The 72,089-nt window shown below is 37.7% G+C and overlaps 2 protein-coding genes across 4 annotated transcripts; one reads left to right on the top strand and one right to left on the bottom strand.

Moving 5' to 3' along the window:
• Positions 1-14,525: 14,525 nt before the first annotated feature.
• Positions 14,526-19,315, top strand: LOC149829807 (uncharacterized). 3 transcript variants are annotated; one of them, XM_090015636.1, is made up of 3 exons: positions 14,526-14,540; positions 14,714-17,215; positions 17,322-18,963. In XM_090015636.1, exons 2-3 carry the CDS (start codon positions 17,174-17,176, stop codon positions 17,901-17,903), a joined length of 624 nt encoding a protein of 207 aa, XP_089871762.1. In that variant the 5' UTR covers positions 14,526-14,540; positions 14,714-17,173; the 3' UTR covers positions 17,904-18,963. The 3 variants fall into 3 exon arrangements, 2 of the variants coding, with proteins under 2 accessions (XP_089871762.1, XP_089871761.1); XR_016433597.1 differs by lacking the exon at positions 14,526-14,540 and adding an exon at positions 19,143-19,315 and having other exon boundaries at positions 14,552-16,782; positions 17,322-19,047; XM_090015635.1 differs by lacking the exon at positions 14,526-14,540 and having other exon boundaries at positions 14,552-17,215.
• A 31,528-nt stretch (positions 19,316-50,843) lies between these two features.
• LOC149829806 (uncharacterized) lies at positions 50,844-51,386 on the bottom strand. The gene has a single exon (XM_090015300.1). The coding sequence runs from the start codon at positions 51,384-51,386 to the stop codon at positions 50,844-50,846; it is 543 nt and encodes a 180-aa protein (XP_089871426.1).
• Between the last annotated feature and the right edge of the window lie 20,703 nt (positions 51,387-72,089).

Raw genomic sequence — 72,089 nt, 5'->3', positions numbered from 1 at the left:
CATTGGGAGTGAAGTACTCCCTCAGAGGATGGGTCAACTGTTGATCCTCAAACATGGGGCCGGATTGATGGGCTCTCATAATAATAGACTTGAGGTCCTCAACAAGTTCAACAAGCTCGAGGTCAAGTGAGCATCGCCCTTGTATACACCTGAGGGTAGACCGGTGTAGCAACCATTTTAAAGCAGAGCTTTCTATCTACCTAATGCGCAAACATGATCAAACCATAACAAACCACGAAGCGAGCAAAATAAAATAAAACAGAAAAATAGTAACCACGCACCACACATTTGCACCCAAACAAATATTGTGCAAAAAATAAACTATGAGCATGATACTAATCATGCGCAGTCACCTACTAGAAGTAGCCTAATAAGTGGGCCGTGTAGGAAAAGTAAACTGGTCTCTAGGGCTCACAAGTAACATGGTTCTAAAAATCCTAAATGCAAAAGCAAACTAACAATCCTAGTTAAATAACAGGAAAAATAAACTAGCAATCCTAATTAATATGCAGAAAAGAAACAAACAGTCCTAAATAATGCAATCGAGGCAACAAAATGGGTACTCAATTCTTAAATCATCGTTCCCTGATAATGACGGTAAAAATTTGATGCTACTTTTTCAATAAAGCATTGAAAAATATATTTTCAATAAAAACATTTGTGCAAACCATACATCAACTAATAAAAAACGGTTTACATTAGTGGTGAAGTCCGAGTCAAACTCAAGGAACGGGATAAGTGTTTTTGTACCCCACACAAAACTACTCTTATTGCCTTGAAAATAAAAAATAATTAATTAACTAAGTAAATAAAAGAGTGTTGCCCTCTGTGGAGGGCTTACAAAAAAAATAATTAATGGTTTTATTACAGACCCAATTAATAAAATAAATCATAATCTAAAAAGAAAAGAAAATGTCTTCCGTGCTCAAGCTTCTAGTCTCTCTTGTTTTGTTGCTATAACCTTTCCTTTCTTTTGAGGGCTTCCTGAGGGGCTCTCTGAAAGGCCTGAAGGGGCTCTCTGAAGGGCCTTTTAAGGGGACCTTTTCGGGACCTCAAAGCGCTTTTTAGGGGTACTTTCAAGGGCTCAGTGTATGTCTGAACGCTTCTCTGCAAGAATAAAAAGATAAAACACAAAACAAAGCACAAAAACTCACATAAATTTAATGTTAGTTTCAGCCAAAAATCACAAAAACATGAAATAAACTATCATGAAATAACTCATAACATGTAACTACCCACTACACTAAAAGACAAAATAGTACAACTAACTACTAACAAGAAACTAAGTAACTAAAAATCAAGAAAGTAATTAAACTAATATGAATAATTAATCAATAATCTAACATGAATAAATAACATGAATAACTATAACTAACTAATGAATAAAGTAAGCACTAACAATAACAAACAAAACAATGCTAACTGAATTATAATGCTTAATTAAAGCTAAAGATTAATCTAACAATTAAACTAATGACAAATAACAAAAATGTGTTGTACGGATTTCAACATCTAAAAACAATGACAATAATAAACGTCAACCTATGCTAACTATTCTAATTAACTAATTATTAAATAAAACTACGAATCGGCTAATAAGTATTTAATTAAAACTAAACTATTGCAACTACTGAATTGAAATCAACGATTTACAAACTAACATGCATTAAACTATAACTACCTAACAAATTGAATGAAATAAACTGCAGAACAACACAATTATTTTAAAAAGAATGCAACTATTGCTTTATCAAATGCATGAAAATCGACAAAACCTAAATCGGCTACCATTACTTAATCTAAACTAAATTTTAACTAAACTAGTTTATAAAAGTAAATTAATTAATTCTACTACAACAAAGACTAACATGAATTAAAATTAAGAACTACTAAAAAAATGACTATCTACTTTGGCATGCAAATCGAAAAAAATGACTACACTTGTAACGACCCCAATCCATACCCTTTGAAAATGCGAAATATTTTTTTTTCAATGCGGAAACCTTCCCAGAGATCCGGGGTCCTCACAGTTCCAATTTCCATTGGATAGCCCAACCACCACAAACGAACTTGCAACCGTCATCCATAAGAACCAACTAAAACTCTTTTATTAATGAACCAATAAGAGTCTCATACACAACTCAAAAGTGAAGTAACAACTGCAGAAAGTAAAAAGAACTAAAAGAAGCAAAAATAGAGCCACTCTGTCCCCTGCTGAAACTGATAAGCGCAAGTATGGCTCTCATCCATCCCCAGTAGCCAGTCCAACCTCACTATTCATCATGTCCTGTGAAAAACCAACAAAGTAGGGTGTCAGAACCGAAATTCTGAGCACAACTACTTCTAAAGAAACCAGGTGAGACAAAGAACATGGATGAGATTTCATGTAATGATTTGAGTGAGTGCAGATATAAAATTTGCAGCATTCAAATATCCATACCTACCAACAATTACATATGCTCACCAGTCAAGAACAGTAAAGCAGTACCATATATCAAGAACTAAATAACCAAACCTTGCAACATGATTTCAATAAGTAAATCTTATGCTACCACCAAATCATGCCATGATATAGAGAATGATTCAAACATGCATGATCTAATGCTTAACAAAAAAATGCATGATTATGTGCAATGCATGATTTCTTCTGTTATCTTTCATTAAGTTTCATCTTTCCATATGCATGACCTATTAAATGCACACAACATTAAGTTTCTCTTTTTAATTACCGTTGTCCGCGGATACACCAAACAGGTACAATCCCCGAGGTCAAGTAGGTTCTCAGGGTAGCTTAACACATAATTTGTATTTTATTACTGGGTTCCAACTTAGCCCTCGACCGAATCACCTTCGGAACATTAGACCTCCACATCTAATGTCGGGGACACAAGGGACACCCCACGCCCACATGTGCCACTTCTTTGGTACCATAACAACAGCTGTGTCAAACACACCACTCCCGGGTAAAGTGGCAGACTCTCACTAAAACCGTGGCCAGGAGAAAGAACCTCAATATCGGGTTCAGGGGACAGAATTACAACACACAGAGTTTTTGTATCCTCACAGTCTCCCCAAGACCGGATATCTAAGATTCTCATACTCCAGATGAGATATCCCAGAATGCATATTACACTGTTCTTATTCATTATATTTTTATTTAAGTTAATTTCTTTAAGTTTGCAACACCATTTGCAAAAGTAAAGTAAAAACCCGCATCCTCCCTTGCGGGGACCCATTCGGGACTCCAACCTGTATAAACGACTAAAACAATGTAGTAATGTGCCAAACCATCTTATGTGGTTTAAGTGATGCAGTTAAAAACATATGTGAAAGAAAACCAAACCCACGGCTCTCCAGGCCGATGATGGTCCATTTAGGCCATCAATGCACCACATAATAAAACCAAAATAGTGTTTTATTCCTAACACTGGGCTCAATTGCCAAATACACGTGTTCAACATTCATGTGCAAGTGCTTTCATGTATTTACTTAACGCACTTGCATTCATCCAAAATTTCATACGTACATGAGAATATTTATGCATGATCCTACATGCCAATACACCGCGATCCCATATATGCACATGCACTTGAAACCAAATCATACATGCATGATAATTCAACATGTCCCATAATTGTAGCTACATGAAATCTTCCATTCATAACATGTGTTATCATCCACACACATGAACATAAACCGGATCTATAAATTGACATTTCGGGGTTGCACACATTCATATCATGTATGCACCTGTGCCAAAACCCAAAGTTTCTCAACATAAAACAAATTTTGGCTGTCTCAGCCACACAAACCATGCTGCCACATAGTTCTGATTAAGTACATATATTATCGTTCATACATCGGTTGACGATTTAAAAAAAAAACAATTTGACATATTCTCAAAAAGCTACAAATCATGATTTTCATCAGGGAATAAACAATAACAGTTTAGTCATTGAGTAAGGCAAGATTTTTATAAGCTAAAAGAAAAATTGCAAATCATTTGACACTATCCACCTAATATTGTCACCTAATGATGTAGCCATAATAACACTTTCAACACACACACACACACACACACACACACACACACACACACATATATATATATATATATTAAAGGATGATACATGACTAGCCATATGTCCTGATACAATCGAACCATCATCTTTCTGCTATTTATAATACAATAGCTAATAAAAGAAAAATAGAAGACACTCACTAGCATACAAGTAATTATTTACTTAAACAATCATAGCTCAGTCACAGAATGAGTTCGGTCTTGTACTCAACCGAAAGAAACTCCTTGTATTCTTGAGTACTCAACAGAAACTGATTACATTCAATGTTTTTAACACCAAAATTTCTCAGTTTATAATTGAGCTTAATCTATATTTACTACTGCTAATAACTATACTGTAGTACTGCAGATTTTAACATGTATGCCAAATGCTAAACAAGTCTCAAGTATATTTATATTGATTTCCACCAACTTATCTAGACATATCAAAAGTGATCATACGACACAACTCAGGGTTGCGTTCAAGGACTAATGCATTCAGCCAGATTGTGACTTGATAATATATATAATTGGCGGGATATGTTCTGGATCTAGACATATACCACCAATCTGTCTTTATCACAACAACAAAACATTTCATAAAGAAATTCAAAACAAGCATGCGAGTTCCATTCATGCATATTAGTCTCTGGATCGGACTCTAAACCATAAATTTGCAGTTCATCTTATACCATCACGATTTCAGCTAACATGATTCTAAAACAGACAGATATACTCACAGATTTTTCTCGGTAAAGGGTATATAATAACAAAGAATCCATTATGTTAAATTGTAAAACTTTAGATTTACACAGGCCAGAGAGTTCTCAAAACAATTAGTTTTTTCTTTTTTGAAGCAGAGTAGCACAGTGACAAATTTGCAGTAAGGTCTTACTGTGATTCTGGGTTTGGGATTTCACCCCAAACAAGATCCCCAAACAGAGATTAACATGCATCATACCTCCCCTTCTATCAGGAAAACTGAGAATCCCCAAATCTAAAACCCTTAACCGACAAAAATTTAGACCCCCAACAAAAACAAAGGAAAACACCCCTCATCTGGAAAGACCCGAAACCCCCAAATCATAGATTTGGGGTTTTAGGTTTAGGGTTGACATAAACCCCAAATCCTACCCTCAAACCCCCACATGGAATTGAACCCATGTTTGATCCCTCACCTCGATTCCAAGAAGACCCATACCTTTTTTTTTGAAGCTTTTCCGGTGATCAGAGGCTGTCGTGGCGGGAGTACCGAGCTGTTGTTAGCCTCGGCCTTCGGTGGTGGCTGGTGGCTAAAGCTCCACTCACAGCTGTGACAGACGAAGCCCTTCACTGCTGCCGTGACAGGAAGACTCGGCTGCTGTTAGCCGCAGGTTTTTCCGGCGACCTCCACCTCTCTGATGCACACCCAACTCGACAGAGAGAGACGAGAGGAAAGAAAGAGAGAGAGACTGAGTGGAGAGGGCAAAACCCTCTCTCCGCTCTCCTTTATCGCCCCCAAAACCCCTCCTCTACCGAGAGGTGCGGGGTCGGTTACGCCATGCGTAACCCCCCCCCCCCTCTTTTTGTTTTCGACTCCAGTTTTATCGGGCAACCCTTATCGGGTTGCCCCCTTTCTTTTAAAAGGGCTGCTACAGGGCGCGGCTCGGGTTCGGACCCGAGACCCGTAACCCGACCCCAATCGATATGGATCCACAAGTTGGAGCCAAATGGATCCAACTGTGGATCCTCAGATTAATAAAAATAAATAAATTTTATCTATTTATTATTATTAATGTTATTAAATCATGTTTGATATTATGTATTCCTAATTACCCCTTTATGGGTCCTAGATCCGAAATGTGGATCTAGGCCCAATTTTCATATTTTAAAATATTTTGTAACAAAAATTTTCGGGTTTTACAACACTAAACTATGTGCTACTTTTTTTCCTTTTTTTTATATTTTCAGATGCAAGAAATAAACTAAACTAAATTAAATGCAAGAAATATGCAATGAATAAATAACTACATGCAATGATATGATAAATGGCATGCAAAAACTACAACTAAAACTACGAAGATGGGGGATAAGAAACATACCTTTCGGTCCATCTCTGATGGAGGGGTTGAGAAAAAGAAAATGATTTTTACCTTAGAGATGTATGTGTCTCCGTTGACCAAGGCAAGAAGAACCGACGATAGAAAAATGTTAGAAGCAAGATGAATCAAAAGGAGAAAGAAAGAGATCGAGGGAGAACCAGTTGGGAACGAAGAAGAGGAGGAAGAGAAGATATGAGGGATAAGAGGCTTGTATTTTCTCAAAAGGGAAAAACATGGGCTGTAGGCTGAAAAAAATATTTATATTAAATATTAGGTCAAAACATGATTTTCTATGGAAGTCTAAAAAATTTTCAGAAATTCCAAAACAGGTCTTCCTCAAAAATGTGTTTTTCAAAAGATGCTTTTCTAAACTAATTAAAATTAGTAATTACACTCCTATTCTAATTAGGTTATGAACTTGAAAAATTCTAAACTAACTAAAATAATGAAAAATAAAGGGTAAGTTCTGAAATATGTGATTTTTCGATATTTTCAATTTCAATGTGGTTTCTAAAAAATAAAGATAAGAATGGATTTTTAATGCGGTTTTTCTATGGATTATGCATAAAATAGTATGAATAAAATGTAAAATATATGTATGATAAAAAAACGTTAGAAAAGAGTTAGATTCGAACTCTTGGAAAGAGAGTGCAAAACACCACTTTGAGAAATCGTTAATTGCAAAAAAACTTTAAATCGTGCAATAGCTAAATCAGACCTACAACTTGATTAAAATTTTGATTTGAGGATTTGGTACAGATCCTAAGACATGATTCCAGGTCTGTATCAGCCCCCTTTATGGCTGAAAAACATGTGCTTAGGATTAGCATTTATTACCCGAGTTTTCACAAAATTCATTTTTTATTAACTTGAGATTTCGATAAATTTATCTTGTTTGTTTGACTCCAACAGAATCAGATTGTTTGAGTGCTCTATTGAACGTGTTTCAGAGGTGAACCCAGTCCCCTAGCACGTCAAATCAAATCTGATCTAATTAAAATCAGACGTGAATCTGAACTAGCTTGCTAAGTCTATGCAAATTGCCATTTGAGTTTGTGTACACTCCAAAAACATGTTTGTATGTTCTGGTTTGAATACTGCCACTTAATATATGTTTTGAATGTTGTTGTTGTTGGCATGTTCTAGGCCCAAAAACACTCTTGTTTGGATCTGATCATTTTTTATCCCCTAACAAATACAAATCATTGAAAGTGTTAATGCTTGAAGTTTGTCCAAAATAGTGCTGGCCAATTTGCCTTAAAGTGCATAAACTGAATAGTTAAATTATATATTGCAAATTTTCAGTTTAGGAACTATTTTAGGACTAATTTTGTGACTGATATTAGTGGTTTAATGTATGCTTGAATCTTGTCTAAAATTGCTATCGAATCTAATCCATAATGTGTTAAAATTTGCATCTTTTAAGAGGTTAGAAATTAAATTTTTTCTGAAATTTTTATTGCAAGTTTGATGGATGTTTCTAACCAGAGTTGGGATCTTGGTGGAAGAGACTGAACATTGTAGAAAACACGTTTGAAATGTGTGTTCTTGGGAACAATACAGATTTAAGTAAGATAAAATTTGGCATATAATAATTATTGTGTTTTTTTTTTTACGATTTGTCCAAAAGCGCATCCAAATCCATCTAACCCGAATCTGTCCCAACCTATTAAAACAACACCTATGTCTGTCCTAAACCCCAATAACAGCGTATAAATACCTCACTTAGGGTCCTAGTTGTATCATTTTCCATTGTGTTAGGTGGTCATTCCAGAGGACTCATTTCATAGGCAGACCTAGTAGATATACTCGCTACTGGGCTATTATCCACTCATGCTTGCCCTCAAGCGGGTCTTTAGTGTATTGTTAAACCTGAGCCTTGCCTCAAAATTTGTTCTTTTGTATCAATCCACATTAGAGAGCGAGATTTCTTCTTATTAAAAATAGGTATATGGTGCAACCATTAACTTGTTAAGTTGAGTTCATATATGGCATGATAAGTTGGGTATAGGGCACATCTTGTTCATATGAGTTGTTATGGGTGTATAACTAGATTCAGCTACGACCTTAAAATTGTATCTTAATTATACCTTGATAGAATTGCAAGTTTTCTTAAATGATATAACAATCTGAATTCAAATATGAATCAAATCTTAATTAAAAAGCCGAACCCAATCAAACAACAAAGTTAGGGCACTTAGTGCTAGGAGGCTAGGTTGAGTAGTGATCTTAGTAGGATATTGGTGCTCCTATGATCTAGACTTTATATGTAACACCTAAGATTTTTCCATAATGAAGATGAAATTCATGTTTCAAATTTGGTTTGAATTTCAATTTAGGTTTGGATAATCATTGTGTAGCATGAAAAGACTGAAAAGTTTCTTGAATCTAAATGATGATAGTTTTGCAACTACACCAAAAGTTCTTCTGTATCATTTATAGCACCCTTTTGACTCTTCTATTCCCTCTAAATTTTTAGCCTTCTATGGAATTCCAATAATCTGCTGCTTTGTAACTCTGCCTACCACAGAGCTCTACAAAGCGAGTGCAAAACTTCCATATCTCCAACAGCCATGGACCCTACCAAAAACAATTGATGTGGCATTTCCTAGTTTTCACATTGGTTATATCCTTGAAGATTTTGAGGTATCTAATCCACCCCTTCCAAATTCTTAAGTTGCTCCTCCAACTTGTCCTTTCCTTCCATCATGGCCTGCACTTTAATCTAGAATAGTGCCTAATCAACAATGTCCAACATTAGGAAGCTTTAACGACATTGTTAGGGAATGACTCCTCGACTTACCGATGGATCGAAGAAACAAATACAAAAAAAGAAGAAGGAGAAAACAACCACACATGAAAAACAAGGATTTTATGTAATTCGATGAAAACTACCTATGTCTATGACCACACTAAGTCTTCTTCTTTTATTGATTGGGATACACAATACATAGGAGGATTCCTCTTTAAATAGGAGGAATCTATGAATTTTATATAGAATCTACTAGTGTTCTTAAAAATAACAAGGAGTCTAAAGTACAATTATATAACTATCCTCCAAAAAATCTGCCTCGAGGGCTAACACAAAAATTGTGAATTTATATCTAAATAAAAAATAGCCTCCACACTTCTCTAACAATCTCCCACTTGGAGATTGATTTCCTTTCAACAACCACATCTTGTGACTTCTCAACTCATGCAATACAGACTATCAATGTGACACCTCCAAGTACTATCCATGAAGGCCAACTGAGGTTGTTCACAGCCTTAACTTCTTTGTAGTCACTATCTTGGTCAACATGTATGTCGGGTTTTCTTACCCACAAATTATCTTGAGAGTCTGTGATCCATCAGCCAAAAAATCATGAATAAAGTAATACTTCATCTGAATGCGCTTCATTCTAGCATGAAATGTTAAATTCTTTGCTAGATGAATTACACTTTGACTGTCACAGAAAAGAACATTACTGCTCTAATTTCTACCAAACTCTTTCAAAAAATTCTTTAACTAGACCGTCTCCTTGCTGGCTTCATTAACAACATATTCAGCTTCAATGGTGGAGAGAGCCACAATCTTCTGAAACTAAGAAAGCTAACTTATAGCAATTTTAACCAAGGTGTAGATATAACTTGTGGTGCTTTACTATTGTCAACATCACTACCTAAATTTGTATCAACAAAGTCTTACAAAATCATGTCATTTTTATCAAAGCAAAGTGTCAAGTCTGTGATACCTCTCAAGTATCAAAGGATCTGTTTCACAACTTTCCAATGTTGCTTCCCTGGATATGTCATGTACCTACTCACGACCCCCACTGCTTGAGTTATGTTTGTCCTGGTACAAACCATAACATACATCAAGCGGCCAACTAGTAAAGTATATGGAACTTTTGACATATACTCATACTCCTCATCTTACTTTGGTGACAACTCTTTCGATAATTTGAAATAACTTGCCAAAGGAGTACTGACGGGTTTTGTATCCTGCAAACTTCTCAATCTCGAGAAATTCTCATCCCGAGTATTTTCTTTATAGCTCCTAGGTCCTTCATTGCAAATTCCTTTGATAATTGTTGCTTCAACTTGTTGATCCCTTAAATGTTAGATCTTGCAATGAATATCTTATATACATACAAGAGCAAAAGAATATAGCAATCATCAAATATCTTAAGGTAACAACAATGGTCCATCTGACATCTCATGAATCTGTGGTTACACATGAATCTATCAAACTTCTTATACCATTGTCTGAGGGATTACTTTAAACCATACAAGCTTTTACTCAACTTACATACAAGTTCTTCCTTTCCCTGCACAATAAACCCTTCTGGTTGCATACTGTAAATGTCTTGTTTCAGATCACTATGAAGAAAAATAGTTTTCATATCTAACTGCTATAGATATAAATTTTTAACTGCAAAAATACTTAATACAAGCCTGATTATAGTTAATTTAACAACAATAGAGAAAATCTCAGTGTAGCCAATATCTTCCTTTTATTGAAAACCTTTCACAATCAACCTGATTTTGTATCTCATGTTTCCATTATGTTCTTCCTTAATTCGCTAGACCCATTTGTTATGAAGCGCCTTTTTGTCCCTTGGCAGTTGAGTTAGCATCCATATTTGATTTGCTTGCAATGGGTCTATCTCTTCTTTCATGACTGACTCCCATTGGAGATGATTATTAATCTGCATTGCTTCACTAAAACATCATGTTCACCATCATCCGTCAACAAAAAGTAATACAACAACAACAACAACTACTACGCCTTCATCCCAAAACAATTGGGGTCGGCGATATGAACCAAAAAAGAAAATCATTCTGGGTCTACCACATGAATCCTTCTCCTCCAATCATTTATAGTCAACAATAAGTAATGCAAAGAAAAAAAATATCATTGAGTAAGTCTAGACACTTCTCAGCTCCATCACAAGTGTACTAGGTTTTGGTTATGGCATAACATTTTTAGGACTCTTTTGAACTCTCCTTTCTATATCATGCTCAGAGATCTCCTCCAATTCAACCTTCTCGCCCTTTTCTGCATTGGCAGATTCTGCAACATATATATCTTTATACAAGACACTTTCATTGAATATAACATATGTTCTTATGATTTTTTTTGTTCTGATCATCCTAGAACCAATATCCAAATTCATCATTACCATATCTAATAAAAAACACTTCTTAGAATTTGGATCCAACTTATCTCTATCATTAGAATCTACATATACAAGTGAAACACAACCAGAAACTCTCAAGTATAATAGATTTACCTCTTTTCCTGTCCATGCCTCATCTGGTAGTTCAAAGTCCAAAGTAATAGAAGTCCCTCGGTTGATCAAGTAAGTTGTTGTACTTACTGCTTCAACTCAAAACATTTTGGGCAATCCAGCATGTATCCTCATGCTTCTGGCTCATTCATTCAAAGTTATGTCCATGTGTTCAACAACTCCATTCTGTTGTAGTGTTCTTAGAGCCATCTTTTCGATATGAATCTCATTTATTGTACAAAACTCCTTGAATTCTTTACTGTTATACTCACCCCCATTATTAGACCTCATACACTTTATTTTTACCCTACCTTGTTTTTAACTTGACTTTTTCACTTCTTAAAAGTAGAAAATACATCAAATTTATTTTTAACTAAATAAATCTATACCTTTCGAGTAGAGTCTTCAATAAAGGTAACGTAGTAGCGTGAGCCTCCAAGAAATGGTACATGATAAGTTATCATTAGCAATTTTAATTCTAATATCACCCTTTCCCACATTATCTAAAGGTTCATCATCAGCAAGATAACCTTTCTAAAATTTTCAACAACATAATTTTTCATGCCTTCACTACATGAGGTCAAGTGGAAGGATATTCTATAATCCATGATCCAAGATTTAATGGGGTTGTCAACACTCAGGATTAGGGCATCGAGAACTGCCGCTATTGTTGTTGCATTCATAGATTCTTTATTCTACTTTTGATTTTGTTTCTTAGGCACCCTAGAGTCCCTCTTTAAGTGCCCTTTCTTCTCACAGTTTCAACAAAGGGGTCTCTCATGCTTATTTTGGGGTCTAGACTGATTCATTCTCATAGATTTAGACTTGCTACGATCTTGACCTCATTGATTTGTTTTTTCTCAGCCTTCAAAGTTTAAGGTTGAACCAATGGATTCACTTGATTCTCTTTTGTGAATATTTTCAATTAGAACCAGATCTTGAACTTTCTCTAGCTTTAACTTGTTTCAACTGAAAGAACTATTCACGACAATCACAATCGCACCCCCAACAATCTGGCAGAGAGGATAACATAATCAATTCTCAAACCTCATCTTTAAAGTTGATCTCAACTGAACTCAACTCGCTCATAATGACGTTGAATTCGTTGATGTGATCCGCAACATAGGCACTTTTGACCATATTTAGATTAAATAAATGACGCATATTATATTCAATGTTGATGGTTTCTCATACATGTTTGAGAGTGCCTTCAAGAGACCAATTGTGGTCTTCTTATTTTTTATATTGAACACGACATTTCGAGCCAACATCAATCGAACAACTCCTAGCGCCCGTCTGTCCAATAGATCCTAATCTTTATGCTTCATATCCACTGACTTGATTTCAAGAAGGGGTTGCTGTAACTTCTAATATAGATAGTCTTTGATCTGCAACTTTCAACAACTAATCGAAGTCCTTGCCATCAAATATGTTGATCTTTAGCTTTCCTTCGTTTGCGGCCATTGCTTTCACTCTTTCCTTTGAACTGAAGCTCTGATACCAGTTGTTAGGGAACAACCCTTCAACCTACCAATGAATAAAAAAAAAAAACACAAAAAAATCAAAAGGAAAAAACCACACACAAAAAATAAGGATTTTATATGATTCGATGAAAACTGCCTATATCCATTATTGCACTAACCCTTCTTCTTTTATTGATTGGGATACACAATACATAAGAGGATGCCTCCTTAAATAGGAGGAGTCTATGAATTTTACATGGAGTTTACTAGTGTCATTGAAAATGACAACAAGTCTAAGGTAAAATTACATAACTATCCTCCAAAAAATTTGCCTCGGAGGCTAACGCCTCTTAACCCCCACATTATGAGCAGGAGAGCCACCCCTTGCGGTCAACTTACCGTGAATTTGGATCGGCAAAAATTATGGATTTATATCCAGGCAGGAAACAAACTCCACCCTCCAACAAACATATCATGCATTCAACAATAATGTATATGTGTTTAAAGATTAAACACACAATCATTGTTTGTATCATCAATGTAGGTCACCAGCTATGTAATTCCAGGGGCCAACTTTGTTGATACAAGAAGGATGTGTATAACTCTGTTAGGAAACTTCAATGACATATCTTGGAAGTTTGACGATCATGCAATGTCTTGGAAGAGTTGACATACAATCATTATGCTATCAATGTCAGTCACCAACTTTGTAATTTCTAAGGGTCGACTTTCTTTATCCAAGAAGGATGACCCACGACTTCATCAAGTCATCCATTGGAAGCTTTGGTGACATATCTTGGGAGGTTCGACGATCGTGCAATGTATCTTGGAAAATTGGCACACTCATTATAATATCAACGTTGAGCAGCAACTGTGTAATTTCAAAGGGTTGACTTCCTTAATCCAAGAAGAATGAGCGTAGCTTCATTACATTTTCCATTAGGAAGCTTGGAAGTTTCAACGATCAATCTTCGAAGCTTTCAAGAGAAAATTGATCATTATCTCTATACGACTTCTTCTGCTCCTGTCATTATAATATCAATTTTGAGCAGCAACTGTGTAATTTCAAAGGGTTGACTTCCTTAATCCAAGAAGAATGAGCGTAGCTTCATTACATTTTCCATTAGGAAGCTTGGAAGTTTCAACGATCAATCTTTGAAGCTTCAAGAGAAAATTGATCATTATCTCTATACGACTTCTTCTGCTCCTGTCATTATAATATCAATTTTGAGCAGCAACCGTGTAATTTCAAAGGGTTGACTTCCTTAATCCAAGAAGAATGAGCGTAGCTTCATTACATTTTCCATTAGGAAGCTTGGAAGTTTCAACGATCAATCTTCGAAGCTTCAAGAGAAAATTGATCATTATCTCTATACGACTTCTTCTGCTCCTGTCATTATAATATCAATTTTGAGCAGCAACCGTGTAATTTCAAAGGGTTGACTTCCTTAATCCAAGAAGAATGAGCGTAGCTTCATTACATTTTCCATTAGGAAGCTTGGAAGTTTCAACGATCAATCTTCGAAGCTTCAAGAGAAAATTGATCATTATCTCTATACGACTTCTTCTGCTCCTGTCATTATAATCTCATTGCGTAATGTGAAATCATAGCAGTTTTGAAGCTGTTGGCAGCTTGTCAGCAACAAATTCATCTCAAGACATGGTACTAATTTTCTTATTGTTATTCATGTTGCTGTAGGTCAATCATTTTGAGACGAATTATAGTTTCCCATGATCTGGTTATGCTTAATTTGATTAATTCTGCTTATCATTTGTTTGCTACTGTTTCATTTACTGACCCCACGCTTTGTTGTTTAAATTAATAATCATTGGTAGCAATGGATTCAACCCTCATTTGTTGAGGAAAGGAAGTGTGCCACAAGCCGCAATGCTCTCTTAGAGGCTCCTCTGTTTCTTTTGGTCTGTTTTCTCTATAAGTAGGCTACGAAGCCTTTCTTGGTCAGAGAAAACTTAGAAAATGGAAATAGAAAGACATGAACTTCCAAATATATGGATCCAAGAAGATGGTTTCTTTACCCAGATGCATGTTTGAAAATAAATGCTCACTCCAAAATCTTCTCAAATTCTATTAATTAATTACCAAAATTAGCCCCGTATTTTTGCACAGCTGATATCATGGTATGATGGAGAACTGGAATTAATTTGTGTTCTATTCTGGGTCAGTGTCTCATGAATCCTATTATCTCCTGGTCTTGCAATAATTAAGCTTATTACTTGCCTTCACACAATTAGGAAAATTTGATGCTCAATTTCATTTGATCTAAAATTATTAGATGCGTATGCTATATTTCATGCTTGTATGTTAGAACCTAAAATTATTATAGTTGGATCATCAATACTTGAACAGGATGAAAAAGAAAAGAAGGGTAGCTGTTGGACTTGGCCAGAAAATCCACATGATGCTATTCCCATGTGGGCGAGTTGTTTTTAGCTTTTAATAGAAAATCCACATGATGACATATATGTACTGATTGTCTTCTCAGTTTTTATTCTTTCACCAACGAGGTGATATAATTAGAAGCCTAGTATGGTGGCCTGTTTGGTCAATGAATCTTTAACCGAGTTAAAGCATGGCTCTTGCAGATGCTTGTGTCTTCTTTAATCTGGATCTTTCTGTAAACAGTTGATATGGTACCAATCCATATCTGTCAATCAAAAAACAGAACCACAGTCGTTGTTTCATAGTACCAATCCAGTCTGTCAAACTTCCCAATTCCTGTACCTCCCTTGCCCTCCCAACGATATGCATGTTCCTTCACTCCATTACTTTTTAGCCAGTGATTGGCATGTTGTTCATGTTGTTAAAATGTTATTGCCCTTCTGTTTTTTTTACAGTCGTCTGGCGAATTAAAAACCATGTTGAACGCTTTGTTTTATGTTACTTTTTCAGTTGGTTCATAGCTGGAGAATGGGTTGAATGGCAACCATTGGACAAGAATAGGAAAGCAACTTGAAATTCCATAATGTAAATAATAAAAAAAAAAATACTAGTTTTACTTTGGATCTGAGATAGATTCATTAATAAAAAGATTCAATTCTAAAAGTATCTAAATAAAAACCTTAAACTAAATTAGATCTAAATGAATCTTCATGTACCCGAGTCTTCTGCTCCACTCTTGCATCAAAGGTATATCAAAGAAGATGATGATGATGTTGAAATTTGATTATGGTGATAATGAATAAGGTCATGCCAAAAGAGTTCAAGTCTCTTCAGGCTTCACAGTAGTGGAGGCCCGCCCAACCATACCCTTGCGACACAAGAACAGCTCGGATGCCACCGTTTTGTTTGGGGGTCGGCATTGAGTTGACGGCCTGACCCAATTTTCAGGCTTGAACTGGGCTTATGGCCCATGAACCGCCGAGAAGCAATCGTTCCGTACAAAAATAATTAAAGATCCGGAGCAGCCTGCTATTTTGGGTTGGGCTGCCCGCAGGAGATGGCAGCTTAGTTCATTTGGGCTGAGATTGGGGCTGGGTTTTAGGTCCTTGGCTCAACCCTATGGTTGCCCAGGCTTGATCAAGCCAGAGCTTTGTCGACGAGCCGGTTGTCCCAACCCCTTCAAATTATAGGCCAAGGGCATGAATGGGGCTTGATCAGTCTCAACGCACTTGCTTATGACGATGAACCCTCGCCTAAGCCAGGAAAACCAGGGTGAGGCCTGCCTTACGTGGGCAACCTCTGAAAGCTATGGAGCGGGGTTTGATCCCGTGCCTTCATCACAATCACCCCGCTGTCGATGCAAGGGAATGGGAGAGCATCCGCAACAGCAAAACAAGAATAAGATTCAACTCCCTATAAGGAGAAGTGGGGAAATCCCCATTTTCCACTGCTTGAAGCCCCATCTGCTAAGTGGGAGGAGTTTTCCAATTCCCTACCTCAGCAGGTATCCCTTCCCTGCTTGGTCTCCTCACGTCACTCCTGTTGTCACCCTTAATTTTTCCAAAGCTCCGTTTCCTCTTATTTGCTTGACCATCCTAATTCCAAACGCAACAGTAGAAGCAATTTATTGATATCAAGTTTACAAATTCTGTTTCGGTAGGTAGGACGTATTCTTATAACCATAGGTCAGATGGGGTAATGATTATCCTTTTGTACTAACGACTCTTGTACGTGTTCTTAATAGAAGGAATTTGTTTGTCTTTTGAGGTATTAATGTTAAAAGGGTGTGGTTTGATGGGGTTATCTTTAGCCTTTTTATAGTAACAAATCTTTGTATGTGTTCTTTATAAAGGAATTTGTTCATCGTGTGAGGTTTCATGACCAAGAAGGCATGAATGGAGATGTTTCATTGCACACCACACCACACCCAAACACAGGTTTTTATTTTCAAAGATATTACTTAAAAGATCATTTCCAGATGATAATGCTTGGCAGTTAATTCTTTTCGTAAAACAGCTGTCGTGATGCCCTCTTAATCTCTAGGTTAATAATGAAGAATTTGAGGAGAGGGTCCGTGGGAGCAGAGTTTACATGATCTCCCAAGCAGCATCCTGGTTTGAAGCCTCTGCTGCAACCGGTGAAGCACAAGTGCTACTCTTTGTGATCACAATGGCTTGTCAAGTGGTGATGAATTTGCCTGGCTTTGCCAGTTATTCAAATCAAACAAAGGCACAATCGTACTGTTTCTATGCCTTTGTGTTTGCAATTGCTATGCTGTTTGCTGTGCGTATTCTGCTTTTCCTACTTGATTGCAGCAACACCAAGAGAGAGAGTCTCATGTTTCTTGAGAAAATTATGACCTGGTTAACAATGGGAATTGCTTTCATTGCTCTTGTGCTTGCCCTAAGCATCGTTCTGCCTACCGCACTGAGGGGCATTCTGTGGGCAGTGTTTATATTTACTGTTTGTCTCGGAATTATGATGCGGGTGTACTTTGGAGGAAATGAGGCCCCTGATCTGCATGAAAAAAATGAGCAGTGTGAATCTGCCCATCAGGGTGAACAGACTGAACTCTGTGAATCTGCTCCTCTTCCTCCCCCTCCTCCTAGAGTTGCTTCAGTGTGACACTATTTTGTAGGGTGTTTGACTAGGCTATTCTTAGCATGAACCATTGTGTGATAGTTCTTTTTTCCCCACCCTTTTTTGTCATGTTTTCTTATTCCTGTGGTGAGTTCGTATTTCCATGTGTGGCATTCAAGTTCCATTCATACTTTTTTAAATTCGTTTGCTTTGTGCTCATTCATGCATTTTTTTTCATCAGATTTATGTGGTTTCCAAGCTTTTGTGCTAGTGCTTAGCTTAAGAAAACATCTTTTCCTGTGTCAAACATGTATGTTTGCTGTTAACATCATGCCTTGGTACTAAACAGGGACGCAAATGGGTCGGATCGGGGATGGAGGTTTTGCAGTTTTTGGCTGTTCTGGATTCGATGCGGATACTAACTCTCCATGTATTTAGCTGTTCCAGATCCGATCCATTTGCATTCCAAGTACTAAACATGCATCATCCGTTCGTTGTCATTTGTGCTGTGCATTTCTGTAATTTATCAGAGTTTCAAGTTCCCTAATGTTCCAAGTAGGTGTTTTTTGAATTATATGGTTGTTGATGCATAAACTTGTTCATTTGTCTTGTGTGTGTGTGTGAAAAGAATTAGAATGTGAGGGATGAAAAAGTGTATGAGATAGAAAAAAAAGTGTATAATGAGAGGGTTCTTTACATTGAAAACAAAAAGAAAGAAGAAAAAGAGAATTATGAAACGAGGGAGTACACATTTGTTAACGTGGTCAAGCAAATAAAAAACTCACATCAACAAGGCCACTGGAGTACATCCTCCCAATTCTTCTTGGTTTGCTTGTTTTCCAAGGTTTGAAGTTTCCTGTTTCTACCTTATTTACTCCAGATAGATTGAATCAATGCCCTCTTGAGATACATAGTGATAATGTAGCTGATGAGAGGGCAGAAGCTAACGTGGTCAATGAGATGGAAAAGAATGCTCAAGTGGATCTTCAATATATAAATGTTTGTGAACAATTTTGTTGACTGCCAATAATATTTAAATGTCAAAATACCAGAGCAGTTCTGCTTTGTAAGACAATGTCTTGACAATAAGAGGCTCTTGCAAAAAGATGACTATAACCTGAGGCAACAGCACAGACTAGCAATTTTTTCACAACCTGTTCAGAGTGGCAACCGTTTTCTCATCTAAGTGGTAAATGAAATCTTCTCTATATACTGAGCTTCTTGAAGTGTTACTAACTTGTTGTGTAAGGCCATAATCTATTCATCTCATGTTGGCCCATGCAGGAACTTCACGAGAAGGATGTTGGAACATTGAAGTGACCAAAGTTACCAGAATCTATGGATGGCTGAACCGGTGTATCTCAAGGTGCTGAAAATACACCTTGGAAAAGTCTTCTTCGGTTTACTATAGTAATTCGACATGTTCTTTTTTTTGGATAATGTAAAACCCGATCCGGGAATTCCAGAGTCCAAGTCCGGTTGGTATTACTTTCCAGAGAGAAAGCATACAAAGTTCACACTGAATAAATGTTTTTTTCTTTTTCTAATAAACTCATTTTCTTTGACAAAATTCATCATTCATAACCTACAAAATAATAATTATATGAGTGTTCAATGACAAGAAATAAAACTAACATGTACTCTGCTGCACGGTCGAAGTAGTTGATCACGTTCTGCCTATGCTAGTGTATCTCGAACCTATAGTTGTAATTATACAAGGAGTGAGTCTACAACTTAGTAAAGAATACCTTACTATGCAGTCCATCACAAAGGCCTCGTGCGAACTTCAGTGATTGTGCCTTATCCATCAGAAAAGTGTTGGGGCAATATCGCTTTAAATGTCTGAATTTGCTCGTATACTCCAACAGGGTCAAGCTACCCTATTTCAGCTCTAAAAATTCTTGAGCCTTATTATCCATAGTAAAGTCAGGGAAATAAGTCTCTAGGAAGATCACTCTGAACTCTTTCCATGGGATGACTACAACTCCACCAAATCTGATCTCTTTTATGGTCTTTCACTACTTCGTTGCATCATCTACCAACCGGTACGAACCAAAAAGTGTTTTATTCTCATCCAGTACATTCAGGATCTCGAAGACTCCTTCGATTTCCTGAATCCAAAACTCTGCATGCTCGGGATTCGATGTCCCAACGAAGGAAGTAGGACTAAGGTCCATGAACTTCTTATATGTCACCAACTGTGTTGACTGCGGCTGCAGCTGGGTATGGGCCTGAGTATGATTTTGTATTGTCTCTGTGAGTGTCACGAGGGCTTCTAGAATGAAGTCCCTCTGCCTCATCCAATCTCCTGGATACCTCGGCATCTAATCAAAGAAACAATAAAAAATGAAATTATGATAAAGCTCTTGCCTTAAGCTCGTAATCACAGACAGACAAACAGTCAATTATCATAAGAGCAAACAACAATTCATTCATTTCATTCGCATCATTAACCAACTTTTACCCACTCTCCACAGTTATGCAATCAACAAATGTGAAACTTGAGCTTCTAGATTGGATCTTGGACCTTTCTGGAAACTCTGCTCTCACACCAAACTGTGAGACCCTCACTAAGATTTCACGAAAAATTGAGCCAATTTTATTTTTTTTAAATATTTCCTTCACACTTTTTCTTATTTTTGCAAATGTTTTCTAGCACTAAGGAAGAACAAACATTTTTTTCAAAACTTTCATTCCATTCATGTATCCAACACTGATTACAAAATTCAGAAGGTGAACTAACATTGAGTTTCACAAAATTTTATTCAATTACGATTCTGATAAAATCCCAAAATATAGAGCACTCCCAGGAAGAGAAGGGTCCATGATCCAGCTCCAAAGATACTCCAGTCATGCGCATTTATCGTTGTCAAGCCTGCCTACTCATGGTTTCCTAAAAAAAAAAGAAAAATGAGCAGGGGTGAGATAAACTACAAGCCTCAGTAAGTAACACGACCACCCACTACGCAATAGCGAACATGGGTAGCTCACCAAGCCAAACAGGACTCCAACAAAGTCCATGGTTAACAACGAGTCTCAAATTCTAACTCCTCAGGATTTGACTCGACAAGACCTCTAACTTGAGAGGTCAATCCAACAATTGAACATATCCTAAATGCATGCATGTAAAATTTTCTTCTCTTTTATTTAGGTTCATTTGTTGCTCTCTACCAATGCATATTACAATTTTTCTCACTTTTGTTATTATCTCCACGAGGGCACCACTGCCTCGGGTCGCTATAGGTTTGCCGATCGATGTGGCGGTGTGAATTTATGAGTGATTTAACATTTTATTTTAAACCCCACAAGAACACGGGTCGCCGACACCAAGGTACAAAAATTCTTCATCAAGGAGTTTCTTGCCTTGGAAAAAAGTCATTGTGCAGTACCGCTAGCATACGTAGCTGGACTTCCACAACAAAAAGAAGTCTTTGTCCCCTAAGCCACCGTGGTCGGGGACTGGTCCACCCTAGTGACCAAAGCGGGGCTCACAAAAGTGACACACCACCACCAGCTGAGAAGGAGTTCGTCGACAACTTAGCACAATCCCACGGGGTTGGGTGCAAGCTCGCTGTCAAGGCGAGTGAAGAGTCACTCAAGGTGACAAGTTACCTCATCTTTTAGGGCGTAACCAAAATATGTGTATTTTGTTTATTTTAATTTCTGATTCAGTGTCAAATTCTTAATTTCTCAAAGTACCCTTTAGGTACTTATGGCCTTACCAAACAAGACATACTAAAATTTATTTTTACAATGTCATTTTCTAGATATAGTCCAAACATCTTGTTGCATTCTAAATGAGTTATTACTGTGCCTAGCCAGTAAGCTCTCACTTGGAAAAAAATATTTCCCAAGGTCCATACCTAGAAAAATTAAGAAATTTAAGGATATTCGTAAATCCATGATTTACGAATCCCAAACCTCATACACGACCCCCAAGCCCTTGTATAGGTTAAATGTTTTTTTCTTCTTTATTATATATATATATGTATATATATATATATATATATATATATATATATATATATATATATATATATATATTCTAGGTCTAATTCATTATTCAAGGCTTTAGAACAACTAAAAATACCATTTTGAGTTTTCTATCTTTCTTCCCTCCTTTTTTTTCTTTCTTTCTGCTATTTATTTAAATAATATTTTATTATATATATATTTACTTTATTATTATTATTACTATTATTATTTTTTCAACAACCCTAAGGGTTGAATGCATGCTCATCTCTATATTTACTTATTTGTATCTAGATAGATTATTCGAAGCATACATAATTCTCTTTCTTTCTTTTTTCCAAGCTAACTATTATTTTTTTGTTATCATTATTATATATATTTGAATAAATTTTTTTATACACATGAACTGTATGAGAATTAAGTATGTAGAAATATTCATTCTAAGTGCTACATGACAGAATTATTTAACCATGGCAAAAATTTATTTTTATGCTTATGTAGGGCACGAAATCAAGAATTCTCTCTCTCTTTTTTTTTATAACTGACATGCCGTACAGCCTTTTCATATTTTAAATTAGCAGCAGACTGTAAATGGGGTCAACACGTAAAGTGTAGACAGTTTTGTCACTTTTGTATTGAGCTAAAAATTTTGACCATTGGTTGTCGAGTTATGGCTCATACCAAAAAACTGGTTGTCGACTTGGTTTTCCCTACTTGGGATGTACCAGTTAAAGACAACCTTGAATAAAGCTGAAACTTATTGTTTTCGTCAATGCACATAACATAAAAGTTATAGATATACTTGTTAGTAGTGCAACAAAATAAAAATCGGGTTTTTCTGAGTACAAAGGACCAAGAAATGAAATGAACAGTGGGTTGGGCTGAAACATACCTCAACAGTCACCTGAGTGAATGTCCTCTCTGTTCCTGGACGTTTTTTATAGTGATAACTTCCAAATTCGGAAACTATTAAAACACAAAAATTTTAGAAAAAATTGTTAGCAATCTAACGCAATAAAAATTAGAATTTTTTGAGCTTGAAAGATTCGGATACGAACTAAATGGTGGGCTGAACTGACACAACCCTCGACAGTCACCTGAGTGGGTGTCTTCTTTGTTCTAGCATATTTTTTATAGTGGTAACTTTTAAATTTGAAAAATATTAAAACACAAAATTTATAGATAAAATTGTTAGCGATCTAACTCAATAAAAATCAAAATTTTTTGATCTCAGAAGACCCGGATAAGGACTAAATGGTGAGCTAAACTGACACAGCCCTGAACAGTCACCTAAGTGGGTGTCTTCTCTGTTATAACATGTTTTTAACAATGATAACTTTCGAATTTAGAAAATATTAAAACACAAAAATTTTAGAAAAAATTGTTAACGATCTAACACAATAAAAAAAAAAAAATTGAGCTTGAAAGACCTGGATACAAACTAAATGGTGGGCTGGACTGATACAACCCTGGACAATCACCTGAGTGGGTGTCCTCTCTATTCCAACATGTTTTTGACAGTGATAACTTTTGAATTTGGAAAATATTAAAACACAAAAATTTTAGATAAAATTTTTAGAGATCTAACGCAAGAAAAATTAGAATTTTTTGAGCTTGGAAGATCCAGATACAGACTAAATGGTGTGCTGGACTGACACAACCCTGGACAGTCACCTGAGTGGCTATCCTCTCTATTCCAGTGTATTTTTGACAATGAGAACTTCCAAATTTGAAAAAGAGTAAAATAGAAAGATTATCGGGGAGTTTGATAGCTTTTCAACGAGCCAAATCATGAATTTTTTTGACTCCAAACGACAAAGTTTTGACCAAAATACTGACAGTGAGTCTTCTTAGACAGAATTCTGAGTTACACCAACACATTTATAAAACATTACAATTAAAAACTATATTATTCTGATGTTAGTTATAGGGTTTATAGTTCGAGTTGCATAAAAAATACTTCTGAAAGTATTTTCTACAATGTGAAGATCCCTTCCTCCTTAACCCAACTTTGGTTAGTCTAAATCAAATAAGTATTGCAAAACTAAACCAAAAATCAAAAATTGCATATACATAGTTATGTGTGTTGCACATTTTTTTTCCAGATTATCTAGCATAATATTTCATCAAGACAAAATTTTAACTAATCCACAAAGCTAGAGAAAATCATGAGTGTTGCAGCCATAATTTTTTTTGACAAAGCCTAACTTGAAATGGGCCTAACGCATGCCAATGCCGCATAGAAGAGGGTCAGCACCTACCTTGATTCGCAAGGTCTGATAGGTACAATCCCTAGGCACTGCTAGACACACCATCTAGCATGACTCTTTGGCAGTTCTCCTCCTTAAAATTGTACAAAACAAAAACACAATGAAAAAGATAAGAAAAATTTAGAAAATCATCTCCTAAGAATGAGAAAACACAAGAAAAAATAGAGACAGAAGAGCCGACCTACCCGGGTCGACTAGGCCTTCACCCTTAGGCTGAGTATCTTCAAAAATCTCCGTCAACCAAACTCCCTAGCTGGCTGACCTCCTCAACTACACCGACTATGGCTAGAAAGATGAGTGGCACCAATTAAAGATCTAAAAGTTCTAACACCACAAAAAATAGGTTGATGCTAAGGGGAAAAGAGAGTGAGGGAGAGAGATGAGGAATGAGAAAGAGAGTGAGGGAGGGTTGGACGTCCCCCTCCGCTCCTCCTTCTCTCTAAGGCAACCCCCCCCCCCCCCTCCTTCCTCTCAATCATTACCTCTCTCCCTTTTTCTTTAGCATTTGTTTTTTTTTCTTTTTTGAATCTAATAAATGGATTGGCTAAAATGGGTGGCACAGCCCCTACTCCTAAATGGGAGTAGCAGCTTACTGTTGCAAATGTATCTAGACCAAGCTTTGCATACATTGGCTCCAGAAAAGGTGGAATTGCTAATTTCTTTTTTTGGTTTAAATTTTTTTTTCTAATTTTTGAATGGCCATAGGGGGTGGCAAAGGGAGTTCATAACACTCAAGTGGGCTCACGATGAGCTCACTTCACAAGTTAGGGGCTGACAATGCGTGCAAACCCAACTCTTCATGCATTAGCCCAAGAATAGGTGGTTTTGAATGCCTCTTCTTACTTTTAAAACCAAATTTTCTACTTTTCAAAACACCTCAATCTATAAAATAATTTTAAAAACCCTATATTGGTTAAAGCCTAGTCAAAGTGCATGAGACCAATTTGGGTCTCACGCAGTTGACCTGGCTGGTCAACCAAGGTTGGGACAACTAGTTGGACCTTTTTAAGCAATGATTTAAAAAAAAACAATTTTCAACAATTGTTTTGGAAAATCGACCACCAAATATAAAAACCGAAATTCCACAGTCGTGGTGATCAGTACGGGTCAAATCCACAAGGAATGAGATAATATTCGATATTCAAATCTAATAATTCAATTTATTAATACTTCAAAATGTTACAATAACTAAAATAACAAGTACAAAATTAATTCAATCATCAACATGAACAAACATTAACTAAGAACATAAAAACAATCCAAACTATGCTGCTCGAGCACTTCTTCAAGTCTAAAAGGGTGTTTTTGTCCTTTCATAAGTATTGCATTTACTCTATTGACATAAAAATGCCTTTTGACCTGCAGTATGCTTAAAAACCTATAAAAAGAAAAATAACAAGTTAGAAAATGAAGTTATTGCAACTAATTCAAAATATAACTAGACTTAATTCTAAAAATACTTCTAACAATTAATCTACAATTTAAATAAAAACTATATTACTATACTAATCTTATAAAAATAACTAATTTATTCTAAAACTAACTACACTAATTATGCAATTAAACTATGTAACCTGCAGAAAAATATGAAAAACTATAAAAATCTAATTAACTACTGAAATGCTTGTTTTGCCCTCGCTATAATGCAGAATTGACTTTCTGACAGACTTCAAAAAACATATGATTTGAAGGGCCAAATGGAATCCAAATTTGAGGAAAAATTGTTTTATTGGATTCCTGACATGTGCAGGAATCAGACCCTTTTTACAGAACTCAAAAATTCATCCATAATCTCCAGATATTAGCATTTTAAGACCCTTCTTATCTCGAATCTTGAGAACAAATTCCTGTAGTAGCAAGACCCACCGAATGAGTCTCGGTTTGGTGTCTTTCTTGCTGAAAAGATACTTCAATGCAGCATGGTCAGAATAGACAACCATCTTGGAGCCAATTAAATATGACCTAAACTTGTCTAATGCAAATACTACCACAAGCAATTCCTTATCTGTTGTGGTGTAATTCATCTGAGCATCTGACTGAGTTCTGCTTGCATAGTATATGACATAGGGCTTCCTATTAAGCCTTTGTCCTGAAATCGCTCCCATGTCATAGTCGAAGGCATCACACATGATCTCAAATGGTAACGTCCAATCTGGAGATCTCAAAATAGGTGTTGTGGTTAAGGCATCCTTTAGTAACTCAAATGCTTTCCTACAATCCACATCGAAATCAAAGTGTTGATCCTTAGGTAATAATGTACACAGCGATCGAGAGATTTTACTGAAATCTTTGATGAACCGCCGATAAAACCCCGCGTGTCCAAAAAATAAATGCACCTATCTCATAGTAGTAGGTGGAGTCAATCATGAAATTGACTCTATCTTTGCTCTATCCACTTCAATCCCTCTCTTAGACACTATATGTTCAAGAACTATCTCCTCATGGACCATAAAATGACTCTTTTCCCAACCGAGCAACAGATTGGTCTTCATACATCTTTTGAGCACTCTTGTCAATTTATGGAGATAATCTTCAAATGAAGAGCCGTACATTGAAAAATCATCCATAAAAACCTTCATAACATCATCCACTATGTCAGAGAAAATAGCCATCATGCACCGCTGAAATGTTGGCGGGGCATTACATAGCCCAAATGGCATACGTCTGAATGCAAATGTGCCATACAGACAAGTAAATGTGGTCTTCTCCTAATCGTCAGGATGGACAACTACCTGATTATATTCAAAATATTTGTTTAAGAAATAGTAGTAGTTCTGCCAGGCGAGTCTCTCCAAAATTTGATCGATGAATGGCAACGAAAAGTAGTCCTTCCATGTTGCAGCATTCAACTTCCTATAAACTATATACACTCGCCACCCTGTGGTGGTCCCCATCGGAATACTCTCCCCTTTTTCACTCTCCACAACAGTGAGTCCAAACTTCTTTGGAACCACCTGAACTGGACTGACCCACTATCTATCTGAAATAGGGTAGATTATCCCTACATCTAACCACTTGACCACCTCCTTCTTCACCACTTCTTTCATATTGGGATTTAACCTCCTTTGCATATCTCACACCGATTTGGAATCCTCGTCACAATGAATCTAGTGCATGCAGAAGGAAGGATCTATCCCTCTAAGATCCGCTACTACCCAGCCGATTGTTGTCTTGTGCTCTCTCAAAACCTCAATCAATCTAATCTTCTGCTCCTCAGTGACTTGCGAAGAGATGATTACAGGCAATGTCTCTTTGTCTCTCAAATATGCATACTTGAGTGAGTCTGAAAGGGGCTTCAACTCAAGATCTGGAGGAGACTTAATGGAAGATCGGGCTGGGGTCTCAGCAAGTGGTGAGAGAGGATCAACATACTCTCGCCAAGGATGGGTACCTGACACAACTGAAGACACATATATCCTATCACTATCTTGACTATCTTCTACTGTACAATACAACTCTAATGGATCGCTTGTCATATATAACTCGGGCTGTGCCTCCACTATCTCATGTACAATATCAATCTCGAAGTACGCTTTATCTCCAGCTGGACCTATGGCAGCATTAAAAATATTAAATCTGACTTTCCTATTGCCGAATGATAGGTCCATGACTCCTGTCCTATAATTGATACATGCATTAGTCGTTGCCAAGAATGGTCTGCCTAAGATGATAGGAGTCTGGCACTGGCTATCCACATCCTCCCTATCTAGGATAATGAAGTTGACTGAGAAATAAAAATCCTTCACTTTCACTAGCATGTCCTCCAAAATACCTCTCGGTACCTTCATAGAAGGATCTGCTAGCTGAAGTGTCATAGGAGTCAGCTTCATTTCTCCTAGCCCAAAAGAATCATAGAAATATCTAGGCAAGATGTTTACACTTGCCCCAAGGTCTAACAATGCATGCTCAATCTGAATATTTCCTATGACGCATGAAATAATCGAGGCACCAGGGTCATTGAGCTTTGGTGGGGTCTGATGCTGAAGCACCGAACTCACCTACTCGGTCAGAAGGACCTTGGTAAGAACTTTTCCTCTAGATTTCCTCTTTGGTGTATATAGTTCCTTGAGAAATTTGGCATATGCCGGTATCTGCTAAATGACATCTAGAAAGGGTAGGTTGATTTGTATATGCTTGAAGATCTCAAGCATGTCCTGCACCTTTGTTCTCTGCTTTCCTATGCTTGTGGGAGATTCTAAGGCCTTCTGATAGGGTGGTTTGGGAATATACATCAGGGGGTACTTCTCTTTGTGAGAAGACTCACCTCTATCTTTGTCTTCATCAGAGGGATATGACTGAGCCAAAGTAGATGGTATGATCATGTCTGACTCATCTATCCTCTGTATCGGTTCGACATGATACTCATGTCCACTCCTAAGGGCCATAACTGCTTTGGCATGTTGTTTTGATGTATCAGTCATGTACAGGCCTCCAGAACTATGCTCCTTACCCTTAGGATTCATGACAGACTGGCAAGGCAAGCTACCATTGGTTCTCCTACCCAATGCCTCTGCTAACTGACCCATTTGTGTCTCGAGTTTGGCAATAGACTGTGTATGGATATTCAATACTTGATTACACTTCTCGAAGGCATTTTGATTGAAGATTTTTACCTCTTGAAATGCTTGGAGAAGTCTCACCTCGAAAGATGACTGTTGTGGAAGCTCCTGAGGAATAACAGAGGGATAAGTAGGGGATGACTGAGGGTAACTAGGCCTCTGATATGTCTGCATGTGAATGTTGGGCCTAACCTGCTGAGTGGGAGGGACTGAAATTTGTGTGTTCTTCCATGAAAAATTGGGATGATTTCGCCACCCTGGATTATATGTAGATGAAAATAGATTATGCATGGGTCTGGAGAATCCCTAAGCGGACTGAACTTGTTCTTGGACAAATTCAGGACATTGAGTTGTCGAAGGGCACTCAGTGACATGATGGGTTGGACTGGAGCACAAGGTACACACTGTCTGCTGATAGGATGGTCCAGCTAGAAGTTGGTCTAACTTATGCACAAGCATATCAACCTTACTCTGAATCACATTAGTAGGACCTACCTCTAGTAGCCCACCTTCTTGAGACCACTCGGTGCAAACTTCTCAAATCGAGATGTTGAAGACGAAGTCGTATGATGAAGGGAGTTCTCAGATTATGTCTTAAATAACCCCCATGCTTCGTCTTTGCTCTTCAACATGAATATACCACCACATGATGAATCAATCATTTGTTTGTTCCTCTTTGACAGACTATCATAAAAACTCTGCACTACCTACCACCTGGGCACCTGATAATGTGGGCATTTCTTAAGCAGGTCCTTTATTCGTTCCCATGTCTCATGAAATTGCTCACCATCCACCTCTAAAAAGTTGGTGATGGCTCTCCTAAATTGATTTGTGCGACCTATGGGAAAATACTTTCTCAGGAACTGCTGCAATTGAATTCATGTCTCAATTTGTCCTGAGTTCAAGGTCTTGAACCAATGCTTCACCTTGTCCTTCAGAGAGAACGGAAAGAGTATCAACTTCATAGCATCATCTCTGAAGTTATTGATCTAGACCATTGAACATATCTCGAGAAACTCATCGAGATGCCGATATGGGTCATCATGAGAAAAGCCATAGAATGAAGGTAACATTTGAATAATGATGGCCTTGATCTCATATTGAGGCACTCCTATCTCAGGTCTCCTAATGGCAGACGCCTGGGTGTACTGATTAAGGATAAAGAAATTCCTCAAAGAACGAGTTTCATTACGCTGCTCCTCTATCTGCTCCACCATTCGATCTAGACTTCTAGATCTCCTCAAAATGTGCTCTGGTTCTAGATCAAACGATTGAAGAGGGACTCTTAAAGCTCTCTACCCTTGCATACATTGACTATCATAATTATTCTATACTATCTAATCTAATCTAAACGCACAACAAAATTCACAAAGTACTCAATAAAATGCAAATAATAATAATTCAAACAAATTCAGACTAATTTAAACTACTCTACGAAATTCAAACAAAATTTTAATCTAATTCACACAATTAGTATAAATAAAGGAAATCACAAACTAAGTTCTCTAAAACTCACCTATCTATTCTCTCCTTTGATTATGCAAATGAGCGAAGCTTAGAAAAACAACAAGTGAATCCTATATGTACTAACTAGGTGAAATCCTATATTTACTTATTAATCCTACTAACTAAAAAAATAAATATCAATAAAATTAAATATTAGAAATGTTAGATATCAATCACCGTTCCCCGACAACGGCGCCAAAAATTTGGTTGGACCTTTTTAAGCAATGATTTAAAAAAAAAATTCAACAATAGTTTTGGAAAATTGGCCACCAAATATAAAAACTGAACTTCCATAGTCGTGGTGAGTATGGGTCGAATCCACAGGAAACGAGATAATATCCAATATTCAAATCTAATAATTCAATTTATTAATACTTCAAAATGTTTACAATAACAAGTACAAAATTAATTCAATCATCAACATGAACAAACATTAACTAAGAACATAAAAAATTCTAAACTATGTTGCTCAAGCACTTCTTCAAGTCCAAAAGGGTATTTTTATCTTTTTGCATGTATTGCATTTACTCTATTGACATTAAAATGCCTTTTGACCTGCTGTATGCTTGTAAACCTATAAAAAGAAAAATAACAAGTTAGAAAATAAAGTTATTGCAACTAATTCAAATATATAACTAGACTTAATTCTAAAAATACTTTTGACAATTAATTTGTAATAAAAACTATATTACTATACTAATTTTATAAAAACAACTAATTTATTCTAAAACTAACTACACTAATTATGAAATTAAACTATGTAAGCTGCAGAAAAATACGAAAAACTAGAGAAATCTAATTAACTACTGAAATGTCTGTTTTGCCGTCGCTATAGTGCAAAATTGACTTTCTGACAGACTTCAAAAAATATATGATTTGAAGGGTCAAATGGAATCCAAATTTGATGAAATTTGTTTTGTTGGATTCTTGACACGTGCAGAAATCAAACCCTTTTTACAGAACTCATAAATTCATCCAGAATATCCAGATATTAGTGTTTCACGAATACCTAAAATCTAGAAATTGATCTGTCTTGGAATTTAAGTTTTTGAGAGACCGGTTTTTGGAAAACGCTTAAAAGTCTAACCAAATCAAGTCTGAATGAGTTGAACTTTGGTCTGCAATCAAAGAACACTTGAATGAAGAGAATAGAACTGGTTTGAATTCAAAACTCTAAAATTTTTGACATGAAATGATGAGTGCAACTGACTATAATTTTTTGTTCTAAAATGCAATTCAAGAATGAAAGATAACCAATTCAAGCACTAATGGCACTATGCTGATTTAATAACCAGGCATAACAGACCTACACTAAGCTAAACTACACTAAAGAAAGCAATAATTATGCTCGACTTAAAACTAAAAAGACACACAACATTACCTTGTGAGAAATTAACTAAACAATAGACTAAACACGTCAACATCTAATCTAATCAAAAGAATGAAACAACTAACTAATATAAATTGTCCCCTATGTGGGACCTACTTAAGATCTAATTAAACATAAAAGATAAAAAATTAATGCAGTTAAAAGAATATATGCAATGTTAATGATTAGGCAATATCAATTCCTAATTAACACTTACCTAAATAAATGATAAAATATGCAACATGCCTATATATGAATATAACCTAACTAGGAAAAGGCAATTAATAAATAGTTAGGCTAAATGGAATTGAGGTGGGCTCATGACATCTTACCTTAAAAAAAAATTGACCTTTCAAAGTAAAAAACGCCAGCCCTAGTGGGCCCACACATTTTTTACTAAAATCCTCTAATTAGGAGGAGATCCCTTCCTTAAATCAAGAATTTTGAAAATTAAGGTGATTCAATTTTTGAATCACCTTACTTAATTGGATCAAGAAGAGATCCCTCTAGTCTGGGTCTTCAAGGAAGACCCAAACTTTCTAAAATAAAATCTCACAAAATTTGGAAACCACCCAATTTGCCAAAATCGTCTATTGCTTCGAATTTCCCAAAATGCCCTTCATACAATTCAAAATTTGAAAATTATAATAAGCTACTAAATACAATCTAACCTAGCTAATATCTAGACTAAATGCCTGGGTACAATTGGAATGATAGAAAAAAAATGTGAATGACTATTTGCTAAAAACTTAGATGTATATGTTAATTACCTAGTTATTGACTACTAAAAACATAATGACCAAATGCAGTGAATCCAACATTAAAGACTTACTAAAAAAAATGAACTTACTAAAAATTTTGAGGCTTCAAGGTTCATCAATGGCTGCCTCTCTCTATGGAGAAGACAACAACCATTGTTGAACTTCGAGTTTCAAGAAAAGATGGCTATCAATTTTATCTAAAAAGCAAAATAAAAAAATAGAAGTTTGTATACGTTAAAACAATACAAGACTCAACCATAGGCTATCAGAAAACTTGGATTTACACTTTTCAAGTTGATGTAAAAAAATCAGAACATAAAAAAAATTGAAACATAAAAAATGGCTAGACTATGTCGAGCCGATTTTCACAAACTAGTTAAAAAATTAAAAATGAAAGGAAGCAAGGATCTTACCGGACGATCCACGCTTGGTTTAAAGTCTGAGGTCTCCCACATCCTCTTCTCAAATTCTGTAAATACATGCTCAGCCAGTAGCTTCTTGCAAGGTCCGGTGGTCGGGGTTCGAAGGAGGGTAGATGGGAAAGAAGAAGGAGCCCGGGAAATTCCTTAGCTCGTTTGAAGGCCCGAAAAACTCCTCGGTGCGAAGAATAAGATCCTTCAATGGCCGCTGGTTTTCTGCACACAAAAATTAGAAATTGAGAGGATGATTGACAAAAAAAATAAAAAAATAAAAAAAAGAGATGAAAAGGGAGGAAGAATGGAAGACGCCCGAAAAACTCCTCGGCGACGCAACACCCGGAAAACTCCTCGGCAACGCAACACCTGGAAAACTCCTCGGTGAGAAGAAATGGCTATGGAGGAAGGAGAATGGAGGTGGTGCTGTTGTAGTGGAGAGTTCTCAAACACTTGGACAAAAAATCAGAATGAGGGGCGCCCCTTATTTCTTTGTTTCTTTTTTCAAACATTTCAAAACACTTTTATGAAAAAGTATTTTCAAAAACACTCAAAACTCCTAAAAAAATTTTGGGTGCCCCTTTTAGAAAAAATGTGAATGGGTCTAAGGATTGAGATATTATACTCCAATATGATCCAAAATCCAAAATGATGTCATGCTTTATATGGGTCTGGATATGGATCTCGACATGTTTTGCTCCATTACACAAAAATGCTCATAATTTTGCCAATTTAACTCGGAATTGGATGAAATTTGAAATGTAGCTTTCTATCACTTGGACTAACCTACACATGGGTTTTAACTATGAAAATGTGGATAATTACATGCATATGATGCTTAATTTATAATGCATTTTATGCATTATCAATAACTATGTCCCTCGATGTCAAAAATACCCCCAAAAGGCTCTGAAATTACTCGAATTGCCCCTAGAACTTGTCGAGGGTGTTCTGAAGTCAATTCAAGTCCAATTTTGAAAAAATAAAAGTCAAAATTCATCAAAATTTCATTGTAAATCCATTCCTGATCTCAAAAATTGGTTTGTCAATCCTAAACGTCTGCATTTAATTTTTAAATAAAATTACTCAAAAATCAAGGTTTTTACAATAAATATGAGTCTTAAGCATATTGCTAAGTTAACATCAACATCATTTCAAACATCACACATCATACATGTCTTTCAAATTTAATATTGATACATTTTATATATGTGCATCAACAGGATTTAGAAATAGATACCTTACCTGTGACGGTCGTCTTACTCGCATCTTGTTGCCACTGTTACCAACCTGGCTCAGATATCATTTGTAACGCCTCAAGATTTAAAAAACTTTAAAAATGCATAAAAATTGAAAGATTTTCTTTTCCTTTTAAACAAACAGTGGAAACAATTTTTGGTTTTCGGTTTTAAACCTCAGGCACATTATATTTCACAAACCACAATATAAATAAAAACAAAATTAAATTTATACATGCATTATATACAAAATATTTTACACAAGGTTTAAAAAATATAACATTTAGGAATAAATCCTAAATTAATCTCGGGATCTTAGAAATCTGGATTCTTTGATGACGCTTCTGTCCAACATCCATTGCTTTGAAATCTATTCTATATCTAAACCTGTATTCCCCATAAAACAGGGTCAGACTTATGACAGTCAAGTAAGGCATTAATCAAAATAAAAAAATTTAAATATTAAGCATGATTCCAGTAATTTAAATTTAAATAAAAATACATGCATCAAAGAACAATTATGCAATTAAAAATATGATTATGCATAGTATTATTAGGGCATATTTTTGTAACAATTTATGTGAAAGAGAAGGTCTTTGTTTCGATATTTATCATCCCCTAATTTGGTAGGGGACCACTCACATTTTAGACAAAGTATTCTGGGGGTATATTATTCTAATGTGAATTACCCGGATACCTGACTGAAACAGACTCTCAAAGCGAGCGGTCAATGACCGAAAAGAGTCTTACAATGACGAGAAAAAGGAGAAACAAATGCATCCACTGACTGCTACAGTCTCAGGCCTATCACCTAGGACATGTCGATAGCCTCAGCCTCCTCAACCAGAATGACATGAGGCCTCGAGGAATCTATCGCTCCCAAAAATCATCATCATAATAGTGTCATTGTTGTCTATACCACTACCCCTTCTAAGGTAGGCTAAACATGAATGGGCTCGATGGGTTCTTTTATAGGACTTAACATTTTCAAAATTAGGCTAAATAGTCCAAATACTCATTTAGAATAAATACTAGGGTCATATGTACCCAGCCCATTCAATGTGGATCTGTAAAAATAAGCACTCGCTTGTGAAGGAAAAACTTATTTAAGTTTGTGTGTAGACATGACTCATACAACAAATAGGTGCCTTATCGCACCTTTTTGGTTTAGAAAGCCTGCATGATAAAATCTTTCAAAAATCAACATGCTACACATAATAACTTTTTTTTATCAAAATAAAAAATCATCTAAGCCTTGACTATTGCTTGGCTATGGCACTTTATAAAAGTTTGGACGATTTTAGTTCAAACTCATAAAATTTGAAATCTTGTCATTCAAAGCAGGTATTTATTCATGCAGATGCCAAAATATGCATATGATCATAAATAAAATTTTAAATATCATGCATGCATAAAAAACATAATCTAATATAATAAATTTTACCAGAATAAATCAAAGCACGAGTGCTTTATACTGTTCTACCTCATTCTATCAGAAATCAAGGTAAGTTATTCCATCAAAATCATATAATTTTTATAGTAGACATGTTTTTGATGCATGCATGATTATTTAAAATTTTATTTATGATCATATGGATATATTAGCATCTGTATGAATAAATACCGGCTTTGAATGACAAGATTTCAAATTTTATGAGTTTGAATTAAAATCATCAAAATTTTTATAAAGTGTCATGGCCAAGCAATAGTCAAGGCTTAGATGATTTTTGATTTTGATAAAAAGAGTAATTATGTATAGCATGTTGATTTTTGAAAGATTTTATTGTGCGAGCTTTCTAAACCAAAAAGGTGTGATAAGGCACCCATTTGTTGTATGAATCATGTCTACACAAAAAATTAAATAAGTTCTGCCTTCACATGCGAGTGCTCATTTTTATAGAGCAACATTGAGTGGGTTAGGTACATATGACCATAGTATTTATTCTAAATGAGTATTTGGATTATTTTGTCTAAGTTTGAAAATGTTAAGTCCTATAAAAGAACCCATCGGGCCCATTCAGGTTTAGCCTACCTTGGAAGGGGTAGTGGTACAACAAAGAGTGACATTGTTATGATGATAATTTTTGAGAGCGATAGATTCCTCAGGGTCTCCAGTCACTCGGGTTGAGGAGGCCGAGGCTATCAACATATCCTAGGTGATAGGCCTCAGATTGCCGCAGTCAGTAGATTCATCTGTTTCTCCTTTTTCTCGTCATTGCAAGACACTTCCCGATCATTGACCGCTTGCTTTGAGAGTCCATTTCAGTCAGGTATCCGGGTAATTCACATTAGAACAATATACCCCCAGAATGCTTTGTATGAAATGTGACTAGTCCTCTACCGTATCAGAGAGATGATAAATATCGAAACAAAGACCTTCTCTTTCACAGAAATTGCTATAAAAATATGCCCTAATAATACTACACATAATCATGTTTTTAATTGCATAATTGTTCTTTGATGCATGCATTTTTATTTAAATTTGAATTGCTGACATCATGCTTAATATTTAAATTGTGTGGTTTTGATTAATAGCTTACCTGGCTATCATAAGTCTAACCACATTTTATGGGGATTACAGGTTCAGATATGAAATAGATTTTAAAGCAGTGGATGTTGGACAAAAACGGTATCGAAGAATCCAGATTCTCAAGATCCGAGGATTAATTTAGGATTTATTCATAAATGTTTTATTTTCTGAACCTTGTATAAAAGATTTTGTATATCATGCTTGTATAAATTTTATTATGTTTTTATTTATATTGTGGTTTGTAAAATATAATGTGCTCGAGCTTTAAAACCGAAAGCCAAAAATCGCTTCCGTTGTTTGTTTAAAAAGAAAAGAAAATCTTTAATTTTTTATGCATTTTTAAAGGTTTTTAAATCCTGAGGCATTACATCGGGTCTCATTCATTTTTCATCAGTGCCATCATGAAATAATCACGAAGGATCTCATTCTCAATGTCAATAGCATTAGGGTTCATACTTTCTATCATACTAATATTGCAATGAGGTAGGGTCTCTACGTTGTTAAATCATCGGCGGCCCACTCTCCGTGATAGGTATACTCTTGCCTCGTACCAGATAGCCCATTCCATAGGTCATCACTTTCGGGATTTAAGGGGTAAAGCATGATAATCTCAATATAAATTAAAATGACATGACCAAATTCAAGGGACTCAAGGCTAATCACAATCTCATCACAATGCATGTTATTCAAAGACTATAACATAGATATGTTATCATAAAATAATCATTTTATAATATGTATGACATGTACATATAGTCATCTTATTGCAATTAACTCATACATGGTCATTCTAGGCATATCATGTTTACACTCAAGAGCTACATTTCTAAACATGATAAAATACACCAATAATAATAATATGCAATGCAATATGATTTATTCATAAATAAGATTACTTATAATATCCCTTACCTCGAATATAAATATTGTACTTTGATCGTAATCGAATCTCAAGTGGCTCTAACAATAGAATCTGATAATTACATAAATCTTTTCATATTAATACACATACCTTCTCTATATTTTAACAAAATTATCAAAATACCCCTCTTGAGTTGACTCGTCAGACCTCATTTTTTGTGCCTCTAATTTGACCAAAACCATAAGACAAAAATATTCTTCTCTACGATACGAGTCTAACACACCAAACCTCATTCAATTATGAGTTTGGAGTGTAAACTTATGTCTATTTTACTTAATCAGATATTGGGTATACACAAGGGTAATTTGGTCATTTCAACTCTTATGATTTGACCTGACTCATCCTAGGTCAAAACAACTTTGGTCTGAGTTTAGAGTACTAAGTTTACTGAAACTATTCTCAACCCAACTTGCTTTGATTTGAAACTCAATTGAATTCTCAAAAAATCATAATAAATTATAAACTGGATCCAGATCGAGTTCTGATCTGGATCCAAAACTGATCAATCCCACTATGGGTTGGATCTAGATCCAACTACATATTGGATCCAGAACTGATCTGGACAATCTCAAACTGGATCCACATCAAGTTTTTTCCTCAATTCAATATTGTTCCATCTACTCCATACCAGATCTAGACCCAATTTTTGTTTGGATCCGATTTAACTTGGATCGGTCCAGACTGATAGGATAAAACTAGACCCAGATCCAGTCTAATCCAAATCAAACCAGATCCAAACATAGAACTGAGACCCTATCAGACCCGACTCGAAATGATTTGGTCAAAACCGGTTCGGTCAACCAAATCGAGTTTGAAACTGTTGACCATACTTGGTCTAGACTGAACCGAACTGACTCCGTCTTGGTCAGACTTGACCCAGTCTGGGTTCACACCCAGGCCGATATGGTCGACCAAGACCAAGTTTTGCTTTATTTTCCTGGTTTGATCTAGGTCATACTCAGACCGACCCGAGATTCAACAGACCCGACTCAGTTTGGTTTACCCCCTAGATCGAGTCGGTTCTACCGACTCAAGGTTGGGGTTTAAGGCGGAAGGGGCACAAGCCCTTCCCGACTTCCCTCTCCCCTTACTGCAGAGGTTGCTGGCAACCTCTGGTTGCCGACCCTTTCACTCTCTCTCAACAATGCCAGCAGCCATGGCTGCCAGATTGTTTTTTTTAATACGCCGGTAGACATGGCTGCCAACCTTCCAAAATAAATAGAAAGGGAGGAGAAGGGCGTACCTACGGTGGTCGTCGACGGTACTCTGACGACTGCCTCCCTCCTTCCCGACACTCTTGAGGTATTCTCTCTCTCTCTCTCTCTCTCTCTCTCTCTCTCTCTCTCTTTTCAGACTATCTCTCTCGCTCTCTATATATCCAAAGGGCAAGAGGGTGCCCAGTGAGAGCTCTTTATAGAGTTTTCGTGGTAGGTGAGGATAGGCCTCACCCTCCACCCGCTGGTCATAAGGGGGTGAGGTTTATCCTCACCCCTTTCCCACGATGAGTGAGGGAGATGGTTGGGGAACCGTCTTCCTCATTTATCGAGGGCCTCCTTTTTTTCTTTCCCCAACCGACGAATTCGTCTGTGGGTTTTACAATTCTATCCTCCTTAAAAGAAGATTTGTCATGAATCTTACCTAGAAACAATTATGAAAATTATGCATGGATGTCTGATTCAAACTCCCATGTAGCCTTATTTTTTTTTGTGATGACCCCAACTGACTAATACCAATGATATATCTTTGTTTCACAACTTCAGCTCTTTCGCATCTAAGATTTCTATGGGTTTCTCACTCATACTGAAGTCATTCTAGATTTTTAATACTAACTCGACTGTATCCAATATCAAGGAGGGATCATGCACATACTTTTGCAACATAGAGACATAAAACATGTTATGAATTTTGGACAAGAAATGTAGCAAAGCCAATTGGTACACTGTTTGACCAACTCTCGTGAGTATCTCAAAGGGTCCAATATATTATGGACTCAATTTTCTTCTTTGACCAAAATACAATACTCTCTTAAAGGGAGATATCTTCAAGAACACTTGATCACCTTGCTTAAATTCTAACTCATGACGTCTTTGGTTAGCATAACTTTTCTGTTGACTTTGCGCTGCCAGTAGACTCTCCTGAATGAATCTGACTTGGTCTCTCATACACTGAACTAATTCAGGCCCTAACAATCTTCTCTCTCTCTGACCTCATCCCAATACAAGGGTCTTCGACATTGTCGACTATACAGTGCCTCAAAGGGAGACATGCCTATGCTTGCCTGAAAGCTATTTTTGGAGGCAAACTCTATCAGAGGTAGGATATCATTCCACGAGTCACTATACTCTAAAGTACATGCTAGCAACATGTCTTCTACAGTCTGAATGGTTAGCTCTGACTGTCCATCTGTTTGAGGGTGAAATGTTGTGCTCATTTTTAACTGTATCCTTGTTGCCTCTTGGAAACTCTGGCAGAATTATGAAATAAATTTGAAGTCACTATCTGAAACAATCTAATCAGATACTCTATGAAGTCTGACTATCTCTCTAATAAAGAGTTGTGCCAATTGGTTACAAGTGTGAGTCATCTTATAAGCTAAGAAGTGGGTTGACTTAGTTAAACTATCTACAATCACTACAAGAAACCTGTGGATTAGCGACGACCTAAATCCATCGCAAAACTGTTTAGCGACGGATTAGCGTCGGATAACTTTCATCACAAATTTTTCGATGCTAAGTAGTGCCAAAACTTATCCGCCGCTAATTTGCGATGGATTAGCGACGAATATGATCCATCGTGAGTCCTTCACTATTTTAAATTAGCGATGGATAATATCCGTCACTAATCTGTCGTTAAATTTTTAAAAAAAAATTAAAAAACATTGCTCGCTGCCGGCGCGTTCTCCGGCAGGGAACAATTTTTTTTGCACAGAACCGACGTGTTCCGGCCTCGGGATGCTCTTCCGCAGCGAGCCAGTCACGGCGAGAGAAGGGGTCGTAGTGGAGACGAGATCCGGCGAGGGAGAGGCGGGACAGGCGGTGGAGACTGGCGAGGGGCACCGCCGGGAAGAGCGGTCAAGGCAGGCGACGTAGCCAGGGTTGACGGGGGAGAACTTGCAGAAGGCGTCGGGATGGATGACGATACGGAGGATGGAGGTGCCGTTGGTGTCCGAGCAGGAGGAGACTGGGATGGAGGGATTGCTGCAGAGCAACACGCAATCTGAGACAGAGCAGAGCCCACCAGAGTCGGCAAGGATGCTGGCATTAACCCAAGTATTTATGTCTTTCTTTCCAACTTTCCTAACCTTGCCAACTGATCGTTTCTATTCATTTCAGTGCTGTCAGTATCGGTATCGGCCTGAATCTTTTGACCAATGATTCAGGTGAATCGATACCGATTCTCTTGTGAATTGTTCTGGATTTGGCTAAAAAATAATCCAAGATAAGCATGTCCCTTTACCATCAATCGTCTAAAACGACATTCTCTTTTCTCAATAACGAACTTAGAAACACGAGCACCAACTAGCAACATCTCTATTCGTTAAACAAAAATAAAAATTTAGCGAATTATTTCAAATCATCGCAACAGTACTTACCCAACATTCCACGGTTGCGATCGAAAAACCCATAGAACGAACCTGAAAACACAAGCACCACCCCTATCTTTTAACGAAAAAAATAAGCAAATTAGCTGCGTGTGGTGCAAGAGGTGCCTGAGAAGGTCAACCTCCATGGTGCGAGAGGTCGCTGCGCGTCATCAGAGGAAGGGCGGGGCTTCTGGCGTCCTGAGAAGTGCCTCAGGGGGGGATAGTTTAAATCGAACGGGGGGAGGGAAAATTTTGCGCCTCAGGTGGGACAGTTTAAATCGAAAATTAGTGAGGGAATTTTTCCGTCCCTAATCCGTCGCTAATTAGCGATGGATTAGGGACGGAAAAATTCCCTCACTAATTCCGTCGCTAATTAGCATTTTTTGTAGTGTTTTGGAGACAAAAAAATGTTGTCGCTAATCTATCGCTAATTAGCGACGAAGATATTTCTGTCGCTAATTTTGCAAATATTTCAAATGTTAGCGACAAATAGTTTTCGCTCGCTAATCCATCGCAAATTTACGACAAAAAGTCTGTCGCAAATTTCCGTCGCTAATTAGCAATTTTCTTGTAGTGAATCACCCATATTGAATCCATCTCATTCTCGGTCTTTGGAAGTCCTGTGAGAAAGTCCGTAGTAATATCTATACATTTTCACTCAGGTATGAGAAGTGGTTGTAGTAGTCCTATAGGTCGTTGATGCTCAATCTTCACTTGCTGACACACTAGACACTTGCTTACAAACTCAACAATGTCTCTCTTCATTCCGCTCCACCAAAATGTATCCTTTAGATCTCGATACATTTTGGTATTTTCAGAGTGGATGGCATATCTTGAGTGGTGTGACTCGTTCAACAACCGATTCCTAAGTTGATCATCCTTAGGAATGCACACTTTATGACAAAATCTAAGAAGACCCTGATCATCTACCTTAAAGTCTGACTCCTCACCCTCAGAAATTCTCTATCTAACTTTGGCCAACTCTGGGTCTGAGGGTTGCTTTTCTTTAATATGCTCCCACAATTTTGACTTTAATGTGGTTTGCACAAACAATAATAGACCTGGTAAGCATCAAGCTTCTGCTTTCTGATGTGCGACTGAGAAAAACAAATCCCAATCTACGAGTCTGGTCAATGCTCTTGACTTTCTGCTAAGAGTGTCTGCAACTACATTCATCTTCCTTTGGTGATAATTCAGCTCAAAGTCATAATCTTTTAGAAATTCAAACAATCTCCTCTGTCTCAAGTTCAAGTCTCTATGTGAAAATAGGTACTTGAGGCTCTGATGGTCAATAAATACTTCAAACTATTCACCATATAGGTAGTGTCTCCATATCTTAAGGGCGAATACAACCACTGCTAACTCCAAGTCATATGTTGGATAATTAACTTCATGTTTTTTCAGTCGGTGAGATGCAAAAACTATCATCTTACCATACTACATCATAACACAACACAATCCCTTATGAGAAGCATTATTGTAAATAGTGAAGCCCCAAGATCCAAAAGGTAAGATCAAAACTGGAGCAATGGTTAAATGTTTCTTTATCTTCTAAAAACTCTGCTCACACTTGTTATTCCACTCGAACTTTATGTCTTAGTGAGTTTGGTCATTGGAGCTACCAGTATAGAAAATCCTTCCACAAATCACCAGTAGTACCCAGCCAATCTCAAGAAACTATGAATCTCTTTAGGATTCTTGGGTCTAACCCAATTGGTGATTACTTCAATTTTTACAGGGTCTGCCATAATTCTCTCTTTGGATACGATATGACCAAGGATACCTGCTCCAACCAAAATGCACACTTTAAAAATTTAGCATAGAGCCGACGTTCTCTGAGTGTCTGTAGAACTATCCTCAAGTGTTCTAAGAATGTCATCGATAAATATCAGCATGAAATTATCCAAAATATGGTCTGAAAACTATTTTCATCATATCCATGAAAGTTACTGGTGCATTAGTCAGACCAAAATGCATGACCAAAAACTCATAATGGTCCTATCTTGATCGAAAAGTCATCTTAGCCACATCTTCTTTAATTTTCAGTTGATGGTAACCTGACCGTAGATCCAACTTCGAGAAGCATGCAACTCCTTGTAATTGATCAAACTAGTCATCAATTTGTGATAATGAATATTTATTCTTTATAATCACTACATTCAACTATCGATAATCTATACACATTCACACTGATCCATCATTCTTTTTGACAAACAAAATTGGAGCACCCCAAGGAGATACCGATGGTCGTATAAAACCTAACTCCAATAATTCTTGTAGTTGCTTATTAAATTCCTTAAGTTCTACCGGTCTCATCCAATAAGGGACCTTTGAGATGGGTGTTGTTCCCGGGATGAGATCGATCTGAAACACAATCTCTTAATCTAGAGTGAGACCTAGTAGTTCCTCTAGAAAAACATCATCATATTCTCAAACTATGTCTACATCTGATATGATGAGGTCCTCTCTCTCGTCGGTCTTCATGTAAGCCAGAAATCTATTGCATCTATCTCAAATGCATTTATTTGCCTTCAAGCATGATATAATCACCGACCTTCAAATATGACATGATATGTGAAGGTTGGAGTCTGGGGGTTTTGGAAACTAACACACTTCCTTTTGCAATCAATAGTAGCATAATGGTCCGACAACCAATCCATACCTAGGACAACGTCTATATCCTTGAAGTCGAGTTGCAACAAGTTTACACGCAACTCACGGTTCTCTATTCTCACTACATAGTTGTTGTATACAATGTTCACTATGGTCAATTCTCCTATGGGTGTTTCTATCAAGTAAGAAACAGTCAACCATGAAGTTGCAATTGGTAACAGTTTCCTAAAGGTTGATGTGATAAAACTATGCGTAGATTTAGAATCAAACAATACATGTGCTAAAATATTAGAAATGGAGAGTATACCTTCAAACATCTCAGAGATGACAAGAGCTTCTTGATGAATGGCCGCATATACATGACCTAATATTGTGGGCTTCTGCTTCGGGGCTGCATTGTTTCTTTGGTAAGGCTATATGTAGTCGTTGGCATAGTGACCTATCTGTTAGTAGTTATAGCACTTGTCATTCTTTAGGTCACACCTGCCTTCATGCCTTTGAAGACCACATGTCCTGCATGAATTGTCAGAGTGGGCCGACTTTCGAGTCTTTTGCTTCTTAGCTTGATGGCTTCCCGAATTCTTGACTTGCTTACCCTGGGTCTGACTATTAGTCTGACCTTTGAAGTACTTCTTGTACTCTCACTGATTTTTTTTTATATTGAAACTTCCTTCGATATGACTTGATCACATCGTTGCCATTGTGTTTGGCTTTCTATTCAGTCATACGCTTTTTCTTTTCCTCAGACTTTTCCTTCATTCTCAACTCCCAAAAATTATACCTTAAAGCATAGTCCACGAGTTGACTATATTTCTTTATTTACAATAGCCCCACTAACCTCAAAATTTCAGATCTCAAGCCTCTCTCAAAGCGCCTGCACTTCTCTTTCTCGTTTGCCACCAAGGACTTGGCAAAATGGGAAAGAGAGTTAAATTGTGCAGTATACTGGGCTACAGTAATGTTCCCTTACTTCAGTTTCCTAAATTCTTCCTCTTTTTCCACCATCTGACACTTCGAAAAGAATTGTCTGTAGAACCTTCTTACAAAGGTGGACCAAGGCAAATAGGTGTCTCGCTCAAGAGTGTCTCGGATGCTCCTCCACCAGTGTTTTGTGTCGTTGGTCAGGTTTGACATCGCTATCCATACTTTCTGATCCTCAGGGCACTGAATAACATCTAAGGCTTTTTCCACTTACATAAGTCAGTTCTCTACTATGACGCTATCAGAAGTGTCATAAAAAAGTGAAGGTTGCATATTCTTGAACCTTTCGACCCAAGAGGTGATGCTTGAAATGACTGTTTGGGATTATACAGGATGTAGTTTGTAGTATACTCAGAAGGTATTCACGTGCTTTCTTTTCCTGAGCTTCTCATTGATGATCCTTGTGGGATCTCTATATTCTCTTCTCCACCACTGTATGAAGCATACTTCTCTGAGGTATAGAAAGATGAAGGCGCTCTCTGAGCTGGTGCACCTCTTAAGGTGCAAGATGATGAAGTCACCCTCTGAGATGGTCCGTCAAGGTGCTCTCCATCACCAAGTCACAACATCAAGTTGCTCCATCTCTCGAATGACAACTAAAGTGTCCTTAGACAGATAGGACGTTCCCCTACGAGTAGCCATATATACTGCATTGAACTCATCACATAATGGATTTATCATTATTTGAGTCAGTTAGGTTATTTTCACATGAAATTCTACTACATGCATGCATTTATGATACTCGTTCAGTCAAAAGAATTTTATTTCATTAAGAACATCTCAGACGAAATTCTACTACATGCATGCACTTATGATACTCATTCATTCAAAAACATTTTATTCCATTAAGAACATCTTAGTACACATAAAGGAAATAAAACCAGACAAACAAGAATGAAACAAAGCAAGACAAGACATGACTGGACTAGACCAAACAAGACTAAACATTCATAGAGGCAAACATCATCTTACTCCTCAATCCATCTGAAGCTTGTTTCTCTCCCTGAATTTCTTCGCGTCTGCTGAGGATGAGGCACAAGAGGGGCACCCATGTTTTATGGGAGCGAAGCGAGAGTGTAAGTAGGTGAGGCAAAGGTAACAACGAGATCTTCATGCACAGAAAGGGCACCCATGTTATATGGCGGCAAAGCGAGAGTGTAAGTAGGTGAGGTGGGGGTAAGAGTGGGATCTTCATCCTCACCTTCTTCCCACGAACTTCACCGCTAGTGTTAACCTGTTTTTATTATTTGATGCACGGTTTGCACATACATTTTTATTGAAAATATTGTTTTAAAATGCTTTATTGAAAAAATTGCATCAAATTTTTGGCACCGTTGCCGAGAAATGACGATTGAAATGAGTATTTACTTTATTGCCTCTTGTGAGTGCTTGTTTTACTTATGTTGCTAGTTTCCTTTCAGTTCTTGGCTTAGGATTGCTAGTTTATTTCTCTGTTTACTTATTTAGGATTGCTAGTTTCTTTTTGTACTTAGGAGTTAGAACCACTTTGGTTGCGATCCCTAGAGACCAGCTTACTGTTCCTGCATGGCCTACCTATTAGGTTTCCCTTAGGAGGTGACTGTGCATGATTGATACCGTGTTCATAATTTACTTTTCGCATAATATTTGTTAGGGTGCAAGTATGTGGTGCTTGTTTATTGCTTTCTTTCCCTTTTATTTTACTCGCTTTGTGGTTTGTTGTGGTTTGGTTACACTACGCGTTAGGTAGGTAGAAAACCATTTCCTTAGGATGGTTACTGCACCGGTCTACCTTCAGGTGCATGCAAGGGTGACGCTCGCTTGACCTCGAGCTTGTTGAGTTAGTTGAGGACCCTGAGTCCATTATGACCCTATGACAGAGGATCAACAGTTGACTCGTCTCCTAAGAGAGTACTTCATTCCCAACGTTTACACTCCTGCCTCTTGAATCATCAAGTGCAACATCTTTCTTCTCATGTTTAAAAATGATATTTTAAACTTTTTCAATCATATTGTCCCACATTTCATAAATTCTATAAAGCATGAGTACATCTCTGTCAACTTCTCTCAATATTTCCCAAATAGGCTCTGTAAATTCAAAAAAATATGTAATTTTATCCCACAAAAAATCATCACAGATGCATTTTTTGATAGCTTGAGCCTTAACATCATCTTCAGTACGATAAAAATCTCAATCTTGATCAGCCACCATTATCATTAATGCATTTTTGAGTTGCTTAATTCTTTTCATCATAACAATGCGAGAAGCAAAACGAGTTTTAGCAACTTTTAGTAACTTCAGATCAGAATGCCTATTAAATATAGAAAGGGCATGATGATTGTTTACAACAAAATTTTTAATATTTCGAACATCATGCTCTATTTTCTCAATCCTTAAACACATTTCACGTGCATGTGCATCATCTTTGATGAATTGCATATACTCTTAAGTGTCAAATTTAAATTGTGTGCTGCACAAGGAGTCCAAAAAATATGTGAATATGTATCTTCACTTGCCAAATTTATTCCTTCATGACTGCAAACTGGAGCATTGTCAGTAATGATTTGCACCACCCTTTCTTCACCCACTTCTTTTATCATTTCGACAAATAATCTCTTTAAATATTCAACATCTTTATACTCCTTAGATGCGTCAATAGTCTTAAAAAAGATTGGCCAATTAAGTGAGTAAGCAATGAAGTTTATTAGTGGTCGCCTTTGTATATCAGTCCCATCAGAAACAATAGACACTCCATGTCGTTTCCATGCAAAATTTTGGGTCTCTAACAAGTTTTCAATTTTATTTTTTTCCTCTGCAAGAATGATTGTTCTAAGTTTTTTTGAACTAGGAGGCACATAACCACTCAAATTACAATTAGCCAAAGATGTAATCATATCTTTCCAGTATGGACTTCTAGCTACATTAAAAGGAATTGAGCTTGAGTAAAAGAATCGACCAATCTTTTTATCAATTTCTGCTCTTGCCATGTTTTTGAATGACACTTGTATTGTTTTATTGCTTTCCATCTTTTTTTTCTTCAAAAGCTTTTCTTGTACATCACTAGCAATAGGAAAAAGGCAGATTAATCAAATCACTTCTCATCTCTGCAATTTTTTTCTTTTCAGCTTCCTCTTGTTCTTTCTTTAATTGCTTTAATAAGTTTTTGTCAACCCCAGAACATGCCCTAATTTCTTGACCACGAATATGCAAAAGATGTGCTTTCACACGCGTATAAGAACCCGTGAAAGCAGTCTTACATAAATTACAATAAAACTGCATATTCCCACCACCACCACTAGCTTTTATCCCTTTTGTCACAAACCTCCAAAGTGGTTGAGAAACTTCTAATCTAGGGTTAAAACTTGAACCGACTATATTGACACTCCCACTAGAACTCGCCATTGTATCTGAAAAGTGAAAACTGAAAAGAAAATACCTAAATAAAGTTAATAAACACTTAAAAATAGTAACAACCACCCCTCTCATTGTGTGCCTACCGGAAAACACGAATGAGGCAGGGGAGCCCCCTGATGAAAAATAAACTATGGCAGAAGCCTCCTCTTCTTTCCAAAAAACAAGAACGAGGCAGGGGGCTTTGCCCTCTGCCGGAAAGTAAACTGAGGCAGGGGGCGGAGCCCCCTACCGAAACACATATCCGACGCAGAGGACAGCCCCCTGCCGGAAAATAGATCTGAGGCAGGGGGCGGCAGTGGGCTCCACCCCTTGCCGAAAAACAAACTGAGGCAGGGAGCGGAGCCCCCTACCAGAACACAGATCCGACGCAGAGGGCAGCCCCCTGCCGAAAAAGAGGAACGAGGCAGGGGGAGTCCCCTGTCGAACGAAGAGGAAGAAGAACAGAAGAGAGAGGAGGGCATACCTGAGACTGAGAGGACCAGTGGCTGGCGGAGAGGGTGACTGGCGTCGCCTGGACTACGGTCGTCGGGGTGTGGGTCGCCGGTGAGACTGAAGGGGATGACTGCTGGATGGTTGGGGGAGAGGGAAAGATCGCTGGCGAGACTGAAGGGGGTTTGTCGTAAGCCCCTCCCCCTGTCGTAAGCCCCTTTTAGGGTTCGGCCCCGACGCCGATAACATTTTGGATCCGGGTCGGGTATGTACCCGACCTGAGTCCAAAATAAATTCAAATATGGACCTTTATAGACTCGGTCAAAGTTGACTGAGTCTATAAAGTGGACGGACTCGGCCCAGGTGCGTTTACTGAGTTCGACACCTGTTGACCGAGTTCGCCCCGTGTTCGAAGCCACACCCGTGTCGGGGCGTGTCGACCCCCAAGCCGAGTCTGTGCGTTATAGCTTGTAGGTGATGAGTGATCCTTGTAGAGCATACCCTGCTTCAGCTGAGACACTTTCCTCTAATTTCCTTCTCAGTTTCTACAGCTCAGGAAATTGCTCATATTTTGAGACTATTTGCTGCACCCAAGGGAATGTAGGACTTGTTAATAGTAGTCTGCGGTGCCTTGTCTCGAGAGTGCGTCGACCACAACGTTTTCAGCAACTCTCTTGTAATGTATTTCAAACTCATGCCCTAGCAGTTTAGTGACCCATTTATGTTGCATGGGTGTAGTGACACACTGACCCAACATATGTTTTAGACTATGATTGTCGGTTTTAATCACAAATCTCCGACCAACTAGGTAAGGTCTCCACCGATCTACTACCCACACAATTGCCATAATTTCTTTTTCGTCTGTAGACAAGCCTTACTTTGTTTCCGGAATCATCTTGCTGAAATAAGCGACAGGATGGTTCCCTTGCATCAACACTGCAAATGTTTGAGTGAAGTCGGGCATGGACAGGAGGATTGGGGTTGAGCTCATCACCTCCTTTAATGTGTCGAAAAATAGGTGAACCACCAGGAACCTCATTAACCAATGGGAAAAACAGGGGCTGCTCAAAACCTCCGCAATGTTCAGGTCACCCGACTTACCCCAGACCAGATGTTGGAACAGAGGCCAAAAGGTCTCTGTTACCACTGCGAGGATAAATGGAGTCCGACGCATAAGTATAAACTATCAAGGATGTATTTGGTCGACAAATTAGAAGTGAGGGCTCAGGAGAACCAGGAAATTCGAGATAAGGAAATGGAGGAATCTCCTCAGATTTTGCTCTATGCCTTATCTGGTATTTTGATTCCTCAATCAACACGTTAAGAAAGCTATACCGTATCAGTCTTGATCGATGCATGCTCTACTTATAACTTCATTCACAAGTCAGATAGCAGATTACGAGGAGTTATTGGTGGGTGAGGGAAGGATAATTAAAAGCGAAGGGTATTGTTCAGACCTCGAGCTTGAGATACAAAGGTGATTGTTTCACATCGCATTTCATGTCTTACCAATGCACAAAACTGATATAGTTTTGGGTATGCGGTGACTCAAAGGGGTGGGGTAGGTTACATGGGACTTTTTTAGCTATGACGATAGAATTCATAGAGGAGGGAGTCTGAGTAGCGGAGGAGCAATTGTCACCAGGCCAGAGAGACTCGAATTACCCTAGTTCACGGATGAAGATCTGATGAGCTGGGCATTTAAGGAAAATCAATTCTTCAGAGTTTAGAATACATAAGGTAACTTGCATCTCTATTTACTTTGAAGGTGAAGCCATATGGTGGTATATTTGGCTTGAGGGCCAAATCGGGAAACCCTCATGGGAGCAATTGGTTAAGGCGATGATGGATCAATTTGAGCCATCCGCCTACTGCGATTTCAATATTGCTCTATCAAAGATCAGACATACAAGTTTTGTCCATGAATTTCAAGCAGAATTCAAAAATGTGAGCAACATGGTTACTGTCACAAGCTCAAACTTCACCTTCAAAATTTGCCTTGCGCCGACACGAGATCGCCACGACCTCGTTCAGCCTCACAGCAACGGAAGACTTTCTTTGACACAAGCCGAATGCAAAGAATACCAACACTTGTATTATTCACACATAAAATACAATCACACTGGTCTGACTTGCATCCCATGCAATGCCCAGACATTACACCTTTATAACTTTCAAGGGACATGCCTTCAATCATCGCATCCTTTGGGTCGCACCCCTTAACGAACACAGGTGCCTTCTCACCCATTGCCACCAACAACCACTTGGGTCGCACCTCTTGGCGGGCACATGCACCTCCTCGCCGCACGCCCCCAGCCGCTCGAATGTCGTGCCTCATTTCACATGCCACCTCGTAATATGCGTTAAGCACACCACGCCCATCGCGAGCGCCATGCGCTGTGCATGCCGCGCACGCACCGCGCATGCCGCGCCACGCCTAGTCTATTAAGGGTCTAACAGGCCTTCCCCACCAGATGAATCTGACGTCCACGTCGGGTTCATCTTCTTTAAGTAGGCTTGAATCAAATCCTCAAATTGCCATAAAGTAGTGTCCTTCTCCCACGCTGCTTCCTCTATCAGCAGTCCTTTCCATTTGACTAGGAAGTAGGTCCTCCGGTTCTTCTTGCTTTGGCCCTCCACCATTCGGTCCATGATGAACTCAGCTTGCTTCTGAAACTGTGTTCGTATATTTGGTGGAGCACGCCGTGGCACCATCCGCGAGGGTTCCTCCAAGTCTTCATGGTACTCCTTGAGAAAACTAACGTTGAACACTAGATGTACCTTAATCCTTTCTGGAAGTTCCAGCCTATAAGCCGAGCGTCCAATCCATTTGGTTACCTTAAAAGGTCCGTCATACCGAGGAATGAGCCCCTTGTGTGTTGTCTTCCTTAGGATCTTTTTCCAAATCTGGGGAGTGAGTTTCAGCCATACTCTATCCCCAACTTGGAACTCAAGTGGTCGACGCCTCTCGTCTGCCCACTTTTTCATCTGCCGCTTGGCTCTTTCCAAACAATTCTGTGTCTCTTCTATACTCTCATGTCGCGTTCTTGCGAACCGGTATGCCGCAGGACAACGACCTTGGTCCTTCTACTTCACTACCTCATGAGGAGTGAAGGGTTGTTGCCCCGTTGCCAACTCGAAGGGACTCTGACCTGTCATCGAGGTCTGTTGCAGATTATAGCAGAATTGAGTAATATCCAACAAATCCACCCAGTTTTTCTGGTTGGCCAACACGTAATGCCTGAGATATTCTTCCAACAGAGCATTAACGCGTTCCGTTTGACCATCTGTTTGTGGATGATTGCTTGTCAAGAAGTTAAGCGTAGAGCCCATCATCTCGAACAAGGTGGTCCAAAACTTCCCTGTGAATCGTACGTCACGATCACTCACAATGTTCATCGGCAATCCCCAATACTTCACAATCTGTTTAAAAAACAATTATGCAGTAATCTCCGTTGTGCATTCCTTTGGAGCAGGAATAAATATTGCATACTTTGAAAACCTGTCAACCACGACCATAATCAATGTAAACCCTTCCACCTTGGGCAATCCAGAGATGAAATCCATCGATATGCTTTCCCATGGTCTAGTCGGCGTTGGTAGGGGCTCCAGCAACCCAGCAACCTTTTTCCTCTCCGTCTTATCTTGCTGGCATACAAGACAAGTTCTGACATATAAGTCAATGTCTTCTTCCATCCTTGGCCAGTAATAACTGGATGATAGGAGAGCCATCGTGCGCTTCTGTCCAGGATGCCCTGCCCATGGGGTGTCATGTGCCTCCTTTAGTAACAATTTCCGCAAGCCGCCACCGTTAGGCACATAGGGTCCTCTTCCTTTAGCATAGAGAACACCATCCTCTATCCAAAACTGCCTTGTCACCCCCTCTTCCACTTGCTTCAACAAGCGGATAGTGACTGGATCCTTTTGAGTTTCTTCTTTTAAACTCTGCAAGATATCTCCAGATACTTGCGTGATTGAAGCAACAACCACCTCAGGTTCCTCCTTACGGCTTAAGGCATCAGCAACCAAGTTTTCCTTCCTTGGCCTATACTGCAACTCAAAATCAAACTCTTCCAAGAAGTCTTGCCACCTAGCCTGTTTAGGCGTCAACTTCTTTTGAGTCGCAAAGCAACTTGTAGCAACATTGTTTGTCCGAACTATGAACTTGGAGCCCAACAAGTAGTGCCTTCATGTTCGTAGGCAATGTACCATCGTCGTCATCTCCTTCTCATGAACAGAGTACCTCCTCTTTGTATCATTGAGTTTCCGACTTTCAAAGGCAACTGGGTGTCCCTCCTGGACCAACACCCCTCCTATTGCAAAGTCTGATGCAACAGTATGGACTTCAAATGCCTTCCCAAAATCCGGCAGACGAAGGATGGGTTCTGATGTTACCACCCTCTTCAACTTAGTGAATGCCTCCTGGCATTCAGCAGACCAATCCCAGGTCTTGTCTTTTCTGAGCAACTCAGTATGCGCCACCGTCTTTTTAGAGTAACTCTTCACGAACTTACGATAGTAGTTCGTAAGGCCAAGAAACAACCACATCTTTGAGACCTTCTTTGGTTTTGGCCAGTACATAATGGGCTGAATTTTTCATGGATCCATCTTTATTGTGTCTTCTCCGATAATGTGCCCAAGGAAGTGAATTTCCTTCCTTGCGAACTCACATTTCTTCTGCTTGAGATAGAGTTCATTCCCCCACAATTTGGTCAGAACCATTTTCAAGTGCATCTTATGCTCCTCAAGTGACTGGCTATAAACCACAATATCATCAAGATATACCACTACGAACAAATCAAGGTATTCCCGAAAGACATTGTTCATTAGAGTGCAGAAAGTTGCATGAGCATTTGTTAGCCCAAAGGGCATTACAAGGAATTCAAAAGACCCATACTGAGTCACACAGGTAGTCTTTGATTCATCACCCTCGGCTATCCTGACTTGATAATATCCTGACCACAAATCCATCTTTGAAAAGTACCGTGCCTTCCCCAAGCGATCAAACAAATCCTCAACGTTAGGCACCAGATACTTGTTTTTGATGGTTACCTTATTAAGAGCACGGTAATCTACGCATATTCGAAGGGATCCATCTTGCTTTTTCTGGAACAGCACAGGCGCCCCATACGGTGCCTTGCTTGGCCTTAGCAATTCAGAATCTAGCAACTGATCAAGTTGCCGCCGCAACTCAACCAAATGTGGAGGAGGCATCTGAGATGGTGGAAGTGCCCCTGGAACCAGATCAATCGATTGATCAATATCTCGCTTCTTGGGAAGCTTCCTTGGCAACTCATCCGGCATCATATCCGCATAGTCCCGCAGAATATCGTTCACTTCTCCTGATCGTTCCACACTATTCGATCTACCATCTTCTATCAAGGTTGCAACATAGGTATGAAGCCCTTTTTGGATTCCATCCCTGAGTTGTAGAGCCGACACCAAGCCTACAACTGAATTTTCTTCCAAGCCCTGAACGAAACAAGGCACCCTCGTCCATGTGATGAGGATTCTCTTTAGATGCAGCATAACAATGACCGCATTCCTTGCCAGGAATTCCATCCCCAATATAACTTGGAAGTCGTCCAGTTGCATTGCCATCAGATTGCAACTGCCAACCCATTCCTCAACTTGCAGTTGGACATGAGCAATGCCACTGATCTGCAACACTTTGCTGTTAACTGCCTTCAATCGACTTCCGTCTTTAGACAACGGCAAGCCGAATGCCTTCACCTCTTCTGCAGAAATGAAGTTATGGGTCGCCCCAGTATCGACCATAGCCTTTACTGGTTTTCCATTAATCTTTGCCTCTACATAGATTAACTCATTTCACACAATCTCCTTTCTCAACGTATTGAGAAGTTGGAGATGATTCACATGGACTTGCTTTGAGGGTCCTTCCTCACCCACCAAAGCATTTAGTTTCTCTTTCTTTGGGCAGTCCCAAGCAAAATGAGGCCCTTCACAGATATAGCAGCCAGAAGCCTTCTTCCCGCCTTTATCCGTCTTTTTAAAGCCTGCATCTTCTTTGGGCTTCTTTTCAAAATTGCCCTTACCTTTGCCATTTTCCTTAGACTTACCCTTGACATCTTGGTCATTCGAACCAGATGATGCCACCTTGTAGTCGACGAGCGCATCAGCCGCCGCTACTGTCGCCTAGAGATCTTTCACTCCCTGTCTCTTCAACTCAGTCTGAGCCCAACCCTGCAACCCAGACATGAAGTTGAAAAGTTTGTCCTCCTCGAACATATTCTTGACATCAAGCATGAGCGAAGAGAATTGATTGACGTATTCCCGAAGAGAACCAACCTGCTTCAAGTGCCTCAAAGCATTCCTTGCCACCCATGTTGTATTGTTAGGCAGAAACTGCTCTTTCATTTCCCGAACAAGGTCCTCCCACAAGGCAATGGTTGGACGACCAATTTCCCTCGACCGAGTGCGCGACCAAAGTTTTGCATCCTCAGTTAAATACATACTGGTGATAGCAACCTTCTCAGCATCCGGGGTCTTGATGCTCTTGAAGTAATGGTCCATGTCTCACAAGAAGTTTTCCAACTCCTTAGCATTACGCACACCCGTAAATGCCTTTGGTTTTGGCACTTTAATCTTTCTCATTTCAGTGCCTGCGGAATTACTAAGTAGCCCCAATTTTAAAAAACCTACTTCATCCACCATAGACTTGACATCATTCTGGATCACGGTAAGAAAGGAAGTCTCCCCGTGAGACTTCTCGAATCTTTCCTCCTAAGATCTCATGCAGACATCAAGTTCAGCAACTCAGGTCTCCAAAAGCGTCAACCGAGTGCCCCAAGCATCCAGTCGCTCCTCCAAGGTTCCTATCCTTTCCGCAGTCTTATTCGACATGATAGGCTAACCTGGCTCTAAGTCCACTTGTCACAAGCTCAAACTTCACCTTCAAAATTTGTCTTGCGCCGGCACGAGATCGCCACGACCTCGTTCAGCCTCACAGCAACAGAAGATTTTCTTTGACACAAGCCGAATGCAAAGAATACCAACACTTGTATTATTCACACATAAAATACAATCACACTGGTCTAGCTTGCATGCCCTGCAATGCCCAGACGTTACACCTTTATAACTTTCAAGGGACATGCCTTCAATCATCGCATCCTTTGGGTCACACCCCTTAACGAACACAAGTGCCTTCTCACCCATTGCCACCAACAGCCACTTGGGTCGCACCTCTTGGCGGGCGCAGGCACCTCCTCGCCGCACGCCCCCAGCCGCTCGAGTGTCGCGCCTCATTTCACATGCCTCCTCATAATATGCGTTAAGCACACCGCGCCCATCGCGAGCGCCATGCACCGCGCATGCCGCGCCATGCACCGCGCATGCTGCGCGTGCACCGCGCATGCGCCGCGCCTAGTCTATTAAGGGTCTAACAGTTACCGGGTGGACACCTTGATTGATGCCTTTATAGTGGGTTTGAAGGATGAAATCCATGTGGAGGTGCAAGGGACACATGCCTTTATAGGGGCTCTAAATGATGGTGAACCACAAGCAAAAAAATATTTATGTGTTTGCATGAAGAAGCAATCACAAATCTGTTAGTGCAAACAAGTGACAAAAAAAGATTTAAGGAAATGGAGAGCTCAAGCCTAGAGGCACGTTTTTAAGATCGCTATCTTTAGAACTTTAGTCGCCCCACTCTGGGAATTCCGAAGATGCGAAAAGGGGTTTGTTGCGACTGAGTTCCCAGGATACAACTAGGCTTGAACCTCAGAGAGTTACTGCTTCACAAGAATAGATGACTGTAATCATCGCAAAATTTTTCCTCTCGTAATGTTCTCTCTTTTCCTTTTCTTTTTCCTTTCTAATCCCTTATTTCCTCCTTTTTGAAGGGAGAAAATAAAATACAGAAAAGAAGAGAAGAGGAACTCTTTTGCGGGGTCTCACGTGACCTTAATTTTGAAAGTATTTAAGAAAATAACTCGCCTCCATTTTTGAAATATTTGCGGGAAAACTGGGAGACGGGATCCGCTCGTCGGTACGAGGTTCGACCGTTCCTGGTGCCTTTACCAGGGGTAATCGAACCAAGGGTCGAATTCATGCCTTTTGCTTTGCTAAGAAATTATCTAAGACTTTATCCTAAGTCTAAATGCACAAAGAATCATGCTTGTGCAAATGCGAAGATGTATGCTCTTTTTTTTTTTTTGAAAAATGATTTGAAATTTTCCAAGTGTTTCTGAGATGAATCTGATAAGGGAGTGAAGAAATGGTTTCTAACTTAGAACTTAAGATTTAAAGTTCTAAGTTTTTGGAATAATCAGAGTTGGGAAAGTAAATTTTCATTTGAAAAGAATGATTTTGAAGCTGAGATAAAAGGTGAAGAAAGGAAATCTCAAAGTCATGAATGGACTTTGTATTAGAATAAAGCTGAAATGGAATTGAATTCTAGCTTTTTGAAGTTTGAAATCAGAATGAAATGTGGGAAATCTAAATAGAATTGAGAAGTAAGATTGATTTGAAAGTTTGGAATTCAAAATGGAATTTGAATCCAAAGTCTGGATTCTAAATAGAATTCAAAGTTGAATTTTGGATTTAGAATCCGAAAATAAGAATTTGGATTTGAAATCTGGAATGAAATGGAACTGGATTCAAGATTTGGAATCCAAGATGAGATTGGGATCTGAAGTTTTGAATGGAATTGGATTCAAGATTTGGAATCCAAGATGAAATTTGGGATCTGAAGTCTGAGATCCAAAGTAAAGTTGGATTCTCGATCCTAAATGGAATCCAGATCTGCAATTTGAGATCCAAGATGAAGTTGGATTCTGGATTCTAAAATGGAATTGGATCTGAAGTTTGAGATCCGAAGTAGAATTGGGTTCTGTTTGTTAAATGGAATTAGATCTAAGATCTGAGGTCCGAAGGGGAATTGGGTTCTGGATCCTAGAATGGAATTGGATCTGAAGTCTGAGATCCAAAGTAGAATTGGGTTCTGGGTCCTAGAATGGAATTGGATCTGTAATCTGGTATCCAATGTAGAATTGGGTTTTGGATTCTAGAATGGGATTGGATCTGTAATCTAAGATCCAATGTAGAATTGGGTTCTGAATCCTAGAATGGAATTGGATCTGTAATCTGAGATCCAATGTAGAATTGGAATCTGGATCCTAGAATGGAATTGGATCTGAAGTCTGAGATCCAATGTAGAATTGGCTTTTGGATCCTAGAATGGATTTTGGATATGTAATCTGAGATCCAAAGGTGGAGATTGATACTTGGAAATCTGGATCCAAGTTGAGGTTAGGATTAAACTTTGGATTCTTGGAATTTCAAAATTTATTTTGAAAATGTATTTCAAAGTCAAATTGGACTTTTGAACTTGAATTTGGAATTTTTATAAAATGAATCAAGTTGAATTTTAAACTTTGAATTTGATTTCAAAGTTTTGGAAGTGAGGTAGAATTGAAATAGGAATTTGAAGAAAGAGATATTCACAATCACTTGGATTTTAAAAGGAATTTTTGAAAATGTGATGCAATTCTATCCTAAGTGATGAAATGAATTTAAAAATTTTGAATTTGAAATTTTGAAAAGCTATTCCATTCTTTAAATGAATTAAAAATGAGGTTGAAGACATAATACATCCCTGACTATGGTCATTGAATGTATTATGTAATAACTACATTTAAATTCAAGTGAAGAATAAAATACATTTTGTTGCTTTTATAGAATTTAAAATGAAATTAACTCTCAATATACTCTGACTATGGCCATTGGTATATATATTGAGTTGATTTTAGATTAAATTCTGATAAAAGAGGAAAATATTTAAAAAAAATATGATGATTTTGGAAAAGGAATCCAGTGTGGATCCAGTGTTATTTTATAAAAGATAAAAATACTAAGTCTTGTTTACATCCCGACTATGGCCGTTGATATAAATCTTCAACTTAGGATTAATTTACCTCTTACGAAATGGTGCACGTGCCATTCGTGTTTCACCATTGTGAGAATTTGAGAAATAAAGGCAAAAATGCATGAAAAACAAGCAATTCATGATATTTACCATGCTCATTCATTCTACCTAAGGCAGGAAATGTAAATTCTCATTCATATCTAGCTATTACAACTTGAGTTGAATTGAAATTTGAATTTTGAGACCCAAAAGAAAAGTCTTTTCTGCTCGATTCCTGTAAAATTTGAGTTTAGCATGAAATGGAGGTATGTATAGGAAGTAATAACATCATGTTAAATCCTAAGATGCAATTTAATGAAATGCTCAAGTATATACGCTATGCTAAGAGGAGATATAATGCAAATGACACAATATACCTGGAGATGACAAGTTAAATGAATATCAGAATATACATGTCTTAAAACAATGGTGAAGAATAGTCTTTGAAATGTATGAATGGTATCCTAAAATGATTAGATTATATACTATCTAGGTAGGAATATAATGCCTAAATATCCTGTATGGCCTAATAAAGGGATTTATGCCTAATGAGGGGAAAGGGATGCAAGGGGACGTGACTTGGAACATAATATAATGCTGAGCTAGGTTGTGGTAGCCAAAGTGGGAATGGCTGGTGTTGGTTTAAGACATGTATTTGTAGTAGAAACTATAATGTAATATGCATTGGGGTATCGCATAGATGGTTAATCAACAGAAATTATCAATCACTAAGTACATTTAATATCAAAATAATGAATTTAGCTAATTGCAAAGGGACCAATTAAAGCTTATTTACGAAAATAGTTAAGTGCTCTAACTATGTAACAGCTAACAATTTAACTAATTACTTAACCAACTAGCTAATCAATTTATTTGACTAATAGCTACCAATTTACTTAATTAACAACCAACGGCACTTAATTAACCAACAATAAAGAGTGCAGAAAAAAAAAGAAAAGAAGAAGAACAGTTAACGATATTCATCAATGGCTAGATGACATACATGATGAGATGATCCTTCTTTGACTTCAAGTAACTGGTTGCAGGAGTTATTAATCTAGCTGAACTTTACAGACGCAAGTGATGCTGGAACCCCTTGATGTGATTCAAGTGAGCTTTGCTTGGTCGATGATGAAACTTGAATATCTATAGCTTTATATGCACACAGTTTGTCAGGCAACATCCATTCTGCCCAAATCTTGATCATGCACCAAACGACTTCGTTATCTTCTAAGGTGAACCATAGCAGCAACAACTTCTCCAGCAATTTGACATTCTGTACTAAAATGACTTAAGAGCACAGAACAACACATTGCTTGATAAGATCCAGACATGCATAAGCAATCATAAGGAGATGAGTCGTGAAACTTTCAGAATGGCGGCCTTTTAAGAACGCAACCGACATACTCTTAGCATAATTGCTTCAGATTTCTAGAAGGATATCGTCTCCTAAAACACAAACTGAAGAAAAATTTGATGGCTGCAGAACAGCCCTAAGAGGGGGATATCCATAACGAGTCCTGATGCTTGAAAAGAAGGTCTACTGTTTTTACATAAATGATTAGTGATCACAGGTGAGCATAAATGAGCTTGCAGAAGCTCTGAAGGGTATAATCTCCATTTCCTTTGACTGTTCCGTGTGTCCAGCACAATGCTTCATCTGTGGAGGCCAAACAGACACCTCCTTGCCAATAGTTTTTTTTTTCTTTTTAACCCTTTGGGTGATATCCTTGGATTTAAATACACGTTAATAACCCAAATGTCTATAGGCCCAACAAGGAGATTAATGGGTTAGACGACATTTAATCAACAGATTCATCAATCAATTGACGAGTAAATGAAACAAATAGATTAAATGTAAATGAGCAATCGTTTTCTGGAGTTTCTTGCCATGGGTCCAGACTCCTTATGTCCATCAGCTGGAGACAGATATATTTACAGCAAAAATAAAAAGAAAATGAAGAGGATGTGCTGGACCGAAGGGAGGACATGGACCTACACCGAGTTTGAAGATATCAAAACGATATGTTGAAATTAAAAGGGAATCCACTATTTAGGCATGAATATTGAAAGAATGGAATGAACAATCAAATATGCTAAATTCTAATGCCGAAACAAACAAAATACGATGAATCAACGTGAACCAAATTTGTAACTCGATACCACAAAAGGGGAAATCGAAGAAAGAAAAAAAAAAGTAACAAAATATAAAAAGGGAAGAAAGAGGGAAAGTAGGTTAGGCTCTGGTATGAATTTGAGGTTAGAACCCTGCTGAGTCGGCGATGCCATTGTGAGACATCGCCGACCACCAGCATGTAAAATATATCAAATGGAACAGAAAATCTGCCATAAAATGAAATGAAAAGTAAACATCAAATACGGCTGAAGAGATGTATGTGACTCAGACAACGAAAGAAAGAAAAAAATGCTAGAATCTCTGAAGGTCAAGAGATCTATGGGAAAGTAAAAAAAAGAAGGGGTGAGAAAATATGTCGCAGTTGATGTATTCCTCTGACTATAGCAACCGGTAGGATGACACTGCTACATGCAGATCGTCCCTACCATCTATGCATTATGATGGGAACTAACAGAGAAAAATGGAAAAAAACAGAGAAATACTGTACATGAAGGACAATTTCACAAAAAAAATTAATCACTTACCATAGCCCTTCTGAGTGGGGGTCGATCTTCCTTTGACGGAACCATAGGGGCAACTTTCTGATTCTTCTGGCTTGCAGAGACTTCGAATTTGGAGAAGAGGGAGAGAATAAGGAAAAAGGGGTCGAAAATGGCTGGAGAAGAAGGAAGAAGAGAGAAGCCGGATAGTGGAATGAAGTTGGATGTTTGATTGAAGGAAGGTGGAGTGGTGAAAGATGAATCGTGAAGGAGGAAATGGGGAGGTGAAGATGGATGAGGAAGAGAGAGCCCTGCGTGCCCTTTTAAGAAAGGGGAAGAGGATTCAGGAAGGGTCTAGGCCGTTGGACATCAACGATGGAAAGAGAGGAGAGTTCAATCGGTGGATGATGGAGGGTGCGATCGGCAATGGAGGAGAGAGAGAGAACCTTCTCGCCCCTCTTCCCCTTACGAGGGTTTCTAAAAAAAAAAAAAACCCTAAAAGGATTTTTAATGGGGCCCTTTCATTTTCAAGTTTTTACAAAGTGGGTCCCTCCCCTTTAAAACGGTTTTCTTAAAATGATTTTAAAAGGAGGTTTTAGAAAAGGATATTTTTAAGAAGGAAATTTTCAAAACATTTTTTTTCCTTTTCTATATTTTCCATTTTTTTTGGTATTGTTGCAAAGATATTTAGAAAAGAGAGTTTGCAAAATGGGGTTTGGATCCGATTTGGATCAAAACTGGGTCAGAGATAAGATTTTGAGTCCGAATTTTAATGAATCCAAGGAATGAATGGAATTTTTGGTTAAAAATTGACCCGATTACTCAGATGACAGAGGTCTGGGACAAAGAAGGAATTTTTGGATTTTTGGAAAATTTGGGGTGTTCACAGATGCCCCTCTTTGCTGCTAAGCCGGTTGTAAGCCGAGCTTAGCGGCAAAGAAGACACGCCAAATTTTCTTCAAAAATGCCCTAGTTAGAAGGTCTGAACTGGGTGTGGAAGAATTGGCTTTAAAAAGCAATATTTTTTAGGTTTTGTATCTTATTCTGAAAGGGTTTTGGGAAGAGAACGAAATCCTCGAGAATGAAAATAATTTGGACAGAAGAAAACGAGGAAATCGTGATGGGACTTTGGGATAAAGATCCCGAAAAAATAAAAGGAGAGATTTTCAAAGTTTCAAGGTTGAGACAAAGATAAGGATTTTTGAAAAGACACAGACTTAGCCCTTAACCTGGATGGGACATTTTTTGAAAAATACCTCGTGGGACGAGGTTCAGGTATAATATGTATTTAAATGGATATACAAAGCATGGATTCCTTGATGGGACCGGGAGAAATACCTCACCAGAATGAGGCAATTCTCTCTTAAAGAATATAAACATCGCTAGGTCGCATCAAAATAGATATTGAGCTTTTATCTCATTTTTGGATAACCAAAAAATTTTGCCAATAAGATGAAACTGTAATTGATTCAAATGCTTGAAAGCATGCACGTATGTGCGAAAGATGTTCCCTCTTTTACCTAGAGTATTTCCTCCAATCGAGGTTAACTCCCTGGATTTCAGAGTCAGATTCAAATTTTAAGGCTGTTGAGTTTCTTTAAGGAAGTTATCCATTTACTTGACATGAATAGAGAAGAAATACTCTTAATTTCATAAAAGCAAGCAGTAAAAAGACATTGATTAAAGGATTTCACATAAGAAAAGATGATTCATGGCAACTTTGGCAGACTGATATCCTGAGGCTTTTCCCATAATGATTTTTTGGCACTCTTTTAAGGACATTGAGCTTTCTTGGGTTTCAGGGGAAGTTTATTACATCATCCTTCATTTTGGAGATGTCCTGGCTTTTTCTTTTTTCTTCGGGAAAGGGTATGTTACAAACTCCTTCATCTTGGAGATGCTCCGATCCTTCTTTTTCTCAGGGATTATACTAGGGATATTGGCTCATTGGTTAAAAATCTCTTGATGATAGCAGCAATCGAATATCTTTTAGGGTTTGTCGGTAGGTTCATCACACTCGCCTTCATCTCGACAGTGATCTGAACTTTCTCTGGAAGGATCCGTCACAAACTCCATCATCTTGGAGATGTTTCGAATCTTCTTTGGCCCCGGGGGTCTACTCGCTTAATTCGCCTTCATCTTGACGATAATTGAGAGATCTCTTTTGCTGATATTTGTTTGAAGCTTAAATGAATGAATGAGGAGATATGGATTGAGTGAATTCTTTTTATCGCTCAGGATATTTCCACTGCCTGATTGCCAGAAAGTCATCTTAAAACATGCGTCATAGCTATGATCAATATCGATTCGCTTCTAGCTTTTCAACATCATTGAATATTTCTTTCGCTAATCATACCAAGGATCTTTCTTACATCCTCTTGGTTGACCAACAGAGAGAAGATTTGAATTTTACTCTTTTTCGCAAAGAGTTTCACCCTTTTGAGAAGAATACTAGAGGTACTCTGAGGTGATTCTTTTGTGCAATAAAATATTGGAATCAATGCATTTTTAGCAGATTGGCAAAGTTTTCGAGAATCTTTTATGAAATAATCACTCAATATAGATTTTGATAGGACCTTTAGCTGAAATTTGAAAGAAATATCATGAAAACATTGGTTTTATCACACATCATTGGCTCAACAGGGACTCAACCTAAGAACCGTAAAGAATACTGGATCTGTAGGGATTCAATCCTACCGACTGGATTTTTGAAAAATGAAGTTAATTTAATAAGGATTCAACCTAAGAATTTACAAAAGAATTTATCTATAGACTGAATTTTTTGATGAATGAATTTGGTTCAGTAGAAATTTAACCGGAAAACCGCAAAAGAATATGGATCAGTAGGAATTCAACCTGCAGATTGGTTTTTTAAAGAATGAAGTTTGGTTCAATAGGAATTCAACTTGAGAACCACAAAAGAATATTTGATCAGTAGGAATTCAACCTACAAACTAAAGTTTTGAAAAAAAATGAATTTTGGTTCAATAGGAATTCAACCTAAGAACCGCCAAAATATAGATTAGTAGAAATTCAACCTACAGATTTACTTTTTGACAAAATGAATTTGGTTTGATAGGAATTCAATCTAAGAACCATAAAAAGAATATGGATTGGTAGGATTTTGACCTACAGATTTACTTTTTGAAAAATGAATGTGGTTCGATAGGAATTCAACCTAAGAACCATAAAAAGAATATGGATTAGTAGGATTTAAACCTACATATTAAAATTTGGAAAAACGATTTTTGGTTTAATAAGAGTTCAACCTAAATACCGCAAAAGAATATAGATCGGTAGGAATTCAACCTACAAACTGAAATTTTGGAGAAAAATGAATTTTGGTTCAGTAGGAATTCGACCTAAGAACCGCCAAAGAATATAGATCAGTAGGATTTCAACCTACAGGTTTACTTTTTGAAAGATGAATGCGGTTCGATAGGAATCCAACCTAAGAACCGTAAAAGAATATGGATTGGTAGGCTTTCAACCTACAGATTTACTTTTTGAAAAATGAATGTGGATCGATAGGAATTCGACCTAAGAACCGTGAAAAGAATATAGATTAGTAGGAATTCAGCCTACAGATTGACTTATGAATGGTCTGAAGGGGATTCAAAATGAGAACTGCGAATTAGTAGGAATTCAACCTAAAGATTGCGGATCAATAGGATTTCAACCTAAAGATTGAATGAAATGGTCCTAAAGGATTTCAACCTAAGGATTGCGAATCAGTAAGATTTCAACCTAAAGCTCGTTGATCAGTAGGAGTTCAGCCTAAAGATCGATGGAAGAAAAGGTCTTAAAGGATTTCAGCCTAAGGACTGCGAATCAGTAGGGTTTCAACCTAAAGCTCGCTGATCAGTAGGGGTTCAGCCTAAAGATCAAAAGAAATGGTCCTAAAGGATTTCAACCAAAGGACTGCGAATCAGTAGGATTTCAACCTAAAGCTCGCTGATCAGTAGGGGTTCAGCCTAAAGATCAAAAGAAATGGTCCTAAAGGATTTCAACCTAAGGACTGCGAATCAGTAGGACTTCAACCTAAAGCTCGCTGATCAGTAGGGGTTCAACCTAAAGATCGATGGGAGGAATGGTCCTAAAGGATTTCAACCTAAGGACTGCGAATCAGTAGGACTTCAACCTAAAGCTCGCTGATCAGTAGGGGTTCAACCTAAAGATCGAAAGAAATGGTCCTAAAGGATTTCAACCTAAGGACTGCGAATCAGTAGGACTTCAACCTAAAGTTCGCTGATCAGTAGGGGTTCAGCCTAAAGATCGAAAGAAATGGTCCTAAAGAATTTCAACCTAAGGACTGTGAATCAGTAGGACTTCAACCTAAAGCTCACTGATCAGTAGGGGTTCAGCCTAAAGATCAAAAGAATGAATGGTCTTAAAGGATTTCAACCTAAGGACAGCGAATCAGTAGGATTTCAACCTAAAGCTCGCTGATCAGTAGGGGTTCAACCTAAAGATCGATCGGTTTAAGAAGGAATTTTGATTCAAGAGGGATTTAACTTATGAGCCATATTGGTTTGACAGGGGTTCGACCTATGGGCTTTTGATTCTATAGGAATTCAACCTCAAGATCTCAAAAGGATTCAACTTGTGGATTAAAATAGACCATCATAGTTAAGCTATATGTGGCCTGATTTTCAGGATTAACCCCTTATTCTGAACGGGGAAGAAATAAGATTTTCGAAGAACTAACGAGAAAAGATAGAAATTGATGGAAGATTTAATACAAGGGAAGAATTAAGGAAATCTATGAAAATCACTTTTGCAACAGAATTCTCACAGGTAGCATTGTTGCTCCTATGAGTGGTTTCAGGATTATCCCTTATAAAATCTTGGCAAGAATAAAGAATCAAAAGAATCAGCAAGGGATAAAGAAAAAATTTGGCAGAGATTAATGAAGCTTTAAAAGAGGAAGAAAGACCTTCAGGACTATCCCTTGTTTTGAAGAAAGAAGGACCTCGTAGGATGAGGTTTCAGGTTTTATCCCTTAACCTGAAGGGGAAAAAAAAAAGGAAAAAGAAATACCTCATGGGAAGGAGGCATCAGGTTTATCCTTTAACCTGAAAGGGTAAATTTTTGAAATAAGAATTGACAAGAAGAATTAATAAAATGGATGAACAATCAATAAAAATGAATAAAAGCTGATAAAACTGATAAAGATTGATAAACAAAAAGTTGATAAAAGTTGAGAAAAAGAGTTTTATCCTGCCTGCATGTGGGATCTTCAAAATGAGAGAAGAATATGAGAAAATCATTTTTGGAAAGAAAGATTAACCGCGGGAGCTGATCTTTGAAAATGGATCATTCACGAGAGATCATCATGAGGGTTAATTTTTCGAAGTAATGATTTGAAAATCAATTTTTTAGAAAATATGACCAACACGAAGGTTGATCTTTGAAATGTAATGATTCGAAATCAATTTTTAGAAAATATGATCAATACGAGGGTTGATTTTTGAATGCAATGGTTTGAAAACCAAATTTTTAGAAAATATGATCAACACGAGGGTTAATTTTTGAATGCAATGGTTTGAAAACCAAATTTTTAGAAAATATGATCAACACGAGGGTTGATCTTTGAAATGCAATAGTTCAAAAACCAAATTTTTAGAAAATATGATCAACACGAGGGTTGATTTTTGAATGCAATGGTTTGAAAACCAAATTTTTAGAAAATATGATCAACACGAGGGTTGATTTTTGAATGCAACGGTTTGAAAACCAAATTTTTAGAAAATATGATCAACACGAGGGTTGATTTTTTAACATAATGATTCGAAAAACCAATTTTGGAAAATATGATCAACACCAGGGTTGATCTTTGAATGTAATAGTTGAAAACCTATTCTTTTGGAAAAGAGAATCAACACGAGGGTTGATCTTTGAAAAAGGTCGGGGAAATAGAGGTCGGACTAAAATATGAGAAATTTTCATGAATTTTTAAAGATTCTCATAGGTAATATCATTTCTCTTATGAATGATGTCAGGATTGTCCCGCATTTTTGAAAAGAATAGGAATCTGATAAAAAAGAATATTTTGAAGTGTAAATGAAAATTTAAACAATAAAAGATGCCCCAATATTGCGAAAAGAAATAAGAATTGAACCTCAAAGATAGGAAGAAAATTGATATTTCATTTATAAGTAAAACTGATAGAAAAGACTGAAATATTTACAAGTATCTTTGACCAAAAGGTCGCAAAAGACTCAGGCTGACTTGCCCTTACAGGATGGTTAGTAAAGAAAATGGAAGAGAAAAACTCCAGCATTGTCAGTTTTCTGAATGATCTGGAAAAGGCTATGCCAGAACGACGGGCTGCTCTTTAGTTTTCTCTTCTACCAGAAGGTGTTTATCTATGCAGTCCTGGATGATATTTTTCAGAACGAAGCAGTGTTCTGTGTCGTGCCCCACTGCTCGATGATACTTGCAGAACTATTCCTTGAAGCTGCCCAAGACCACTGAAGGATCAACGGTTTTTGGCAGACGAATCATATTCTTTGTGAGCATATATTCCAGAACTTCATCGAGTGTCTGCTCTAAAGGGGTGAATTCGCGGTCAGGACCCCAATCCTTGCGCTTTGGTTTTTCCTGATTCTTTTCCCGCTGCTGAGAATTAGGTTGGGAAGGCTTATTGTTGTTGGAAGACCTTCCTTTTTGACCTCTGAATCCTTCTGAATTGCTGACATAATCATCCTTGTTACCCTTGTCGTCGGATGAGGGACCAGCAGAAAGAGTGAAATGGGCTTTTTTCTTTGCATCTTGATTGCCCCTTGCCAGGGTGGTACCGTCATAGACTCCGTTATCTATTCCCATCTCAAGCCATTCAGCTCGATCAATCAACTCAATAAATGACTTGGAAGGGTATGGGAAAATGAGGCTTTTCAGGGGTTGAGAGAAGTTATTGAGGATGAGTTGAAGGGCATGCTCCTCTGAAATGGAAGTTCTCATCTTGTTGTAGGTATCTCTCCATCTACGGATGAAATCTATGGCCTTTTCGTTGTCATCCTGCCTCAAATTGCATAAGTGATTGAGGGTTGGCGGTGCCTCAGTATTGAACATGAACCTCTCTACAAACAGGTTGACAACTTTATCGAAATCTCGCAGCTCAACAGGGTTGATGTGCTCCGCATACCACTTAGCTGCTACGCCCTCCAAACTACGAGGAAAGCACAAGAAGAGGGCCCGATTGTCTTCACTGAACCTGGCACATTCGACGAAGAACATTGCGAGATGGGCCTTTGGGTTGCCAGACCCATCGAACTTAATAAATTTTCGGAGGAGATCTTCCAGGCTGCTGTTCCCATCTAATCCGAGGTAGAAGTCCTGTCTGGTATATACCCTCTTTCCCTTATCTCGAATCTGGAGATCTTTGACCATTTTGTTAATACTTGAACTGAATCTTCTGCCGGGACTCCATTTTTAGGTTTGTTGACTGATTCAGGTTCTTCTGCCACTTTCTTGGGCTGTCGTAGATGTTTTGGGATGAACAAAAACTGTTCTTCCTCGGAATCCTCTTCTGCTGATTCTGTGCCCTCAGATGTGTTGTCCTGCTGGACCCTCTTTTTGTTAATTCTGACATGCTTCTTTACTGGCTTTCTCTTGGTCTTGCTTTTAGAGGATGTCTTCTTTGAACCTGTCCCAGCTTGCTCGGACATCATCTTTGCCATCATCTTTTGAAAGATCTTATACATTGCAGGGTCAACATCATCTTTCTCTGAATTATGCTTTTGGGGCATTCTGGAAGAGTTTATTTCTTCCACTTTGTTGTCATCGTGCCGCTGAGCTGCCCTTCTTCCCACTCTTGTTTGAACCATGATTGGAATGTTGATATTTTCTCTAAAGAAATAAATGAAGGGTTCAGGACCAAGAATTTTTTTTTGAAAGGAAGAGTGAAAGAGAATTTTTAAAAGATCTCTCGATAAAAAAGGATTTTAAACGAAGAAGATAGAAATGCACGAGGAAGAGTATTTTGAAGATGAATGACAAGACCTTGAATATTTTGAAAAAAATTGCAGGCAAGATAAAAAAGATTTAGATAAATCAAAAGAGAAAGAAAGAAATATGTCTGGATTTTTTTGAAAGATAGGAAGACTTTAAAAGACATGTCCAGGTCTTTAAGAAATGAAAGAATAAAGAAATGAGAAATGTATAATCCTGGATTTGAGAAAAGATTTTTTTTATGAAATACATGTCCAGGGTTTTGAATTTTTTTTTGAGATAATATTTATAAGAGAATCAATTTATACAAGCAATGATGCACAAAATAGCACTCCTTAGAAGCTGACTCTATATGCAACATTTGAAATGGCTTGTAGGACCTTAATCCTAACTCTAGGGTTCAAATCATCTGATTCCAATCAAGATATGCCGATATACCCAAACCGAAGCTCGAAGTACGCGGCATAGAAATATTCCTCCGGTTCTAAGGTAATGGCTTCCCAACATCCTTAAGCACCTACCGATATACCTCAGACTATGGCCCTTAGGTACGTGGTAGGGGGGCGTGAACCCAAATAAGTGGTCCAGTTGTGAGGCTCTCTCCCGAACTATGGTTCAGTGAGACAGCCCAGCAACGTGAAGACCAGGACAATATAGGTAAGGAGGTTTTCAAAATATGCTCAACATGCAAGAAATCAGATGGCACTAATGCAAGTCCTAAAGAGATAGATTAAAATGAAGAGAAACATACACTTGCATATATTGTTTTGCATTCAATCCCTAAAATTGAGGAGAGTTGTATTTCAGACCTAAGTCTAATGTGAGCATTGAATAATCTCCTCAATATGGTCCTACCAAACTATACTTAAATCCTATATACAATGATGTCAGCTTAGGATAGAGTCTAGGCTCCTAAGGTTTGCATGGAAATGAAGCTGACATTTGAAGAATAAAGACTTAGATAATATCAAAGCAAAAGAAAAGGCATCAAATTCGACCGGACGAAGACGAGTCCCATCACAGTCGCCAAAACTGTGATCATCGCAAAATTTTTCCTCTCGTAATGTTCTCTCTTTTCCTTCTCTTTTTCCTTTCTAATCCCTTATTTCCTCCTTTTTGAAGAGAGAAAATAAAAGACAGAAAAGAAGAGAGAAGAGAAAAGAAAAGAAAAAGAAGAGAAGAGGAACTCTTTTGCGGGGTCTCACGTGACCTTAATTTTGAAAGTATTTAAGAAAATAACTCACCTCCGTTTTTGAAATATTTGCGGGAAAACTGAGAGACGGGATCCGCTCGTCGGTACGAGGTTCGACCGTTCCTGGTGCCTTTACCAGGGGTAATCGAACCAAGGGTCGAATTCATGCCTTTTGCTTTGCTAAGAAATTATCTAAGACTTTATCCTAAGTCTAAATGCACAAAGAATCATGCTTGTGCAAATGCGAAGATGTATGCTCTTTTTTTTTTTTGAAAAATGATTTGAAATTTTCCAAGTGTTTCTGAGATGAATCTGATAAGGGAGTGAAGAAATGGTTTCTAACTTAGAACTTAAGATTTAAAGTTCTAAGTTTTTGAAATAATCAGAGTTGGGAAAGTAAATTTTCATTTGAAAAGAATGATTTTGAAGCTGAGATAAAAGGTGAAGGAAATCTCAAAGTCATGAATGGACTTTGTATTAGAATAAAGCTGAAATGGAATTGAATTCTAGCTTTTTGAAGTTTGAAATCAGAATGAAATGTGGGAAATCTAAATAGAATTGAAAAGTAAGATTGATTTGAAAGTTTGGAATTCAAAATGGAATTTGAATCCAAAGTCTGGATTCTAAATAGAATTCAAAGTTGAATTTTGGATTTAGAATCCGGAAATAAGAATTTGGATTTGAAATCTGGAATGAAATGAAATTGGATTCAAAATTTGGAATCCAAGATGAGATTGGGATATGATGTTTTGAATGGAATTAGATTCAAGATTTGGAATCCAAGATGAAATTTGGGATCTGAAGTCTCAGATCCAAAGTAAAGTTGGATTCTGGATCCTAAATGGAATCCGGATCTGCAATTTGAGATCCAAGATGAAGTTGGATTCTGGATTCTAAAATGGAATTGGATCTGAAGTCTGAGATCCGAAGTAGAATTGGGTTCTAGTTGTTAAATGGAATTGGATCTAAGATCTGAGGTCCGAAGGGGAATTGGGTTCTGGATCCTAGAATGGAATTGGATCTGAAGTCTGAGATCCAAAGTAGAATTGGGTTCTGGGTCCTAGAATGGACTTAGATCTGTAATCTGAGATCCAATGTAGAATTGGGTTTTGGATCCTAGAATGGGATTGGATCTGTAATCTGGGATCCAATGTAGATATGGGTTCTGAATCCTAGAATAGAATTAGATCTGTAATCTGAGATCCAATGTAGAATTGGAATCTGGATCCTAGAATGGAATTGGATATGAAGTCTGAGATCCAATGTAGAATTGGCTTTTGGATCCTAGAATGGATTTTGGATCTGTAATCTGAGATCCAAAGGTGGAGATTGATACTTGGAAATCTGGATCCAAGTTGAGGTTAGGATTAAACTTTGGATTCTTGGAATTTCAAAATTTATTTTGAAAATGTATTTCAAAGTCAAATTGGACTTTTGAACTTGAATTTGGAATTTTTATAAAATGAATCAAGTTAATTTTAAACTTTGAATTTGATTTCAAAGTTTTGGAAGTGAGGTAGAATTGAAATAGGAATTTGAAGAAAGAGATATTCACAATCACTTGGATTTTAAAAGGAATTTTTGAAAATATGATGCAATTCTATCCTAAGTGATGAAATGAATTTAAAAATTTTGAATTTGGAATTTTGAAAAGCTATTCCATTCTTTAAATAAATTAAAAATGAGGTTGAAGACATAATACATCCCTGACTATGGTCATTGAATGTATTATGTAATAACTACATTTAAATTCAAGTGAAGAATAAAATATATTTTGGTGCTTTTATAGAATTTAAAATGAAATTAACTCTCAATATACCCTGACTATGGCCATTGGTATATATATTGAGTAGATTTTAGATTAAATTCTGATAAAAGAGGAAAATATTTAAAGAAAATATGATGATTTTGGAAAAGGAATCCAGTGTGGATCCAATGTTATTTTATAAAAGATAAAAATACTAAGTCTTGTTTACATCCCGACTATGGCCGTTGATATAAATCT

The sequence above is a fragment of the Nuphar pumila genome, chromosome 8, assembly GCF_984573655.1.
Source record: "Nuphar pumila chromosome 8, dmNupPumi1.hap1.1, whole genome shotgun sequence".
NCBI classification, from domain to species: Eukaryota; Viridiplantae; Streptophyta; class Magnoliopsida; order Nymphaeales; family Nymphaeaceae; genus Nuphar; species Nuphar pumila.
The sequence above is the reverse complement of the archived record's forward strand: the minus strand, read 5'-3'. Positions and strand labels throughout refer to the sequence as shown.

What these genes read in the sequence shown, in the direction of transcription:
- LOC149829807 (XM_090015636.1), top strand. Translation starts at nt 17,174, where the DNA reads ATGGAGATGTTTCATTGCACACCACACCACACCCAAACACAG. An exon ending in CACACCACACCCAAACACAG is followed by an intron (nt 17,216 to 17,321) that starts GTTTTTATTTTC and finishes CTTAATCTCTAG; the next exon opens with GTTAATAATGAAGAATTTGA.
- LOC149829806 (XM_090015300.1), bottom strand. Translation starts at nt 51,386, where the DNA reads ATGAAAAAGTGGGCAGACGAGAGGCGTCGACCACTTGAGTTCCAAGTT.